Source organism: Chlorocebus sabaeus, chromosome 6, assembly GCF_047675955.1.
Source record: "Chlorocebus sabaeus isolate Y175 chromosome 6, mChlSab1.0.hap1, whole genome shotgun sequence".
NCBI lineage: Eukaryota > Metazoa > Chordata > Mammalia > Primates > Cercopithecidae > Chlorocebus > Chlorocebus sabaeus.
In genome coordinates, this window is record NC_132909.1 from 30,843,441 (window position 1) to 30,915,529 (window position 72,089).

The window sequence follows — 72,089 nt, forward strand, 5'->3', positions numbered from 1 at the left end:
CTGTAATCCCAACACTTTGGGAGGCTGAGGCAGGCAGATTACCTGAGATCAGGAGTTTGAGACCAGCCTGGTAACATGGTGAAACCTTGTTTCTACTAAAAATACAAAAAATTAGCTGGGGGTGGTGGTGCACACCTGTAATCCCAGCTACTTGGGAGGCTAAGGCAGGAGAATTGCTTGAACCCAGGAGGTGGAGGTTGCAGTGAGCCAAGATCGCGCCATTGCACTCCAGCTTGGGCAATAACAGCAAAACTCCGTCTCAAATAATAATAATAATAATAATAATAATAATAATAATATTCATCTTCACATCTTAATCCATATTCACCCAATTTTATCTAACTCCCTTTTCTCCTCCTTACTTGTCCATTAACCGTTGGTCCTAGTTAATGCAACTAGAGAGTAATGGACAGTCTCCAACAAGAGATAGGGCATAAAAAAGTCTGGAGAGCTGCCTAACACGTCCCTCATCTCCATATCCAGAATACCATCACTACCCACTCCATGAGCTATCACAGTCATCAACCATCCCCAATCTCTCTTGTTAAATATGTAACACCAAGGGTTGTTGTCGAGCCAAAGTTCACACTTGCAAACCTAAAAACTAGATCTGGAAGGTATTTCCTGCAAGCGAATGCAGTACTGACCTTTATCCAATAGCTTATAAAGCAGACAGAGCAAACAATTCATGAATCATTTAATAAAGGTTACAGAAAAACTACCCTAACTTTAATAACAGGAAAAGATGTGATTCAGATAGCAACAGAACCCCGTTTTAGCATTGACCGTTCAATGTTAAAGAGGCAAAAAAAAAAAAAAATTAAGATGTGTTTTCTCATAACAAAGTGTAAATATCCTAGTGGAATAAAATAATTTGATAAATATGTATGGGTCTTAATTTTCAAAACTGCTCTGGGGGAAAATGCTTACACACATGTGCAGGAGAACTGTTCTACATGGACCAAACCTCTAATGAGATGAAGTTGTCTCATCTGTCATCATTTGTCACTTTCTCAGATCTCCAGAGGCATGCTCAGATGGAGCTAGGAGAAAGACTTCATAGGACGTGGGAAATGCCAATGAAAATAATGCCCTCATCACACATCTAAACTATTCAGACTCGTCTGCAGCTGCTGATGCAAGAACATCAAACTCTAGAAGTGTAAAGAAAAGGAGCACATGAAGCTTTACTTCTGTTAAATAAAACAAAGAAAATAACTTACTTCATTTTCTTTAATAAAAGTCTCAAATTCCAAGGAGAAGAAGATTTGGAGAGATGTTTGCTGTATTTAATGCTTAAGTACTATATTGAGTCATGCCATACAATGATACAAATGAACTGAGATAAAGCTTTTAAAAAGATATATTTAAAAACTTTCATACACTTAAACTTTCATAAACATATTTTATTTTAAGTGTATAAAGGAGATACAGGCCTAGAAAATTCCAGGACTTTAAGGATTCCTAATGTCTGTTCCTGTATCATCTAAAGGAAAAAATAAATAGGCTCTTACCTATTAAAAGTGTAAAGTATTAAAATCTCAAAACAATTTTCTCCCACTCATAAACACACTCTTTCTCTCTGTCTCTCTCTGCCCCCATCTCTTCTGCTTTCTCTCCCCTTCCCACCGTCTAGCCTCGTGCAACATGTACTATTTTCTGACAAGTCTTCTAGGGTCATAGCTTGCTCTTCTGGTAAAAGCTTCTCATTTTTCTTCTGTGATATGGCTGTCCTAACAATTGGCTGGTGTAGCTACCTGCAAGAAATGAAGATAAAGAACACAAAGCTGCATGGGTCCATCAGAAACCTTGGGGCTAGTTATGCTTCTGAATTCAGAATTTTCCAATTTTATATAGGTATATGCACATTCTAGACCATTTATCATAATGTTCCAAGCAGGGTCTGGGGTAACACTGTTTGCTATAACATATCCACTTTCTGCAGCAAAATGTATGAATATCACATGCAGTGAGATTCATAAAGATTATAATAGCCTTATATCAGTTCTGATTAGGTTTTGCTGCCAAATGACTATTCCCCAAACTTAGGACAAAACTTTTGGAATTCAAAGGCTTTTGGATCTTGGTGCAGGTAAGAGACTATAACCTGGTTTTAGGGCAGTTAATCAAATGCTATTCTTCTTTGGGTTCTTTCAAGTTAGAAAGTCAAGAATCACAATTTATTTCCATCTACAAAATCCCAGATAGTGTGTATGCTGTTTCCAAATGGTTTTGTTTTTGTTTTTAGACACGGTCTCACTCTGTTGCCCAGGTTGGAATGTAGTGGTGCAATCACATCTCATAGCAGCCTTAACCACCTGGGCTCAAGTGATCCTCTCAGGTAGCTGGCACTACACGTGTGCACCACTACACCCAGCTATTGTAAAATTGTTTTTTGAGAGATGGGGTCTCACTGCATTGCCCAGGCTGGTCTTGAACTCCTGGGTTCCAGTGATCCTCCTGCCTTCCAATTTCTGGCATTACAGGTATGAGCCACCATACTAGGCCTGCTTTCAAAATTTTTAATCTAATCTGGTATTTCCCTAACACATCACAGTAGAAAGAATGTAGCCTTTGGAGCCCAGTAGATGTGAATTTAAATTCAGCTTCTTCCACTAAGTGTTTGACTTACTAATGAATAGTGATAGCACTCACCTCTTGGGATGAGAGAAATAATCAGTGAAGTAATGTGTTTGAATGACCAAGTACATGACTGAATAATCATCTTCACAACTCTTTACTCCTCACTGCATCCTAAAATACAACTAATAATCTACTTCATCCAGCCTTCACCCATCTTTATTCACCTCTCTCTGGATCCACCAGTTCCCTTTCTCCTCAGCCTGTCTCATCTTCTCTCAGATCCTTGTTCATAAAGGTCCTCAGTGCTACTATCCACTGTCTAGCAGCAGGGCTTCTACTCCCAGGAGCCACATCTCTTGGTACCATGGCTATGTTAACCACCCCGACGTGCATCCATGGACTCAGCTCTTATGATGACCAGCAAGGTCATCATAATACTTGGTAAATACCTGGTATCTAATCTGACAATTTGTGGTTCCACGGCACCCCAGTATTAATGGTTTAATATGATTATATTTATTATGATTATTTACAAGTCCTAATGAATAGGGTATTTTTTTTTTACTCCCAGAAATATGACCTAAAAACTTCAATGAAATAACAAAGTGGTACCAATCTGGCATCTAACACCAAGAGGACGGTATCAACAGGCTCTCTAGATGCTCATCTTTCTTTGGCCTGTGAGTGAGGCAGAAGTTGCTATTCTTGTCTGTCTCTCCCACTTATGGTAGACTAGTCCATGCCTACCACCTCCAACCTCCATTTTTTCAATGCAGATCAACGTTGCAGCACCCATACAATGGAAAGTTCTCCAGTTAAGGTTAGAAGCCTCAAATGGAAGAGGGAAAGGGCTCATTTTTAAAAAAGCTTCTGTAAAGGAAATACTATACTCAATCAGTACTTTGTTTTATTTTTGCACACTTCCCTAAGCTAAATTCCCTCTGTTGGTTAAAATAAAAATAAACACAATCTGATCTTTGTACTCCATAAGAAAAGAAAGTGCAGATGCTAAGAAATAAGCACTTTGTACAAAGTCTGATATTTCACAGGTTTTGCACAGAAGCAAAGGCCAAAACGGACTACAGTACTAAACAGTCAGAAACAATATCACTCTATTATAGCTCTTGGAAGTGAACTTCGAATGCATTATAGCCTTTCTGACTGGTCATCACGACAAACTTCCCTGCCCTGCTTGTCCTCATCATCATTTTACCCTGTTGCCCATCTCAAGGGTCCCTATTTGATCTTATTCTTAATATAATCTTTTTTCTATCACTAAGTTTCTTGCTCTGGATCATAGGGAGAAAAACTAAAAAAAAAAAAAAAAAAAAAATCAGAAAATACATGACCTCCCTTTACTTTAGTGAAGAAAAGCCCTCCTATATAGATTAGAGATATTAAGTTTTGACCTCTTCTCTCTCAGCCAGCCAGCCAGAAGCCGAGGACTGTGAGGCTTCACTGTGTAAGAAATCTTAGGTGCTGAGGCTATAAGAGGCATAAAATATGCCTTTATGTGCAACACAAAATTAATTTTCCAACTATTATAGAATGAAAACTAGACTTTTGAAGTTCTTTGCTACTAATATTTTCACAGCAATGTAAAAAGATGTGTGGGGAAGCATCTTAAAGAACGAACAAGTATTGTAATGCAAATAACACTAATAACATAATTACATTAACAACTTTTCAACAGTTCTGTTTTTTCACAGATAGAAAAATAAACATTTAGCTATCATTCTTGCAATAGACATGCTATGTCCAACACACAATCATCAAGAAAGTAGCTGTTCTAAAATGTGCACAAGTTTGCCACTTACTGCTTCTGTGATGACCGAGTATGGTGTTCTCACTGCACAAAGCCCAGCTTTTTAGCACCTTCCACCAAAGCAGCTTCATCTGTCAATAAAGAGTTGGTGAAACATTGACCATCACTCATAATGGTAAAATTCTGTTTAGTGTCATTTTTCAAATTAGCGAAACTCACTCTAGTTAAAGAGGCCTGGCATTATCTGCATAGTAGTAAGGACTCAGGGTATAGCAGCACTCACACTTCCTACCACTGGGGTCCTGAAATAAACACTTCTGTTAGATGGGAACACATGGACCTAGAGCTAATTCACCAGGAGAGTGATTTACATTCCTGCTACTTTCACAGGCAAGTTCTCTCTCATTAACCTAAGTAGTATTCCCACAACTTTCTGACCAAACGTCACCTCTGAGCAAGGCCATGTTTATTTGCATGCTGTGGGACTGCCAGAGCTCCAGAAAGTTGGGAGAGTACTTCATACACATCTTCCACAGCAGTTGGAAAGCCCCTGGGGGCTAGGGGATGAGAGAAGCTGGCCCTGCTCTCTCTTCAGAGACTTGCCTAGCCCAGTAGCCTCTGCTGGGAAAAGCAAGACAGCCTGGGTCCTCCCTCTGCTGTCAGTGTTAGGAGAGTCGGGAGAGCAGTCCCAGTTCTCTACAGCTCTAACACCTGTAGTCACAGCCTGGTCATGCTATGAGGGCAGGGGCAGACAGCCGAGTCTGTGGCAGAGGTGGCACCATTACATCATTCACGAATAACTGCCAATACCCTTATCTCCTGAGGAGGGTCCGGCAGGGTGCATCTCACCACAGCCCTCACCTGAGGAGAAGTCATGGTAGATGATGTCATCTCCATCCTCCTCAGTAACAGTCACATGGCATAGGACAGAAGAATGATGATCTTCTGTATGCAGGGGACTGTGGGCTGCAAATGTGAGGCTGGGTTAGTCATCAGTTACAACGCTATCAACATACACCAAGGCTATGTGCAAACCAAACTCACCTAACATCCATTCATGGGTCTCCACTCCATGCAGGACAAGGTCGAGGTCCCTAGTGTGGAGCCTGGGTCCCTGCAAGTCTAGATCTCCTGCTGCTGCTGTGGTTCAGAGTCCTTTCCAATAGTCCCACCGTGTCCTGGTTTCAGCCAGCTCTCCCAGGTACTTTTCTGTTCTTTATCCGTTCTTTAAAAGATGTTTTGGTGCGTCAGCCACTTGACCCCAGAAGCCCACTATTCCCCAAGTCTTGGAACTCAGCTCCTGGGTCCCAGCGAAAGTGGTGGGGAGAACAAAGAGAAGCCATCAGCCCTCTGGTGCCTCTGGAGTCCTGCCTTGCCCACGTGCTTCCTCCTCACTTTCATAAGACCCAGCTGGAACCTGTGTTCCACCTCCCTTGTTGATGTATTCCCAGACCTGCAGGTAGAAGACATGCCCAACTTCCTGACTTTTATAAATGAATATCCAATTGTAACCAACCGTTTACTAGTTCTAAGTTACTGTTGACTATTCTGGGTTTCCGTGGCGGACAATTATATCATCCAAAAATGACAAGTTTTCCATTTTCTTTCCTATATACATGCTTGTTCAGTTCTCCCTGTCTGCGTGGGCTAGCACTTCAAGAATGATGTTCAAAAAGAGAGGTGATAACAGGTTTCCTTTTCCTGAGGTTATTTTAATGCCAATGTATTTTATGTGTCTCTTTTAATTAACAACTGGGTTTAAATTTGAAGTAGATTGGTAGATTTTTATTAAGGAAGCAGCTCTGTGCTTGCTATTTCTCATGGAATTTTCCTCTTCTTTGTTAGTCGTAAATGAATGCTGACTTCCACAAATTTATTTTTAGTTACTTCTCTGACCTGTTTGACTTGAGAGGGATTTTATGGAAGCAAATCCCAACTGTTCACATGGCTACTTCTTGGCCTACAAGAAAAGAAATTGCACATTATATTACAGTTTATTGAAGCCAAATAAGTGAGCTTAGAAAATTCCCTAAGGTCAACACTACAAAAATGGTAAGAAATTTTATACAAAACACTTTAATTTGAGAATTGAGCTTCAAGGTTACCTTCCTCTGCATCTTATAACTATTCAGTCCTAAAAATATTCTTGTACCATAGTGAAAAAAATAATAGAGTCCTTGCCCTTACAGCAAATAAACAAAATAGTGAAATATTTTCTGAATTATAAAGAAGAGTGGCACCCACATTCAAATTGAGTTTCTACTCTCAGTGGTAAACCAAATAAAATTCAAAAACAAAAATATTCCCAGGACCAAATTAATCTACTTTTCATTCCCTACCTAACTTGGCCTTCTATAATAAATTAAGGAGAAGAGGCAAATTTAATCTGAAGCTTATGGATGCATGTACACATGTATATGTATACATGTACATATGTATAATATATGTGTGTGTATATATATACCTTCTTAGAAGTTACAGGTTTTTATTGTGCATATACATGCCATATTTATCATCTTAACCATTTGTAAGTGTACAATCCAGTGACATTAAATGCAATTACAATGCTATGTACCTATCACCACTACTTATACCTCAAACTTTTTCATCTTCCGCAACAGAAATTCTGTACTCACTAAACAACTCTCTCTTCTACCTCCAGTAAAGTCTATTCTGTTTTTACCTCTATGAATTTGCCCATTCTAGGTACCCCATATAAATAGAATCATACATTTTATTTTCTTCAGTAAACAGCTTTTAATATGCACAAATGCTGTATCTAGAAGTGAATATTTTCTATTTGATATACTTAGAAAATTATACCTGTTAAAAATAGTTTTGCATGCCAAATTGCAGCTACAAAGTATCTAAATAATATACATTATATAAATGATTTCTTCTTGAAGATTCAAGCTCAAAAAACCCAGGAAAAATAATTCAAAAGAAAGTTATATATTATTGCTTGATGAATCTTTGGAAATCTTTCCCACATAGGGGAAGTCACCGGATAGGAATGGAATCAAGGGATCACATGAACTGTCCTCTGAAATTTGCTATAGGTTGATTCTCTAAGAGTTAAATTACATCTTGTCTATCAGTCCACACAAAGCTTAAAACAGCCTTAAAGGACCCAGAAAACCAGAAATGATAATCAAGGATAAAAGAAAATTCTGTAGCAGATGCAAATATTCTCTTGTGAGGAAAGTAAGCATTTTCTTGGGTAAAATGCTTTAATTTTAGCCAATGGTCCCATGACAATTTAGATGAGAATGTGGGGCCATCTATAGCCTAAAATCCTCAAATGCTCCTTCTCTCTCCCCAAATATATTTTAGCAAAATGAGCAAGTGATCTAACTGGCTCTGTATTTAAACTGCTTAAAAACATCCGTTGGATACATTTAATCCAATCCTCTATCTTTGCAAAAGAAAAAATATTGAGGCCTCTGGTGTTAATTATGTATAGCAGAGCTAGATGCATGCAATTTGCCACAACATGGATGCAGTCGGAGGCCTTTTCCCCCAAGCAAATTAATAGAGAAAAAGAAAAACAAATGCCACATGTGCTCACTTATACATGGGAGCTAAACATTGGGTCCTCATGGAATTAATGATGGGAATCAAAAGACAATGGAGACTCCAAAAGGTGGGAGAGGAAGGAGACAAGGGTTGAAAAAGTACCTATTGGGTATGATGTTCACTGCATATGTGATGCGTTCAGTCGAAGTCCAAACCTCAGCATCATGCTATATACCCTTGTAAAAAACAAGCATATGTTTTCCCTTAATCTAAAATAAAAATAATAAAAATCTTCATGCCAAGAATATTCCCAATCTCGATCGCATCAGTGATGTGTATTTTGCCAATTTTTGATGAACAATTATAACAAATCCTTTACAAATACAAAAAAAAGGAGAAGGAAAAACTTCCCAATTAATTATGCTAGGCCAAAATTACTATAACACAAAAACCACAGAAGAAAAGAAAAAACTGCAGAACACTACCCCTGTTGAATTTGGCAAAATAAGTTCTCAATACTAGCAAAACGAACCCAATTTTAAAAAATAACTAAGGACCCTTACACCAAGAGGAAGTGTGCACTGATATATAGTTTATGTGGCAACTAAAACAACTTGATGTATCAATTTGTATCTATTCTTCTAAATGATTCCTCAAGTCCCTGAATGTGTGGGCCCTGTGGTCATTACAATTAACATAGATATATTTATTATCTTGATTGTGGTTCTATATCACAAGTGTTTTTCCACACCCGTCATATTGAATATAAGAAACATTCAGTTTTTTGTACACCGATTATATGTCAATAAAGTGGCTAAAACAATTAATGTAATATACCATATTGTAAAAGTGAAGGAAGACCAAGATGTGGTTATCAGATTGACACAGAAAAAAAATTCACTATACCTAACATATAACCAAAATTTTAACCAAACCAATAATTGAAGAGAATTTCCACAACCTGATAAAGGTAATCTATAGAAAACCTACAGAAAACATCACACTTAGTGGAAAGAATGTTTTCCACATAAGACTGGGAACAAGGTGCACAAATATTTGCTTTTACCACTTCTATTCAACATTGTCCTTGACGACATTGTTAAAAAAAAAAATCACAAGGAGGGGAACATCACACACCAGGGCCTGTTGGGGGGTTGGGGGCAGAGGGGAGAGATAGCATTAGGAGAAATACCTAACGTAGATGATGGGTTGATGGGTGCAGCAAACAGCAAACCCCATGGCACGTGTATACCTATGTAACAAACCTGTACATTTTGCACATGTATCCCAGAACTTAAAGTATAATTTTAAAAATCATGCAAGAACAAATGAAGAAAAGGACTGCAGATTCCAAAGGAAAGTGTAAAATTGCCTTTTCATACCCAAAACATGATCTCATATATAAGAAGTCCTAGCCAGGCACAGTGGTTCATGCCTGTAACCCCTGAACTTTGGGAGGCTAAAGTGGGGGAATCACTTGAGTCCAAGAGTTTGAAATCAGCCTGGGCAACATAGTGAGATCTCATTTCTACAAAAAATAAACAAAAATTAGTCAGGCAGGGTGGCAATATGCCTGTAGAACCAGCAACTCTGGAGGTTGAGGTAGAAGGAGTGAACTGTGTTTGTGCTACTGCACTCCAGCCTTGGCAACAGACTGAGATACTGTCTCAATAATAATAATAATAATAATAATAACAACAACAACAACAACAACAACAACCCTGAGGAATTTACTAAAAACTCACTCAAAGTAATAAGTTTAGCAATATTGCAGACTATTGAGATCAAGATAGAAATATCAATTGCATTTCTGTGCACTACCAACATTCTCAAAATATAATTAAAGAAACAATACTATTCAAAATACAACCCCCCAAAAACACATAGGGAAGGACATTTTTTTAAAACTGTAACTTTTTTTAAAACTGTAACTTTAAACTGAAAGATATGAACTATAAAAAGAGACAAATCACGCCTGTAATCCCAGCACTTTGGGAGGCCGAGACGGGCGGATCACAAGGTCAGGAAATCGAGACCATCCTGGCGAACACGGTGAAACCCCGTCTCTACTAAAAAATACAAAAAACTAGCCGGGCGAGGTGGCGGGCGCCTGTAGTCCCAGCTACTCGGGAGGCTGAGGCAGGAGAATGGCGTAAACCCGGGAGGCGGAGCTTGTAGTGAGCCGAGTTCGTGCCACTGCACTCCAGCCTGGGCGACAGAGCAAAGACTCCGTCTCAAAAAAAAAAAAAAAAAAAGAGACAAAAATATAATTTTAAAAATGAGATTTTAATATAAATTTTTCCCATTGCCAAAACACATACAAATTGTAAATAAGTATGTATAAATGTATTTAATATTACTCCATTAGGGAAATTATAATCAAAACCTCAGAGAGATACTACTTTACACTTTGTAATCCAACAACAACAACAAACAGTGTTGTCATGAGTGAGAAAAATAGGAAAATCTCACACTGCTGGTGGGAGTGTAAAATAGTGCAGTCAGTTAAAACACAATGAGGCAGTTTCTCAAAATGTATAAGAAGGAACTACTGTTTTGACACAGCAATTCCACTCCCAGTTATGTGCCTATAAGCTATGAAAGCCTACGTGCACACCAAGATTCACTGCAGCACATTCATGATGAAAACTACCTGAATACATCTCAAGGAATAAAAGGAAAAATATGGATGGTATATCTTTATTATACTTTTTGTCAATCAAAATAAAGTAATAATACTTTACAAAATTATTGCTTTTGTAAAGTAATAATTTTGTAAAGTTATTTTGTAAAGTATTACAAAAATAATACTTTACAAAATTCCATTACAAAAGGAATAGAACTCAAACACATTAAGCCGACAGAAAGAAACCCAGCAACAAATGACCACATTCTGTGATTCCACTGGCAAGGCATGTCCAGAAAAGGCAAACCTCTGGAGACAGAGGGGAGATGTACAGTGGTCTCGTGCTAGAAGAGAATAGGGACTGGCCACAAACAGCATCACCTTTTATAGGATGAATGGAAATGCACTTCAATTATACTGTGCCTATAGTTCCATAACTCTGCAAATATACTTACATGTGATTGTTGGGGATTATCAGGCTGGATTCTGAGGCTGGAGGTTTAAGAAAGATTTTCAAATTGAGAAAGATACATCCTGGGTGTCCAGGGAGCCGGAGCCACCACCCCCAGAGCCACAAACTGCAGCAACACCAGCTTCCATAGTGCCTCTGCCACCTGCAGGCTCCAGCATCCAATGACCAACTCATCCTGCTGGCCCGGATTAGGTCTAGGACCTCTGTAAGTGGGATGAGCAACCATGAAGCATGCACCCCCAAAACTAGCACACTGGGGCTCAATACCCTCAAGGGAGGCACCATGGCACCCTAACTTGACAGACACACCAGCAGAGACTACAGCAGTGGGGGTGATGAAAGATTCAGTGCAAAGCCTCCAGTCCTACCATATAACTCTCAAATCAAGAACTAAAAATGGTCCCTAAAGGGCCTGAGGTGAGTATTTTCAGGTTTTCCCACTGATCTCCGTCCCAAAGACTCAACTCTGCCACTGTAGCAGGACAGCAGCTTTCTGCAGACACCCTGTAAAAGAACAGGCATGACTGCACCTCCATGAAAGTTTTCTTCTGGGCATGGAAAACTTCAAAATGTCCTTAAGTATCATTACTCTTTTGACAAATTCTACCATTTGAAAATAAAAAGCTATTTCTTGGCTTATAGGAGGCACAAGATCAAACAAGGATAGGCTGCATCCTGCCAACCTCTGGCAGAAATGGAGCTCAGAGGAGGGGATAACAGAGTGGGGCAAGCCCAGGATTTTCAGGGCAAAGATTTACCCCAGGAGAAGACCTTCTCGGTAACCCCTCCCCATTCCTCATCTTGGCTTCAGGAGCAGTCCAGGTGAAAAGTGAGAGACAGAATAGACCTCAGTAATGAGGCGGGAGGAGATGCAGGATCAGGAAGCCATGTCCACAGATCACACTCAGCAGTGTAGCCTACATAGGCCATTTTTGTTTTCATCAAGCTGAGCACATGCACAGCCAGTCCAAAGGGGGCTAGAATCAGGGCTTGCTGGGGGAGGGACTCTCTGGGGTGGGGAACATTCTGTATCCTGAAGCTTATATGGAAATGCCATATCATTGTCATTATAGCAAACATACACTGAGAAAAACAGAGCTACAAATAGGACACCAGGTCTGGACGTTTGGCTCTTGTACACAAGTGGAGTGAAAAGGCCCAGGTGGGCCCACAAGGGAGGCTGGTGGTTGGATCCTCAATGCAGGGGTCCTGGGATCCCCATCTCATATGAGAAGACCTTGGGTCAATCCCAGACAACAGGCAACAAATTCAGACTTGTGAATATTCAGTCAGTAGGCTGAGGGTTTCCCAAAGTAACAAGTCTAATAATCTAAACACTGCCATATAGGTCCTCCTGGTCAGGTGAAGAAACTGAGGGCTAAGGAGTAAACCCAGAACCTCAGCAGGCAGCTGGCAACCTGGAGTGCTGGAGGTCTGGAAAGACTCCACCTTAAAGCCCAGCCAGAGGTGGCTCTACTCCCAGCTCATTATCTTGCTGGCTGGGCCGACCACCCTCCCCCAAACCCACTTGCTCACTGGTCAATGGCCTCTGTGTGTGCAGCTGCCAGGCTAGGTATGGGAGCTGGATTTCCCCAGGAGGCAGGCTCCTGCTCTGTGCCAGGTCGCCTGGTGCCTAACAGCAGATACAGGGGTAGGATGGCACCCGGCTTGCTGGGGCCAGCTTGACTGGAGGACTATGGTGCTTGTGCAGAGTGGGCCTGGCGTACCCACCCCTCTCCTGACCCCATAGCCCCATGGCCCCTCCACTTCTCCTAGAAGACCCTCCACATCCCACCAGACCTTGACTGCCAACTTGGGTGTTACCCCACCACCATCTCACATTTGCCCCTTCCTGCGGTTGAACACACTCCACCAGGGTCAGGCCCCTTAGACCATCTGACTCGAGTAGGGTGAGGAGAGTGGTGACACTAAGTTGTGTCACCTTGTTATGCTGGCCACTCAGGATAAGGGGCCAGGTTTCAGCTGACGCACTCATGCCCACCCACCCTGCAAAGTACAGCCTCTCTTTGTAGAAACTGGGGCCCTGGGGGTGAGGGCTGTGGACAACACAGTCCCTGGCTCCTGGCAGTGTTTCCACACTTGAGTGGAGGTCCTGAGGCTTGGGGCACCACGCACACTATCACAACCACTGGAGCTACGATGTGGTGGAATTAGGAGCAGCAGAAACTGGGAACCAGTCCCTCAGTGCCATGCACACCTGGTGACCCCTTTTCATCCAGATGCGAGTTCCCGGTTCTTGATGCAGCTACCTACAAGGCCTGACCCTCCCGTGCCCCCTGGGTTCTTCCTTCCCTGCTTCTCTCCCATAATGGGGCTTCTCCCTGCCCAGTGGCTCCTAGGCAGTCCTGGCCGCACAAAGTGCAAGGTTGCCAACCTGTGAATCCATGGCAGGAATTCTGACATTCCCAGGCTATCTGCATGGGCATGCTGTCCCCTACGCCTGGCTAGAAATATGAACCCTATTTTCCATGGCCCCGCCACCTGCTGCAACACTGTACCACCCTCCTCCACCGGCCCCAGCAGTGTTCTGTCTCCCCAGCCACCAACTCCAGAGTCACATCCCTCATCCCCTGGTAGTGTGGTTGCATCGATTCCGCTGATGCTGAAGCTAGGCCACCTCCAGCAGTGCGATACTACCTCCCGTGCCATCCGCCCACCAACCAACCTCCTGTTGTCCTAGGTCCCCCTCCTAGCGGCTACCATCTCACTGCAGCCATCTGCAGACTCCAGCCTCCAATAAAGCCACCCAGCAGATAGGCCAGCTCCTCCTCCTTTTGCCAGAATAGGACAGCAGAGCACACAGACCCAGAAGAGTGTCAAACGAGAAGACTGCCCCACCTCAACAGCCTTTTTTACCCACCTTCCTCAAGTGCAGCCTCCTAGGACACATGTTCTGATTGGATGAGGAGGAACCTTTGGGCCTAATCTGATTGCACTAATTATCCAATCAGAGTTGTCCTATAGACTTGCTCTCATTCAATCAGAACACGTGTTCCAGGTGCCTTTATTTGCATAAAGCTGGTATAAAAGCCTGCTGAGGGCCTGGTCCAGCGTTTGATTCGCCTGTGGATTTTGCACAGGGCTGTGCTGTGTTCTGTCAGAGCAGGAGGAGTTGGCGCTGACGCCATCCGCCAGCGTCCTCCTCGGAGGCTGGAACTTGCGGGCGCTAAGGAGACCGCTGTGGGATGTTGCACTATCTGGACGGTGGCAGTGGCTGCCACGGCGGAAGGGACTGGGGCAGCAGGCAGCGGGAGGGCGGTAGTGGAAGCAGGGAGACCAGGGGGCGGGATGGTCAGAGGTAGGCGGCTATTGGGTGGAACAGGGCAGTGGGGTGGAATGACTAGGGAAAGGAGAGGTCCCTCCTTCGGTGCCCAGAAGGTAGCACTGCGCTGTGGAGGCTGCCTCGGCGATGCAACCAGGTGTAGGACAGAGCTGGGGCAGCAGCGGGCGGAAGTTGCCCGCAGGTAGGGCCGCACCGTGCGGGCACAGCTTGGGAAAGAAGGAGTCTTCCTCTGGTGGTGGCCAGGGGGTAGGACAGCGGAGTGGCCACGGGGCAGGGCAGAGCTGAGGCCTGGATGGCTGGGGAGAGGAGCTGACCTCCAGCGGCAGGGTTGGCAGCAGCGCAGCAGAGGGCGCCCACTCCGGAGGGCGCCCTCCCCGTGCCAGAGCCAGGTGTGGGGACCCCAGGTCCACGTGGGCAGCCCGAGCACGTCAGGGCCTCTGGCATGAGTAGTGGGACCTGCGACCTCGTGCACTTGGGGGCCGGGACCGCCCCAGAGTCCCTGGGCAAAAGAGCAGCCCCGTCGTGGGGAGAGCAGCAGTTGAGGAAGCATCCACTAGGCACGGGAGGGACGGGGCCCTGCGGGTAGAGGCCTAAGGAACCCGAACCCAGCACCAGTTGTGAGCGCCCCCGTTTCTGCTGATCTTACTTCCTGGTGAGGCCAACCCCAGTGGGCACAGCAGTCTGCGTGGTTCCCGGAGCCGCGGGACCACCATCCAAGTTCAGGGCCACCCACGGAGCCGGTCCACAGGTGTCTGCGGTCCTTTCCCCAGGGGCCCCCAGTTTCTGGACACTTTGGCCCCAAGTGAGAGCTGGCTTTCAAGTTCCCTTTTATTCAGTATCTGGCTTGTTTGGGTGGTAAAATTTTTTACAAGCTCTTGTAAAGCCTATATCCTGTTATTTGTTTTTATTTATTTTTGTAGAGATGGGTGTCGCTCTGTTGCTTAGGTTTGTCTTGAACTCCTGGCCTTAGCCTCCCAAAGTATTGGGATCACAGGCCTGAGCCCCACCACACCTGGCCCGTCCTGGTATTTCTAACAGAGCTCTGGAGAAACTAGCTTAAACCCCAAGAATTAGTAGCTGCTTCTAGCCTGACTCCATTTCCATTTGAAGAAAAGTTATGAAGATGGGGCCCACCTTATTCCTTCTGTGTTTTTGCTTCAATAGCCTGTTGATGTATATGTCCACTTTGGGTTTAGGGACATATGAAGAAAACTCTCCATACTTACTCTAGCTCCCACAGAGGTTGCTGGTGCTTCTGTGGTTGGTGGGTTTTTGTTTTCAAGGTCCATGTCAGTATTATAGTGTTTTCATATATAGCTGAGGTCCTGAAGCCTTGAATGATGTTGAACTGAAGTGTTGTGGACTCAAGATGTAACAGAAAATAATAGTCTGTAATTTTGTGATCCTGGTGTGTCATATAATTTGTTTTATCTTTTGAACAGAATGTAGAAAAGCTGAAGTTGATAGGAATAGATTCCATTTGGAAAATAGCCATGAAATTACCTGATGAAGAAATTGCTAATGAAGCTATTCAGTTAATCATAAGATATAGTTATAGTAATCTAAATCCTGGCTTAAAGAGGATGAATATCTAAGGAAAGAAAGTTACTCATTGCTATGCAAGATTTGAAGTAAGTCAGAAGCAAATTTTATTTAGCTTGTCTTTGAAATAAATGCTTTGGGATTTTTTTTTCTTTTATAATTTTATATTTTCAGATAATGTATAAAGTTGATGTTTGAGAGTGGATTCTACTGAAGAATTTGTCAACTGTACCACTGTGGCATAGGGAACAGGAACTTGCCATGATGCCCCAAATATGGATGTGTACTGTAGCAAATCTCATTCTCCCACCACCTCTCTTCTGCACTCCATCCTCCCAGCACTTTAGAAATACAGGAACTATCTTCAGAAAACAGGTCTGCTATATATTCCATATTTTTGATAGTTTTTTCTCCTTATTCTCCTTATATACAAGAACTTTATACAAGCACCACTTCTTTTTCTGTTTTTTTTTTTTTTTTTTTTTTTTTTTTTTTCAAGTTTCACTTAGTTATTCTATAAATACTATTAAAAGCCACAGCAGAACACTCAGTAGTAGGGGATGTTTGTTGTCTTTATCCATGAGAAACCTGCTCTGTAATACTAACTCATGGGTATTTCTAATGTCTTATTTCAATCAAAAAGTACTCAAAAGCATGCAACATAGCCAGGTGCAGTGGTTCATGCCTGTCACCCCAGCCTATGGGGGAACCAGGGCAGGAGGATTGCTTGAGGTCAGAAGTTTGAGACCAGCCCAGTCAGCATAGTGAGACCGCTGCTACAGAAAAAAAATGCAAAAAACCAAAAACAAAACCCATATATGTATACAGATATATAACATATGTAATCTATATCTAAGATATATATTATGTATGTATGTATGTGTGTGTGTGTATATATATATAAACACATTTCTCTTTGTTCTCTGGTAAACCATTATCATCATTGTGAATCTCAGTAGATTGATTTGTGATAAGTTAGCTTGAGAAAACTTAAGCAATGGGAAAGTAGACATTTTAACTTTACAAGTGGACATACTGAGGCCCAGGGAGGAAAGCAAGCTCCCAGGCCACATGCCACATCCTAACCCTCTTGCACACACTTACCCCCACAGGCCTGAGATCAGAGACATGACAGTGGTTGGGGCCTCCCAGGGCAGATGCTGAAAACCAATCCATTCACCCAGGTAGTGAACACTGAATATCCCTGCCTCTCTTGAAAATTCTACATTTAAACGGACAGAGAAATGTATTTCATTGAATATACATCCTTTCTCCTTTGTGCAAAAGCATTTTAATCTCTCTTAGTTCATAACCAAGATGAACAGGAGGAGGAACAATCACCACACACAAAAATCAGTCACCAGGCATCAGAGCCTTCTGGGGTGAACATCTATCATTACTATCATCACCACCACCATCCTCACCACCATCATTGTTGTTTTTTATGGTTAGTGCTAATTTTGCTTTATTGCTTGGACATTCAGACTGGATCTTGTTCATTACATCAGCTGCTTCACCTAGCATGATGTTTGTCACATGTCTGATGCCTAGTGAGTATCAGATACTGGGAATGTTTATTAAAAATTAATGAATGGTAAAATATAATAAAAACAAATGAAAAATTTTAAAAAAGAAAATCATTGAATAGGTGCAATGGCTCAGGCCTGTAATCCCAGAATTTGGGAGGCCGGGGCAAGCAGATTTCTTGAGCCCAGGAATTTGAGACCAGCCTGGGCAATATGGCAAAACGCCATCTCTACAAAAAAAAAGAGAAAAAAGTAAAAGTTATCCAGGCATGGTGGCACACACCTGTGGTCTCAACTACTTGGGAGGCTGAAGTGGGAGAATGGATTGAGCTCAGGAAATTGAGGCTGCAGTGAGTGGTGACCATACCTCTGAACTCCAGCCTGGGCCACAGAGCAAAACCATGTTTAAAAAAAAAAAAAAAAAAATCAATGAATGAATGAGGTTTCGAGTACATTATATTACGTGTTTGTTACTGACTATAATTCCACCAGATGAGCAAGATAGTTATCATCGCCACCCAATTATATATAAGAAAATTGAAGCACAGATAGGTGCATTGTCTTGACACAGGCCCTGTTTTGTGGTGTGACCTGGTAGAGATGTATTGTTCAGCTCCAGCCAAAATTCCCCCATGAGCAGAATCTGGTCAGGCACCTCCCTGCCCCTCCCTCTCTCGCTTCAGTACTGGCCTGGGTGCCTCCTCTTGGGGCTGAAAGCAGCCCTTTATGTGTGTGGCTTTTGTGTTCTATCAGACTAATCTCACTCCCATGGATAATAGCTCCTTGTCAGCACTAGAGCCTAAAGGAGCAAATTCTTCATTATTACATGGAGTAGACATGCAAGAACAATTGGACTCAATAGACTGTATTTTCCAAGGTCATTCCCTGGCTTCTAATTCTATCTGCAAGATGGACTAATTTGAATGAGAATAAGCTTCTACATTGGGAATCCAAGCCCTTGATCAGAAATGGAGAATGGACCCTTGTGTAGTCCAATGGGAAGGAGGTTTCTGGGCCTGCAGTAGGCCAAGGACCCTTCTGTCTCAGAAACAGTCTCTGGTGAGAAGGAAACCAGACACTACTTTCTCAGAAGTTCATAGTCTCGTGGGATAGATATCATTTTATGTCTGTAAACACACCTGGATATGCACAGGGGTGTGTGGTGTGGGGAAGTAGCTAGAGCACTGGAAATGGGAGCAAGTCTGGCCTTAGGTTGTCCATTGCTCTGATGAACATGGACTCATGTGAGTGCATGGGTGGAGCCAAGTTCCCACAGGATGTCCAGGGTAAGTGCCAGGGAAACCCCTGGGGAACCAATTCAGCCAAAGGGGCCCCTGGCCTGTCCCCTGTGCCCAGTCTTAGCTCTCATATAGCCCCATGGGCAGGTGCAGCTGTCGTCAACAGTCACCCTGATGAGGCACCTGGAATAGAGGACCACTTCTGCTTCACTCCCTAAGTGAACAACAAGCTTCAGTGGGGAGGGAGGAGAGAAGGTCACTGTCAACAGAGCCTGCCAGGATTGGGAGGACTGTGCTGAGAGTGTGACAAGCATGACCCTAGTCAGGGTGTGGGTGGGGAGGCTGGTGGGCAGCTGAGGGTCAACCTGCAGCTTATCTTGGCATTAAGTAGTAAGTTGAGTGTTCCAGTCCTGGGATAGGGGCAGTGATGAGTGGGCTGGCTGGGTGCCCTGGTCAGAGGCCTTGATCTTTTCTCCCTGGACTGGCCTGTCTGCAGGAGGTGAGGGGTGGATCTGAGAGCACCTGGGACTGAGTAGCCAGTAGTTAATCATTTTCCAGGGGCTTGAGCTGCCTTCCTACCTCCATGCACTGCCCTGGGCACTCCCAACACTTTGCCCAAGACCATCAGGGCTGGAAGTGACCACCCACAGTAACCCTTTATGTTGAAGGAGAACCTAAGGACTGCCCCGCTTAGGGACTGAAGGTGGCTCCAAGATCGTGGCCAGCCCCCACTGTGGCTTTCTCCTTTGTTCCCCCTTTCTCTATCCTAGCCCCTAAGAATTGAAAATTATGTTCCTTGAGCCCCAGGGTTCCAGAAAATGCTTCTAGGGCAGCCTTCACACCCTCTCCCTACTTTAACCAGAGCATCTGAGCCTTGATCTGTTGTATAAGGGGCATGTACCTGTAATTCAATTTGGGAAAATGGGTTTTACTTCTAAGCATGACCTTTACTAACCACTGCACTTAAACCCTTGCTGTCAGTTGCTGCAGAATAGATGGAAGTTAAACTTTAGGAAGAAAATTCCAAAAGGAGAGATCAAAACAAGCTCTCCAGTGAGTAACAGGACACATGTCCTTTAGAGAGAATTTAAGAGAAAAAGTGGAGCTCCATTTTGGAGTTGGTGAAGTCTGGAATAGGGAGGATAGCAGTATGACATGCAGGCACAAGGAGGGAAATAGGTCCCCCAGTGAAGGCCAGGACTGGGGGAAAGCATTGTTCAGAGGGAAACAGTGGTGGGCAGTCAACTGGGTCTGTGCCCTCAGCTAGGGAGAGTTGTTGGGACCCCCAGTTGTTGGGGCCTTTAGGTTTCACCCCAGGCCTGGCTCTGGCCTTGAGGATCAGTATTGCACTGGCCACTGGGTTTCCTCAAAACTCTGCCCTCCCAGGCTGTGCTCTGAGCTGCAGCCTGTCCTGGGGTGAGAAATCCCACACCTTAGGGGCCCCTCTGTTCCTTCTGAATGCTCAGCTGTTGAGCTCCCAAGGAGGTAGAACCTCACTCTGGTTTAGGGCCAGGCTTCCCCAGCAGCATTTTCTGGCAGTGGTAAAGTGGTTAAGGGTGTGGGCACTTGAGACGCTGACCTAGATTTAAATCTTGGTTTCCATTTTTTTTTTTTTTTTTTTTTTTTTGAGACAGACTCTTGTTCTGTCACCCAGACTGGAGTGCAGTGGCAACATCTTGGTTCACTGCAACCTCTGCCTCCTGGGTTCCAGTAATTCTCCTGCCTCAGCCTCCAGAGTAGCTGGCATTACAGGCACTTGCCACCACGCCTGGCTAATTTTTGTATTTTTAGTAGAGATGGAGTTTCACCATGTTGGCCAGGATGGTCTCAAACCCCTGACCTCAGGTGATCCACCTGCCGTGGCCTCCAAAAGTACTGGGATTACAGATGTGAGCCACTGCATCCGGCTGGTTTCCTATTTTTATTAGCTGTGTAATCTTGGGAAAGTTATATACAAAATGGGGATAACACGCACTTACCTCCCAGGGCTGTTGTAAAGAGGAATGTCAATAATATTAGAGCAGTACCTCTCATTGGAGTAAGCACACATGTGAGTGTCCTTTCTTCCTCCTTTATTCCTTTAGTTATTGATTATTATTTTCTACATCAACAAATTCCAGGCACTGTTCTAAGCCCCTAATTTATTTATTCTCATAGGAGTCTCAACACCTGCACCTGCTGCGCTCCCTCCTGGGGACTGACCTTTGCCTTCCATTTCTATCAATTTCCTCATAACTTTTGCTTATTGGAGACAGCTTTTCTTCCCAGGCTTGGGTGGTGATGCTCAAGGGACTCAGGTTTTGCCAGTATCAGGGGTTGAAGGTGGCCCCATGATTCCCAAGCAGGAGGAGTGGTAGCCACATCACCTTGAGTGAGCTGTGGAGTCTTGGTGTAAAGCTCAGGGACACTCAAAAGATGCCTGGGCCCCACCTCCTACAGCCCAGCCCCCTGCAGACCTCTCATTACCAGATCCAGCCTGGGGAGTGAGTCAATTCCAAGGAGATCAGGCTCTGATCAGACACCGCATAAGGCTTCACTGGAGGGTAAAAAAATAGACCAAATCCCCAAGGGCTGAGGGCAGCGTGTGGAAACTGGATTGCTCATGATTCAGGGGTCCTGGAGGCTCCAGCCCCGCCAGCTCAGGGAAGAGGTGCTTTGAGCTGTGTGGGTCTCTTTCCCCAGTATATGAATCCCTCAGCTTTGGAGGGCAAGAGCTGTTCCCAGACTATGTGCAAGGGACACGGATGCATTCAGAGAAGTGGGGGTGTGGGGGCTGGGGATGTGATACCAGATGAAAGACAGCAGAAGTTGACATTTCTAATTTTGAACAAGAAAACCAAGGAGAGGTGGGACATTGAATCTTACCTCATAAGAGACCATCAGTTTGTATGCAATGAATGAATGATGAATGATAATTCTACAGACAACCCAGAGCCCACAGGAGTCATGTAGAGGCCCAGAGGAACCTCGCTTAAGTTCCATGATGAAGGCCATGGGGAGAAACATTTGACTGGGGGCTTTCTGCATGACGAAGTGGAGGTAAGACTGACAGAGGGACTGAGGTTCTAACCTGGAAGAGCTGCACTGATGGAAGAATTAAGAGGGTCCAGAAAGTTCCTCTTCAAAGGTACATCCTTTCCTGTAGAGTGATTGGCAGGCACTTACCTTCCCAGGAAGAGAGACAGACAGATTGCCTTTGGGAAAGACATAGAGTTTTCTCCTGCTTTGTGCTCTTCAGTATCAAGGCAGAGGTTGAGTAGTTCCTAGGGAGGAGAAGGGTGCTGCACTGCTGAAATTGACATTGTCTTGCTCTTCCACATTGATCTGCACTTGTTGGGTGCCAGGTGCCATGCTGGGTGCTAGAGAAGAAAGATGCCGTATGCTGCAGTTGTTTCCCTCACTGCAGGACATCTTAATCACCCTTTCTTTTCAGGCTCTCCTCTCCTGCATTTGCTCATTTTTTTTTAAGAAAAGCAAAACTTAAGATCTGTACATTTATATAAATTATACCTCAACTTAAAAAAGCATCCTGTGATCTACCATCCTCTTCTAGGTACTTACTGTCCCCTTCTATTTGCTTTTCTTCTCAGTAATACTTCTCAAAAGAGTGCTGCTAATCACTAATTCCTTTCTTCATTCCCATTCATGCTCACCAGTTGGGTCAGGCTCTGGCACATCCACCGAAGCTGCCCTTTCCAGGAAGCCTGGCACCCCTGTACTCACTGCTCCACCTGGTCTCATTCTCCCTCACAGCAGCATTTGACTGAGGCTCTTGCTCCTTTGTCTATGTCAACGCCCTTGCTTGGTATTTTTTCAGCTTCTTGACTGCAGCATCTTGATCTCCTTTGCTTTTCACTACTTACATCTCATTTGGAGCAAGCCAGAAACACAGGTCTTTATTTCCTTCCTGTCCCTCTACTCTACCACCCAACATCCCCCACACTCCTTGCTCCCCTGGGCTTCCCGTCCTGCTGATGGTAGCTCCAGGAATGGCTCAGGCCAAAAATCTCATTCTTAATTCTTCTTTCCTCACCCACCCGCCATCCAACATCCAATCCAATAGCAAACCTGGTGTCTCTTTCTTCAGAATGTGCCCCGAATCCATCCCTTTCCCGTATCTCTCTGTCAGTTCAAGTCATGATAGTTCTCACCTGTACAATTGCAGGTGCCTCGTAACAGGTCTCCTGTTTCCCCTTTCCCCTGCCCTTTCCATTCTTGTCCCACACATCAGCCAGAGAGATTGAAACTACAGAAATTCCACCCTGTCACTTCTCTGTGTACAACTCTCCAGGGCTCTCTAGCACACTTTGATTAAAACCCAAGGTTCTTCCTTGGTCTTCAAGACCCCGTGCTTTAGCCCTGCCACCCTGTCCAACTTCCCTTAAGGCCACTCCCTGGCCCACACTTACCCTCTTCCCCTGGATACCTACCTCCTCACATCCAGGCTCTGTACTCGCTGTGCCCTCCTCCTGGGACTCTAGCTGCCAGATCCAGCTCTGCCTCCCCCTCATGAACCAGGTCTCTCAGAGGGTTTCATCACCCAGCCACCCTCTCCCACATTGTTTACTTCGTTCTGTTGTCCCAGTGACACTTAGCACATTTTGTTCATGAGCTTGTTTTCCTCACTCGTGGTCTGACTCTCCTCCACTCTGGATTTGTGCTCCATGAAGGGGAGGATCTTGTTGATTTTAGTCCCTGGAAGTGTGCCTGGCACACAGTAGATGCTCAGAAGTATTCATTTAGTGAATATTGGCTCAATACATGTGATGCTGGACCTAGAAAAAAATGAGAGCTGTCTTGTGGTTGAACCTTCTGATTTTTGGAGGGAAAATGGAAAAAGAGAAAAGGAAATGACTTACCCAAGGGCAGGAGGACTAGAAACCAGATCACCTGACTGTCTTTTCTAAGACTCCCTGTGGCACCATTTTATACCATCCAGGAGGGAAGAGGCTCAGTAGGAACTAGAGGTGGGCAGCATGAGAGGCTGGAGAGCAAAGAGAAGGGACAGTTTGGCACCCAGGAGTGGCAAGGGTAGGCCTTATAGTCATTGCTGTAACTCTGGAAGGGAAGACAAAGGTCTTTTCCAACCCAGGTGTAAACACTGGGGAGACAGAGAGAGGTTCCAGGAGGGGCTCACCTGACTAACTCTCACAGTCTGCTACTCCTCTGTTCAAGCCCTCTCCTGCCTTCCTAGGGAAGTACAGCCTCTTGTCCTCAGCAAACGCCAAACCTTCTGGCCTCCTGGAGTGCTCAGTACCTCTTCTTTGCCTGGACTGCCAGAGACCACATCCGAAGTCTGGTCGCTCACTGAGTCCAGCCTAGGTTCAGTCTCTTCCTTGAGCCTCTCCGGATAATCTTGGCTTGTAGCATTTGTGTTCTCACTCTGCAGACTGACTTGTGCACTTTGGTTGGGGGAGTTGTTGGTGGACGTTCTTCTGTTTCTTACTAGATTGTTAGTGTCTCCAGGGCAGGTACCCTGCTATGTTCTTTGAACCCCCCTCCCGCCTCCACCGCAGTTCCTGAAATGGTGCTGGCTTGTCACAGTTGCTCAGCAAGTATGCATTTGCTCCTTGATTGGATTGGAAGAAGTGTGGTGGTTGGAAGGGAGGATGGGCTGGGGGGCAGGGGGTGAGTGTGTGGTAGGGAAGGTGGGACAAGGATGATTGAAATGGGTGGGTGGCTGGGTACACAGATATGTGAGTGAGTGGTAGATGGATAAATTGGTGGGGCTTGGCTGGCTGGCTACAAGAGTACTTGGATAACCATGTGAATTAAGGGTCACTGGGGCAGGAGCCAAAAGTATGGTGTGTGGGGTCCCCTTGCTCCTCAGACAAGTAAAAGTTGTCCGAGTTTTCATTACCATCTGTCAAGCTCTCTAACTCAGCTCTTTTCATCTAGAAGGTGACAGAGACCCCAAGAGCCCCTGGGAAGCAAAGGGGAGATTATATCGGGGTTTTTCAGGTATAATTGGTTTTATTTGCAAGTCTCCCCCTCCCCAAAGCTAAGAAATTCCATGGGGAACTGAGTAACTCTGAGGAAATCTCTCCCTGACTGTCCACCGAGAAATATTATCTAAGAATCCCAGGACCAAAAAGAAAGAGGCACTTGGCAAGTTGATCTACTTCCTTCAGGCAGAACCATGCCCACCCTTCCACATTCCTAGTCATCCCCAGGCAGGGAGGCCTCACATTCCCACCCTGAAGTCCAGAGTAATGTCCAACCCAGGGATTCTCATCTGAGGTGATTTTGCCCCCCAGGGACATTCAGCAATGTCAGAAAGCATTTTCATTGTCACAGCTGGGGGTGCTACTGCTGGCACCCAGCAGATATTGGCTAAGTTTGCTGCTCAACATCCTACAATCCATGTCAGCCTCATACATGGGATTAACTTGTCAACGTGTCAGTGATGCTGAGGTGGAGAAACCCTGGTTTAAACCAATTCCCTGCAGCTTTAGTAGAGATTTAATAGACATATAATGTGAACTACGTTTAAAATGTTAAAATTTTGAGTGTTCACATTAAAAAAGTAAAAAGTAAAATTATGTTAATATGATAGCTCACTTACCCCAATATATCCAAAATATTACCATTTCACCATGTAATTAGTATACACAATTCTTAATGAGAGTTTTAACTGGTATTCAGAATCCAGTGTGTATTTCACACAGCATGTTTCGGTTCAGACCAGCCACATTTCAGACACTTGATAGCCTCTTGTGTTCAATGCAGGCCAGAAGGATATGTGGTCTCTTCTTTCAGCCCCACAGGAGTAGGCAATGGGGAGGGTCTTGTGTTTCTCTGTGCTGTGTTGACCTTCTCCTCCCATCCGTGAGCCTTGCCTGGCAGTGGTCTCTGGAAGATAAGGAGGAGCAGAAGCTCAGATGGTGCCACTGCAGCCAGAGCTGCACCACAGAGAACGAGGCTCCCAGGCTCAGTCAGATGGAGACCATCAAGTGCTCAGGTCAGGGTAGGGGCCAGGGCATCATCGTGGTATCCTGGGTGGTGGGGATGAATTAACTGCCCCAGATTTCATGCAGCGTGTTCAGCCGGTCAAGCACTGAAGCTTAAGGAATGAGGTTGAAGGATGTAAAGATAAATTTCAAATTCCTCACCTTCTCCACACCCCTTAGCCCAGCTAGGTTCCACCCTCTTCATAACAATGATTACCACTATTGAGATCATCTATGAGTCAAAACTTTGTGGGACATTTTGTGGCCATAGCTCACTGAGTTCTCACAATATCCCTGAGAGGGAGGTATTGTGAACCCATTTTACAGAAAGGGAAACTGGGCTGAAGGATATGTAGGGGATTTGCTAAGATCATATACCTACAGAGCAGCAGGGCCAGAGTTTATATCCAGATCTGTCCAGTTCTGGGGCACACCTCTTCCTCTCAGCCAAGCTTCCTCCCTCTAATTCTGACCCCCGTAATTTAGTTCTGAGGGGAGGAACACTGGAACTGGTTTCGCTATCTAGACATTGAGATTATGAGGAAAGGAAGAGAAGGGCCAAGAATTTACTGAATGCCACTCGCATGCCAGGACTGTGCTGGGCAGTCTCATGAGATGAGTCTCATTTTACTTCCTTGCAAGCCCTGTTTGCAGATTTGAAAACTGAGGCTTCGAAAGTGAGTTAACTTGCCTGAAATCACATGGAGAAGAGAGAGTTGAGGAAGGAAAAGAATCTCCTTCTGCTGGAGGCCGAGTGCTGTGGGTTTTTGACAATCCTTTCATGCTGTTGTTTCCCTGGGTCCCCCAGAGAATGGAGAACAAGGTGTGTGCCTAGGCCGCAGCCATACCTGTAGCTATCACTTAGTCTGAACTGTACCCATATGACTGACAGGAAAGTGGAATGGTGCACCAGAAGCCCTCGGTTTCACTCCAAGCTCTCCTGTCAGTTAGCTGTGAGACCTTTGACAAATCCCTGAATACTTCTAGTTTTGATCTAAGATCTAAGGGGCAGGAGCTGTGTTTATTTCTTTTGACCCTCAATGCCTAGCACAGGATCTGGCACATATAATATAGTTGCTTAATTTTTGTTGACTATGTCTAAACATGGAATAGTTGGTCCTTATTAGGTGTTTATTAACTTTTTAAAAAAACATGGAGTGCTTTGTTCTAATGACCCCCGGGAAGCCCAATATGTAGAGTAGGTAAAGATAATCCTTATTTAAGTGGTGGTCGGGAGGAGGCCAGGGCCTGACATTCTTGCATTCCCCATGGTGATCCTGAAGTCATCTCCATTGGTTAGGTACACCCAAGGTCCCTTCCATTTCTGATATCCTGTGATTATATTTCCAACTCCACCTCCCTACTCAGACTCTCAAGCATGGAAGAAGCAGAGGTTTCTAAGCTGCTGCCCCCAGCCTCCCAAGATGAGGATGAGGACATCCAAGCTATCATAACCTGCCAGAAGAGGCAGAGGTAGCAGGTGGTGAAGGCTGCATAGGCCCCCATCTGGGAGAGGCAGGAGGCAGAGGAGGGAAGGGACAGTTGAGACCCTGGCAGGCCATGCAGCATCTCCTAGTCCCCAAGAAGGAACTGGAGACCCCACCTCACCAGAGACAAAGCCAGGAGCAGCGGAGTCCCTGGGCCCTGGAGGAGGAGAGCTTGGTGAGCAGGGAACCAAGAGGGAGGGGAAAAAAACAGAGAAGTCCCCAGTCTCAGAGAAATCCTCCATCCTAGAGAAGACAGCACTGGATGAGAGACTGGTCTCAGAAGAAACTTCCATCTCCAAGAAGGTGCTAGCCTTGGAGAAAACTATCTGAGAAGACAGTGGTATCAGAAAAGACAGCTCAGAGAAGAATCTGGTTCCAGAAAAGACAAGTGTCTCAGAGAAGACACTGGCCCCAAGAAAGGCATCAGTGTCGGAGAAGATAGCAGTGAGAGAGCAAAGGTCCATCTCAGAGAAGTCGGTTCTAGAAAAGACAAGTGTCTTAGAAAACACACCAGGATCACAAAGGAGACTGGTGTCTGAGAAAGGTCACCGGTGCTAAAGAAGAGCCTGACCAGACATCAAGCTGGCTCCAAAAAGGACCACAGCCTCAGCGCAGCCAGGCCCAGGACAGCCGGCCTCTCAGGGGAGGCCAAGCCACCACTGAGAGGCAGACAGCAAGGGCCCTCCCTTGGAAGAAACTACTATCCTCTGCAGAGCAGGGTGTGTTGGGCCCTCTGACTGTGGTCTCCTGCCTATCAATAGTCACACTCCAGGTTAGCAGTGTCCCCTCCCTCCTACCCTTCTACCTCCCATCCTGGAGGGCTCCCTCCTATTTCCACCCAGGTTGTCTCTGGCTCCCTCTCTGGTTCCCATCCACCCCACTAAGGCAGGCTGGTCTTGGCAGTCTCTTTCACACTGTCTCCTTCCAGCCATGGTCAGAACAGGGACTAAGATGGGGCAGGCTGCTGGACTTGAAGGGGCACTAGCCATGGGGCAGGGAGACCTGGTACCCCCTATCACATCCTCATCCAGGCCTGGACTCCAGGGCTCCAGCAGACTCTTGGGAAGCCTCAGATTTTTCCTGAAGCTCCCCTAGGAAGCTTTGCCTGGTGGCCTGGCCCCAAGGAAATGCATCCACCAACCACTCTTGCAGAAGGTGAAGGAGGCAGGAGAGAGAAGCAGAGGACTGTCTCACTTTCCCCTTCTTCTGCAGCTCCTTGGATGAGTTGTGGGGTCTGTAGTTGCCTGAGACCACTGGGCTCTAGACCTCTGTGTGATGCTCCCCCTGCCCCATCTGGGTGAAAATCCTCAGTAAGGAGGAAGAGGCAGACCCCTTCATCCACTCGATGCACCTGCAGTAGCTCCCTCAAATACTCCAGCCCAGGACCACCTCCTTTCAGGTGAGAGCACAGCACACCCTTGTCTTGAATCCACTTCAAGGTAAACTGAGGAATCCGGCACCCATCACAGCATAGGAGCTTTGGATTAGATAGGACAATGCTCTGGATAGAGTAGGGCTTTGGGTTCCCATGGGTGGCCCCAAGCAGACAAGGCTGTGCTAAATAAAGGAGAGTAGGTTAGTGACCCAGGAACTGGGTGCCAGTAAGCATGAGCAGCCCCACATAGTGGACAAGGTCAGAGCTGCAGATGACGGTACAGGCCAGGATGGCGCTGGGCTTTAGGAGACCTACACCTTCCTTCATCGGTTCCTGGCCTCACTTAGGAGGCTTGCACAGGAGCAGGGGGGAGAGGTGGAGAGCAACAGGGCTCTCCCACTGCCCTCTGCTAGGCCACTGCCCCAACAGTACAAAGTATGTGGGGTGGAGAAATCTCATATTGCCTTGTCCTAGTGTTTATTCTTAATTATTTGGTTCACAGCGTCACTCATTCATTCACTGGGCATTGTGTCTCTAATGTGTGCCAGGCCCTATCGAGGAGGCTGAAAGCCCAATGTTGATTGGTGGCCCACAGGGCTGGTAGGCAGCGAGGAGGCAGATAGGAAAACAGCTAGTTACAGGTTCCCTAGAAGGAAGCCTGGAGAAGGGCTTGTGACCCTGACTGGTGTATGGGATTTTACAGGTATGTTTACCAGACAAGACAAGGGTCTTTAATGAAGGCTTATTCACAGACTTCTTTGGTCACAGTTGATGCTTGTTGGAAGGGGTAGGATATCCAAGGAGGAGGAAGCATCCTGACTTGAGGGCTTGAGGGGATCACCGACCTCCCCAGGACTCTCACAAGCCACTGCTTTTCTTGCCCCCTTCAGATGAGCCCCAGGAAAGACAACTGAGAAACCACTTTAACCTGCAGGTGGGGGCCAGGGGGACTGGAAGCCCCAGCTCTTTCTTGTTGGTCCTGTTCAAATTGTTTTCTGAGTATCTGCCACCCATGCCCCTTGTGCCAGGTTGTATCCTATGATACACAAAAGGAACATGCATTCCTTGCCCAGGGCTCCAGATCTGGTGAGGGATGGGATTGATAGGAGAGACTATAGCTGGATTAGATGGTACAGGGAAGTAGGATCAGGGAGAGCTGCTTGGAGGAGGCAGGGCTTGGATGGGACACCAAAGAAGGAGGAGGGTTTAGTCTTGAGGTGGGAAGGAGGAGGAAGCTTTTCAGGAGGGAGACCAGGAACAGCATAGGGAGGGAAAGCCTCTGCCTCAGCAGGTCCTGTGTGGGGGCCTGTGGATCTATGGGATTAATAAGTGTCCCCATGCTCTGTAACATTGATGCAAGGAGTTTAAGGACCATGCTTTGGGAAAAAATATATCAGATCTGAAAAGCAGTTGCAAATATGTGTCAGGAATTTAATCCACTCGTGCTGTATTCATCTGCCCTCTAAACATTCACTGAAGCTGACTGTGCTAGGCTAGGCCTGGGGGTTGGGGTGGGGATGGAAGAGGATGAGTACAATGATGAATGGCAGAGTTGGTGCCCCCAAGCAACTCACATGAGACCATAAAACACACACAGACCACTCAAGCAGGGAGGTGCAGGGACAGCAATATCAAACCCAGGGTTAGGAGGTCAGGAGTAGCTGCAACCGCTCAGCCTTTGAGAACTGGGGAAAGTATTACGAAGCAATTGACATTCAACATGGAACTTGAAGAACTAGTGGCATGTTTTCAGGTGGAAAAACTGGAGGAATGGCATTTCCAATAGAAGGAACACCACGGGGAAGGGCACAGTGAAGAGCATGGGTGTTCTGTTGGCTGGCACATAGGCATGGGGTGTGGGCAGGGGGAGGGACCAGATAACGAGAGCCTTGTGTGCTGTGCCAAGGAGTTTGGCCCCTGTTCTGCAGTCTGAGGGGTCAGAGCTGGAAGGACAGGATCAGATTTATGTCACATATAAACAGCCTGGTGAAGAGCTCTGGGTGGCAGGCTGGGGAGCAGATAGATGTTGATTGTTTAGGTGGGGAAGATGGAAAGGAAGGACCTGACTCAGGAGTGTCTTTGAGGTGAAAGTGATAGATGTGGGAAGAGAAGAGAAGGAAGGAGTGGAAGATGTTCTGATCCTGGGGATGTCCTACTGAGTGGATGTTTCTCAGGAATGGAGAAAAATTCCTGGAATCTGGAAGTTCTTCACTTTGGCCAAGTCAACATAGTACACTCTGTGATGGAGGACCATGTTCTCTTTGGTGCTGGGGACTAGTCCTCCAGTCCTAGGGACAGGCCTGGTCTTCCTTCCTGAGGTGGGGGTGTCTCTCGTGACTTGTCTGTCCCGTCTTCCATTCTACAGTGCCAACATGAGGCTCCTGGCCAGCACACCTCCAGAGGTGTGGAGGATACCTGATGTGCTGAGCATGGCCTGTGCACCTCACTTGTATGGGTCAGGGAGCATTTTGTGTTCTTGGTTCCCAGAGATCAGAATCCATTAAGTTTCTGAGTTCCTCTCACTCTGAGCCCTTCACTGCTCATGTGGGTATAGTCAGCAAGCACCACCTCTTGGAGAAGGAACTGGCAGATCAACCTACAGCCAGAAGGTGGGGGGCTCAGGGCCTGCAAGGGATCTTTAGGCTGATTAGCTCTGAGGTCTCCAAAACCAAAATCCTGGCCATGGCAGTGCTAGAAAACTCTGTATTTTCGTATGTCAAGTAATGTTGGCAGAACCTTGAGTTACCATCATGTTCCTGAGCCCATCTCCTTAGCTGAGCACATAGCTCCCTAGGGACAGTGAGGGAGCTTTTTCAGGTGCCTATAGCATATTCTGGATGTAACAAGAGTGAGGCAGAGTCTATCCTCGATCCAGGGCCTCTGAAAATGCCTTGCTGCTGCAAGTGGCCCTAAACCCTAGGATGGAAGGCTCTCTTTTTAGGAGATCTTGAGGCTCTTAGGGGTGGTGAAGTCAGGCTCAACCTGTGGATCAAAAGGGCCCAGGAGTCTGGAGATCAAGACTCCCAGATACCATTTTCTTCCCTGATGTCTTTTACTCTGGGCCCATTTGTGGTGGGATGATCTGGAGCAGAGAAGGAACAGCCCCCAGAGCAATGAGTCATTTCAGGGGTAGATACAGGGGAGGTAAGGGAGCAATGGACAGGCCTGTGGGTCAGATTATAGCAGAGGGAAGGAGTAGGTCTGGGTTGCTCCCCTATCAGGTAGGTCTGAGTTGCTTCCCTTTCAGGAAGAGGGAGAATACGCTGGGCAGGGGGGCTGGACCTGGGGGATCTTGAGCCCCTCACTGTCCTGTTTTAGTCCCTGATCTCCACCTTGATTCTCTCAATCAGGAGGCATGAAGAGTCAGCAACCAAAATGGACTCAGTGGGAAAAGAAATCTGACCCCTAACTGGACACTGGGGGGCAGGGAGGGGCCTGGCTCTGAGGGAGAGGGCCACAGGTGCACGGTGGGAGATCCTCACATACTCCCCTGTGTGCACACACTAATGTGCCTGCAATTGCACAGTCCAACCACCCAGAATGCCCCATACTTGCTCACACAGGCTGGTCTGAACCAAACACAGGAACACAGGAGAACCCTCATCTGACTTTGCTTCCCTGCAGCTCTGCAGAGCCCCCACCCCTTCAGCCAACAGATTGCAGGGCTCTGACCCATTCTGGGCGTATCATTCATGCAAAGGAATGTGCTTTATTAATCTGTTCTCACATTGCTATAAGGAAATACTCAAGGCTGGGTAATTTATAAAGGAAAGAGTTTTAATAGACTCACAATTCCACATGGCTTGGAAAGCCTTGGGAAACTTACAATCATGGTGGAAGGCAAAGGGGAAGCAAGCCACCTTCTTCACAAGGTGGCAGAAAGGAGAATGACCAAAGAAGGAACTTACCCAAACACTTATAAAATAATCAGGTCTCATTAGAACTCACTCACTATCATGAAAACTGCATAGGGGAAAATGCACCCATGATTCACTTACCTCCACCTGGTCTCTCCCTTGTCACGTGGGGATTTTGGGAATTACAATTTAAGATGAGATTTTGGGTAGGGACAAAGCCAAACTCTATCAGTTGCCTTCCTATCCAGTGGCCCCTTCCTCTCCCAGCCTTTCCTTTTCCTAGCTCTTTGCCCCACAGGTGTGACAAACCCTGCCAAGACAGACCTTTGAGTCTGCATCTCAAGAGGTCTCCCTCATGCCAGAGCCATGACTCTTGCAGAAGCACCCCTGTGTCTCATTGCCTCTGCCCCCTGTCTGCCTATGGACCTCTCTGGCCAGGGCCTCTAGGGCTCAGGGATATTGGTGAGACTCAGCCAACTTCTTCCCAGCCCAGCCTCTGGGAGCAATCTGAAGATGTCCACCCCTTTCAGCTCACTTCTAGAGTCAGGTGCAGTGTCCCTCAAGAACTCCAGGGTCATCTATCTCACCAGCTTCCAGCATGTGCCTCCATGTGTCTGTAATGCCCCCATCACTGAGGTCCTGATCTGCTCCCAGCTGCTTGTCCCTCCTCTTCTCCTCACATGGGCTGTGTGAGCTTGTAGAATGATGAGCCATCAGAGACTCTAGGACCAACCACCCTAAGAAAGTCAGCCTTTTGCCCCTCAGCCCCTTCAGACTGTAGTTTAATGCTTTTCTTTCAGTCATTAGAACTCTAACTGTTGATTGACTACTCTGGTGCTACCCATAACCAGAGGGGATGAGACCACGTGCAGAGCCCTGCCTACTCCCCACAAGCATGTGGGGCAGGAGCCCTGCCCTGGCTCCATGACTCTGGATGAGGGTTCCTATCTCAGATCCGGGGTCCAGGGAACAGAGGACCTCAGAGCCCCATCTGTGCAGGATTCCCAGTGCCCCTGGGCTGGCCCACCTCCAACCAGTGAGTCTCTTGTGCCTTGTCCCCTGTGCCTTCACTGAGTTAGGAGTACCAGGACCTGGGGGCCCTGCCCCAAGCAAACCTCACCCACTGCCAGGGCTGGAGCTTGGTGAGTATTTCAATTCCACAGCTGAGAGTTGGAGGACAAATCGAGGACAGGGCAGAGGAATGGGGTCAGTCCTGCCCAGAGCTTTGGGTGATTTCAACAGCTCTGGCTCCACCAGAACCTCCAATGTGACCCTGATACATTTCCCTCCTCTGAGCCTCAAGCAGATAACCTTCACATGGTCATGTTCTAAACTTTGGAAAGTCCCCCTCACATGGAAACTTTCTTTGTAAGCAAAATTCTCCCCACACAGACTTAGGAGAGGCTCCTAAAAGCCTTTCCCAGGTAGTGGAGCCAGACTCTCCTGGAGTAAGAGCGTGAGAGGACACTGGGGCCTTTTCCTGCAGCTTCAGATCCAGAGGTGGGGCCCTTCATGCCTGCACACTCTCCCTGGGGTACCCATTGAGGGCAGGCTGCTGGGGAAATGTCAGGGGCACCGCTCCACAGCTCCCTCTCATTTGTATGTGTGAATCCAACACATGAGGTCCCTGCCCTCATTCCTGTTGGGGACACAGCTAATAAAGAGACCAGCATGTGTCCAAGATGACTGCATTTGGGAGTTAGATGAGTAGTAGCCACTGGGTAGGCAGGTGGGTGGGGAGGCCTCTTTAGAGGAGGATGACATTGAGCACCCTCTGGAGACAAAACAGGACTCCCACTCACCGGTCTTTGACCTGCTCACCTGCTCTACTATCACAGTGGCCCTGTGACCCCGTAAGTGGCCTGTCCTCTTATGGCTCCTGAAATTTGCAAGCACTGTTTCAGCACATGCTTTCTCTTGCCACTGCAGCTTGGATTTCTCTTCCCATTGATTGTAGTACTGGAAGGTGACTTTTGTTACATCACTTTGCAAGGACAGGGATATCCACAATGGGCTGGGAGTAACTCTTTGGTGTTGAGCAGTGGCTGCTGGATGGTGGCTGGATTTCCTCACTAGCTAAGTGACTGTATCATAGCTTCCTGAACAGAGCTCCTGCCTTGGAACAGTCAGTAGAAGCCTCACACATGCAGTCCATGATACCCAGGGTCTACTGGAGTTTGTCCATTGGGCTCTGTAGGGCTCTAGATGCCCAGATCCCTCTTCCAGGCATCCAGACAAATAAGCTGTAGTCTGTTTGAAGGGCTGTTCAGCTTACAAGAAACAATAAACCACCTTTAAGTTAAGGGAGGGTTTAGGAAAAGCAATCCTAAATTTTAGGTTATTCCAGGCCAGGACACAAAGCAAGTCTGGGCCTTGGTGAGCTAGAATGGGAAATAGAGATTAAAGGTTCCCTGACTTTTCTCTGAGCAGCCTGGCTTCTTTCGCACTCTCCACTTTATCCCCCACCCCATTCGTCTCTCTCTGTCAAGCCCCTTGCTTTCCTGTTATCTCCTCCTTCTCAGGATGCTGGCTGGCAGGCATGTGGCTTCAGCTGGCCCCACTGTGGATCTGCTAGTAGTGTGGAGGCCCACATGGAGGAAGATACACCTGGCTGGGGAATCAAGGCCACAGGACTCAGAGGCCACCAGGGACTGTGGAGGGGATGGGGTCCTGAATGGTGTGGAGCAAATGGAAGTCCCATGTGCAGAGGATTCTTTCAAGGACAGAAGCAGTAGATGCAACACAGTAGTTCCCAAGGCAGCAGAATTGAGAGAAGAATTTGAGGACTGGAAAGGCAGGACATGTGGTCGAGTGATTGGAGAAGGGGGCAGATAATGGCAAGACTTCATTCTTTGTCCACACACAGAAGAGTGTGGATCACAAGTAGGCAAGATCTGCAGGTTTCAGGGGACTCATGGGGAAGGGGAAGACCTGGTCCAGAGGACCATTTCTCCTTCAGAGCCAAGCAGAACCTGGGCTGTGAGGATTCAGAGACAGATCAAGTGGAAAAGTCAGCTCAGCTGCCACCAGACTTGCTTTCCTCCTCTCTCATTTTCATTACGTACTGAACCTACAATGTGCCAGCAATGAACACAAACATACACATGCATAGACATCCACGTGCAAGCCAATGGACTGCCTGGGTCCTGAACTATGGATTTATAATCTGGTAGTTTTGGCAGATTATGGTCTTACATCGTTTGATTTTAAAACCATTGAGAAATGATCTTTATCAGTCCTCACTCCCCCCCACTCAAACAGCTTCCTGTTTTAGGTTTTTGAATGAAAACTCTGCTTTGTATCTGACCTCTTGTAGCACTTTAAGTCCATTCCCTGGGAGGAGGGCTTGCCACATGGCCTTGGGGGTCATGGAGAAGATTCATCCTGCAGATATTCTCACTGAGCCCTGCAGAGCCAGCAGCCTGCCAACACTGCTCAGCCCATTAAAAGGAGCAAGTAGCCTGGTCATGGGGTGACCTTTCCTAGTAGACAAAACTGTCTCCACATAGATTTAGGAGTGTGTATCCACAGCATCAGCTCAAATGCAGCTGCAGGTGCGCTCTTACCCTCTGACTTCCAAGATCCTCGCACACAGATTAAGGAACATCTTGGAAGTTGCCTTCTGCCCCCAAACTCTGCTCTCAGCCTGCAATCCCATGCCTGGGTGGCCTCTGCTTTATCAGGACTCTCAAGAGGGTTTACTTTGTGTGCATGTTCCCTGTGTGTCTGTTCTGGTTTCAAATAGAACACCTGGAGGGCCACATGGGCATTTATGGCATGGGGCACATGTTCCTGTAGTTTTGCTCCTGCACCTGCCAAAATAGCCAACATCCCCCACCGCCATTTGCCCACTCTGCCCGTCCGCTGCCACACATTCTTCCTGACACAGGGCTGGCTCACCAGGCTCCATCCCAAAGGCCTGCTTCAAGCCCTCTCCAGCCCTTGCCCTCACCCACTCCCTGCTGAGGTTGAGCAGGATCTGTCAGCAACTGCTGATCTTATATAAGTCTGGGGCAGGGCTCTGGGGAAGGAGAGAGAGAGTAGAGGGGAAGACATGAGGATATTTGGCCCTGGCACCTTTACCCAGAGTCTACCTATATCTACAGAAATCCATGGTCCCTCCTGGAGGAGGCCACACTTCAGAGAAGGTGTTGTCATGGTTGGGCTCTGATATGGTTTGGCCCTGTGTCCCCCACCCAAATCTCATCTTGAATTGTAATCCCCACGTGTCAAAGGAGGGTCCTGGTGGGAGGTAATTGGATCAGGGGGTGGTTTTCCCCATGCTGTTCTCATGATAGTGAGTTCTTATGAGATGTGATGGTTTAAGAGTGTGGCACTTCCCTCTTTTTTTTTTTTTTTTTTGACAGAGTCTTGCTCTGTCGCCCAGGCTGGGGTACAGTGGCACGATTTCGGCTCACTGCAAGCTCCGCCTCCTGGGTTCACGCCATTCTCCTGCCTCAGCCTCCTGAGTAGCTGGGACTACAGGCGCCTGCCACCACACCTGGCTAATTTTTTTTTTTTTTGTATTTTTTAGTAGAGACAGAGGGCACTTCCTTCTTCTACTGCCACGTAAGAAGTGCCTTGCTTCCCCTTCAATTTCTGCCATGATTGTAAGTTTCCTGAGTCCCCCCCAGCCATGCAGAACTGTGAGTCAATTAAGGCTCTTTATAATTAACCCAGTCTCAGGTAGTTCTTTAGAGTCCTATGAAAATGGACTAATACAGGCTCCAAGATTAGTGCAGTAGAGCAGAGCAAACTCCGTGATAGCAATTGGTGACTAGGGTTGGAGTCCTGAATCTGCTACTAAAGATGTTGTATGCTCTTGGGTAAGTCACTTCCCCTGGCTGAACCTCAATGTTCTCATCCGTAGTGTAGACTAGATGTTTGCTAGTTCTTTGCCTGCTATAAACACAACGAAGCTCTAAGTAACAGGGACTCCCCCAAATTGCTTTGTCCATCCTCTGCACTCCAGGCCAAGGACCATCAAAACCTTTCCAGGTAGAATCTTCCTGAGCCCCAGAGAACAGAGACTGCAGCCAAATCAGTCACATGAGTCCCTGTGGTCATATTCTTAATGACAGGAACTCAGAAACTGTCTTGTAACCATTGGGAAAGACTAAATGTGCAGCAGCAGGCAAGGACAACTGGAGTGCCTCTCCAGGCTGACACATGGATTTCATTTGATTTCCCTATCTCAGAACCATTCCCTCCTGAGAGAAAAGCCTGAACTGAGCAGTACTTGAGGTTGGTGAGGAAAGGCCTCACTAGGAGAGCCTTCCATGCGGTGTGTGTCTAGCTTTTTGGCAGGAGAGGGTTAATCCTGGGTCCATGCAAGTGTGATCTTTGTCCCAACACACCCCTAGAGACAGGGCTTGCTCTGTGCCTAGGAGTGGTAGAGAAAGTGTCCCTTGATTTTTCAACTTCTCCTCAGCAGGCTAAGGACTGTTTGGGGAGAGGGTTGGCTTGTGTGTAAGGAGTTCCAAAGAACATCCCTGGCTTGGTGCAGCTGAGAAGCCACTGCCCTCCCAAATTCTTTCTCTGGCCCTTATTTTACCAGACACATTATTTTTCTCTCAGGCAAAAGAGGAATCAAAGAGGATCAAGTTGCCTGCTGCCATCTACCTTTTGCCTTTCCCTTCCACTTCTCCCAGCCTGTCACCCTCCTCTCCTGGTGGGCTAAAAGTGGCAAGTTTAGGAAGATCACAGCTGAGTGTTTGGGACAAGGACTGAGGGGTGGGGTTGGTGTTCCTCAAGACAAACATCATGTTCTCACTTATTTGTGGGAGCTAATAATTAAAACGATTGAACTCATGAAGATAGAGAGTAGAAGGATGGTTACCAGAGGCTGGAAGGGGTATTGGAGTGGAGGGAGAAGTGGAGAGGATTAATTGGTACAAAAACGTAGTTAGAAAAAAACCTAGTATTTGCTAGCACAACAGGGTGACTAGGGTCAAAAATAAATTAATCGTATATTTAAAATATCTAGAAGTATATAATTGGATTGTTTATAACACAAACAATAAATGCTTGAGGGAATGGATATCCCACTTACCCTGCTGTAATTTTGATGCATTTTCATGCTGTATAAAAATATCTCATATACTCCACAAGTATATACACCTACTCTGTACCCACAAAAATTAAAAATAAATAAAAAAGAAACTCAGAGACTGTTTTTGAAAGACTGGAACTTGAGGCTTATCTATTTGATAGACAAGTTAACAGAAGTCCAGAGTGGATGAGTTATTTAACTAAGGTCACACAACAGAAGCAGAGTTTTAAGTACAGGTTTTCTTGACCTCAATGATATGGCTTCGATGACAGGAGGAACACCAGGGTCCTTTGTCCTGCACGAATTTATATAAAATGACACAAACACACATGGAGTGGTTTTAAGGAGCAGAGAGTTTAGTAGGCAAAAAAGAAGGAAGAAACTCCCTTGTATGGAGACAGAGGGAGGGGGGCCCCAAGTGGAGAGAGGAAACCACCAGAGCAGCGGAAAATAGTAGGTTATATTAGGAGGCTGGAGAAGGCGGTGTCTGATTTGACTACGACCCCGGGGATTGGTTTGATCAGGCACGTCATTTATGTAGACCATGAAAAACCTGGCTCTTTCACACTAACCCTTTAATATGCAAATGCAGGCCGCCATGATGTTCTGCAGACGGAGATCTCTGGGCGGGGGTAGGGGTGAGGGCGGGAGGGGGGCTGATGCTTGACACCCATGGTGACAAGGAGAAGAGGATGGGAATCCCCATACTGGATGGACCCACTTTCTAATGACTGGCATTTGTATATCAAAGCTTGCTGGCCTGGCCCTTCAAGTCATTTTTCTGCTAGAAAAGAAACATTTTGGGAGTTGCTTCTAAGAAAAAAACTTACCAACGACCCCTTATCTTATCTGCCTAAAATAATTTCTTAATAACTCATATAATATTAGCCCCTGAGGAGATGTTACCCTAACCGCTGTTAGGGGGATTTGGGCAACAACTCTTTCTAGTTACTTCCTGCTGAAAAGGGGTGTTGATTGGAGAACTGCAGTTAGGGCTCCTCTGGGAGTCGATCTAAGGGTCCTTGGAAGAATGGCGTGTTCCTGCATGGTTCTGTTTGCAGCACCATTTGGAGTTTGATTTCAGAGGAAACAATTCAAGTTATAGTATTGAGTATACAGGTTCAAATGTTAATACGGGACATATAAGCAAGAGGGGGCTTAATACAGGAGCTAACCAATTCCATAAAGAAGAATGGAATTTATTAAAGAGGGATTATAGCCACCTGGGACTGAAGTCTGCATATTCTCTTAGCCTGTTAATACTTTTGATTTAATCTTTATGTACCTATAGATTTTCCTCTACTAGAGATGTTAATCCAGAAGCAGCATGCTTCATTTAAAAGTGCACACCAGTACCTCCTACTTCAGCTGTGAGGACATCTAAGGCCTGTCTCTTTTGTTCTACTACTGAGGATGAAGAGTCTATAGATTGTTGTTGTGCCTCTATGACACCTATAGTTGCCTTCTATTCTTGTTGCATCATAATAGAGATACTAAATACTGATTTTTCAAGGAGAGGGATGCCTGTAAACCAGAATAGGCCTCCAGCTATGGAATTTCCCATCCATGTTTCTTTTCAAGTTGGGATTGTCATGTGCATGCCCTTCTCCAATCTACCCTTTCAGTTAAATCTCCATATGAGGGCTTAGAAATGATAGATCTCTTTGTCCAGTGTATTTGAGATAGCAGTTTCTAGAAAAGAGCCTAAGTTAGGTATGTTCCATGACGATGCTGCCATCTCGGTAGAATTTAAAAATAAGTTGGGAACTACTGCTACTGTAATACAAGTTCCCTTCTAATGCCTTGGGAGAATTAAGTGTATCTAAGAGCCACAAGGAATATCTAGCCCTGTTTCTTGAAGGGATGGTTCCAAGTTGTGGTTTGTGAGAGACAGTGACAGACTTTTCTCATGTCTTAGAAATTCCCCTTCTTTACACATAACATGGGCATCCTTGGGATAAGGATAACCATATTTAAGACAGTCATTTATGATGCCAATTGGAATTTGACATGCCAAGTGAGAAGGGTCTACCTGACAAATGGAGTTTCAAAAATTTAGACATTTTGTACCCTGGCCAATATCTCAGATGATTCCTATGGCAAGGGCTGTCAGTCTGGATATCTCCAGTTTGCCCACAGATCTGTAAGCCACTACTATTAGCAAACATCATGCAAGGATCTGGAATTCTATAAGCAGGCATGTTTGAAAAGGCCCATGTGTTATTCTTTACATTATAGTCAAGGTGGTTGTTTAGAGCATGTCACTCCCATCATAGGACTTCCAACCAGAAGGAGAGGCTAGATTCTGAAAGCCCCCCACTAGGGCTTCTGATTCTGTTAGATCCCCCTTGTTGCACTCTTCTTGCCACATCTTTGAACTACCAACAATTACAAGTGTGATGTTACAATATTTGAGCCCAAGTATGGGCTTTCCCCACTGCTTTCAAAGCAGAGGGAGGCATTTGCTGTTACTAGGCCAACTTTTCCCAACCTGAAGGAGTGAAGTTGAGTTTTAGGGAAAGTGTTCTTTGGCACTGGAGGCAGAATGTTCTCCTGAGAGGAATTAGTTACCCAGTTGAAAGTGCTCCCATACCATGTCCCATTTATGCCTGATAAGTCTTTAAAGGTTAAAGGTAAGCCAACAAAGGAAATCCTAAGATGGTGAGTTCTGGGTCATTTTAAGATTTCTTAGCATCATTGAACTGAGTGAACCACTTAGGGCAGACCCAACAATTAGTCTTGTTGTACAAATGGGCCATAGTGAATATTGTAGGAGCTAAAGGGTGTGATGTATTACTAAGTCCAGTAAAAAGTTTTAACACTTAGTGATAGTAAAATGCTCATGTTTACTTCCTGTTAGGAACTGTTATTCCTGCTATGAGGATAATAATTTAGCAAAATACTACAGTAATTGAGATTACTGTCTGATATTTCACCCAGAGAGTGGTACAGTGTATAGTCCTACTGCAAGTAGTAGTATGAGTATAGCAATTCTTGCAAGAGTGGCATAGTAAATAATTTCCATCAAAATAAGTTCTAATATTTGGCAACAAATCTGAAAGGAGAGGTAGAAACAACAAAAAGTATTTGGTGAGGTAGGGGTGAGACTAAGTAAGATGAGTAGATCTTACTCAGTTACTTATATTTTGTGATTTTCAGCTTAAGGGCTCCTATTTCTTCACATTGATATTCAGGATATTCATCTGGGCTGTCAGGGGTTGTTTTCTCAGCTCTCCAGGCTTTGACTCGAGTGTGATGTATCCAGGCATTGATTCCTGTAACTTTTATTACCAAGAGGGGTGAAAGAACAACAGTGTAAAGCCCTTCCCAGCTTGGGCTTAGGGAGGGAGAGAGAGAGGGGAGAGCCTTTACCAGTACCAAATCTCCTGGGTTAGAGGTGGTCCAATTTCCTGGGGTTGGGCTTTTACTAACTGCTAATTCCTGTTGGAAGTGGGCCAGAGAGGTTACATGCTTAACTAGCTCAGAGTCTTCCCAATCTAATAGAAAATTATTGGGAAAAAAAGTCCATCTGTACAATATCTCAAAGGGGTTAACACCTAATTTTGAAGGGGTATTTGCTATTCATAGTAAGGCCATGGGAAGAAGAGTGACCCAAGGAAGATGAGTTTCTTGGGGTAATATTCTGAAATGTCTCTTCATAATATCTTTAGTTTTCCTTTCCTGAGGATTAGGGTCTCCAAGCACAATGGAGATGATATTCTATGACTAGTGCTTTTGAGACCCTTTGAGTGACACCTGCCTTAAACAAGGGCCCATTGTCACTTTAAAGCTACTTAGGTAGACCAAAGTGGGGAGTTATGTAATTAACTAACACATTTATTACCTTAGAGGCTTTTTCTGTATGGCATGGAAATGCTTCTAGTTAGTGAAGGTATCTACTCATACCAGCAGGTATTGAGTGCCTTTTGTCCTGGACATGTGGATGAAGTCTATCTGCCAGTCTTCACCTGGACAATTTCCTATTCTTTGAGTTTGAGGAAGAAGGAGTCACCTGTTCAGGGAATTATTTTTAAGACAGACTTCACAAGCATTAACAATTTGTTTGACTGTTTTTAGTAAGTCCTCTCCTGAAAACAATTTCTGGGCATATTGATAAGTTTTATCTTTTTCCAAGTACAAAGCTTGGTGAAGAATTTAAATGATTTTCCACTGGCTGGAGGCTGGCAAGTGGAGTTTGCCAGTCTCCAGTCAATGGAAGGCGTAGCCATCCACTGGCTACTGTAGCCATCTGACTGTGGCCATCCTGAGAGATGAAATATATACCCTTGAGAAGTGGCCCATTCTATTTCTGTAGGGGAGTACTGAGGTTTAATTTCTCTTATGGAGCCTTCTCAGATTAGAGGGGTTTGAAGCAGGTTGATGTCTTGAGGCCTCCTTGCTGCTGATTTAGCTGCCTGATCAGCTAATCTATTTCCTTTGGCTACTTCATCTGTTCCCTTTTGATGTCCCCTACAATGCATCACTGATATTTCTCATGGAAAGAAAACTGAGGGTAATAACCTGTTAATTTCATGGTGATATTTTATAGGAGATCCATTGGTGGTAAGAAAATGCCTTTCCTTCCAAATGGCAGCATAAGCATGGAGAACCAAGAAAGCATACTTGGAGTCAGTGTAAATGTTAGCTACCTTTCCTTTGCCTAATTCAATTGCTCTTGAAAGAGCTATTAGCTCAGCTAATTGAGCGCTTGTGCCTGGAGGGAGAGATACACTTTCAATGATGTCATTTAGAGTGATTGCTGCATATCCTGCTTTATGGGTCCCTTGTTCTGCAAAGAGCTCCCATCTGTGAAGAGGGTCCAGTCTGAGTTATCTAGGGGAGTTTCCCTGAGATATTCCTTGGCGGCATATGTCTGTACTGTAACTTGTTCACAGTCATGCTCAGGTTCCCCAGTTTCCTTAGGGAGGAAGGTGGCTGGATTTAGGAGAGAACAAGTTTTTAATTGGATGTTGGAACCTTCTAACAGCAGGACTTGATATTTAAGGAGTCAGCTATCTATTAGCCAAAGGCTCCCCCTAGAATGCAGTAGTCCTGCCATTTTATGTGAGGTGTAAACAGTTAAATCATTTCCCAGGATTAATTTGGAGGCTTCTGGGACCATCAGAGTCACTGAAGCAATGGTCCAGAGGCATGCTGGCCATACTTTAGCCACCAAATCAAGTTCCTTACTTAGGTAAACCACTGGCTGTTGAGCTGGTCCTCAAACCTGTGTTAAAACTCCTAGGGCCATTCCCTTCCTTTCTGATACATAGATTGAAGACCTTCCCTACAGGAAAGCTGAGAGTTGGTGCCTTAAGCAAGGCTTGGTTTAGTTGGTCAAAGATCTTTTGAGTTTCAGGTTCTCAGGTTAAAAGATAAATTTTAGCTCCCTGAGTTTCTTTCATGAGGTTATATAACAGATGGGCTACTTCACCATACCCAGGTATCCATAGTCTACAAAATTCTATATTGCCCAAAAATCCTCCTGGTTTCTGGAGGGTTTGGGGGAGGGAAAAGGAGGAAATAGGCTTAATCCTTTCTTCTCCTAATGCTCTGGTCCTCTTGGACAGCACTAAACCTAGGTACTTCAATGAGATTTTGCAGAGCTGGGCATTGGGTTTTGAAACCTTATGTCCTCTGTTAGCTAAGAAGTTGAAAAGAGCTTCACTGCCTTCCAGAGAAGCTTCCTCAGTTGGGGCACAGAGCAGAATATCATCAACTTATGGCAACACCCTAACTTAAGGGTGAGAGAACTCAGAGATATCTTTTGACAGTGCCTGTCCAGATAAGGACTATCTCAAAATCCCTGAGGCAGCATCCATGTTAACTGGGTGGACTGGCTGGATCTTCGAAGTCAAACAGGTATTGAGAGTCAGGATGTAACAGTATGCAGAAAAAGGTATCCTTCAAATCTAGGACTGTAAACCATTTAGTTCCCTCAGGTATTTGAGTTAACAAGATATAAAGATTAGGTACCACTGGATGGATTGGAACTACAGCTTCATTAATGAGGTGAAGGTCCTGAAGTAGTCTCCATTCCCCATTGGGTTTCTTCACTCCTAATATTGGGGTGTTGCAGGGGCTATTACAGGGTTTGAGGAGGCCCTGCATCTTTAGGTTATTAATAATGGCTTCTAGCTTTTTCCTAAACTCTGACCTTAGGGGATACTGTCTCTGGTTAGGAAGAGAAGTGGGATCCTTAAGGTAGATCTGTACTGGCATAACAGTTACTGCTCGACCTATTTTTCCTTGAGTTACCCACACTTATGGATTCATGTTAGCTTCCATTGGGGGAGACAAAAATTTGTCCTGGGGCATTAAGTGATGCCTAGCCCCCATGTGAGCTAGAATATCTCTACCTAATAAAGGAGTGGGACTTTCAGGCATGATTGAAAGCCATGTGTAAATAGTAGGTCCCCCCATCTGCAGCTAAGGGGTTGAAAAAAATATTGGGTTAGAAGTTTTCCTGAGACGCCACTATGGTCATGCTATGGGAAGACGGGAGGCCTGGATTAGAGAGGAGAGGAGAGAGACTGGCTTCAGTATCTAGAAGGAGATTTACCTTCCTTCCTTCAATTTCCAGATTTGCCCAGAGCTCCCATGCTGTAATGGCAGTCTGAGTCACCGGAACCAGACGTTTGAGCCGCAGGACCTGTCAGTCCGGCTGGACCATCTGTGAAACTGGTTCTGAACCCAGTGACCTCTGTCTTCAAGGGTAGATCCATCTCCAGTGGTCTCTGTTACAGGCTAGACAGGGTTGAAGTGGCTTGGTCTTGCTTCCAGGGCATTCCTTTTAAAAATGTCCTGACTTGCTACATCAGTAACAGCGAATGGATGCAACTTGGGGATCCTGGACTTTGCAAGCTTGCAACGCTGCTACTAGAGGCTCTGTTCTTCTTTTGTATTTCCTTTATTTTGTCTTGGGCCTCTTCTTGATCCCTATTGTAAAAAAAACAAAAGTGGCTATTCTCAGAAGGTTCTTTAGGGTGCTATCTTGTTCTGTAGCTTCCTTCTGTAATTTCCTTCTAATATCACGAGCTGCCTGTGTAATAAACTTCTCCTTCAGGGTGAGCTGTCCCTTGAATAAATTAGGAGTAAAAGAGATGTGTTTTATTAGTGCTTCTCTCAGCCTTTCCACAAAGGCTGTGGGATTCTCATTTGGCCTTTGGTCTATTGTGGACAGCTTAGTGTAGTTGAGAGATTTGGCCCTGGTTTTCCATAGTCCCTCTAATATGCACCTTTAAAAGTATTTCCTTCTCCTGTTATCTCCTGAGTTATTGATGTTCCAGTTAGGGTTATTTACTGGAACTGCTTCCATTTCTAATGGGATTGGAGTTCCCACCTCTTTCTCACCTTCCCTATCTCTTCTTTTTCTCCTTGGTCAGCTATAGGAGGCATGTTGCTCAACTCTGTATTTTTTTTTTCCTGCTGCCTACAGAACAATCTGCTTTTTAGCAGCAATGAGAGTCTGACTTATCAGCAACATAATATCCCTCTATGTGAGGTCAAACACCTGAGTTAAATTTTGGAAAATTTCTATGTACCTATCAGGGTTGTCAGAAAATTGGCCTGAGTCTCCCTTTATTTGCTTAATGTTCTGTAATGAGAAGGGAACTTGAACCCTCATGGCACCATTCCCATCAGACATTTCTTACAGAGGTAAAAGTGAAGGAGGAAGAGTAGGATATACTGGAGATGGTGGAGCTGGAGGAGCTGATAGTACAATTGGAGGGACACTGGAAGGGTTGGGACATTCAATAACTGTCTTAGACTGCTCTTCTGAAACTTTCCTTTCCTCTGGGGAGCTATTCCCTGGACTTGCCTGCCATGGATACTAAAAGAACTAGATCAATTGTACAGAACTTGTAAAGGTCTGGCCCTCCAGGGCAAAGAAAGTCTGCACATAGGGAATGTCATTCCATTTGTCCTTCTGTCAGCAGAAAAGATTTAACTGTTAGATAATGTTAAAATTAAGGCTCCACCCAGCAGGCCAAGTTTGTCTGTTCCCAAGATGGTAAGAAAGCCATGCCTTGTGCAACAGAATATGAGGTGCCTTTTCTTCAGAGTCTCGGGCTCAGAGGAGTCCCAGTGCTTTAAAATACACACTCTGGGAGAGTGCATGCTGAAGATGATTTGTTACCAATCTAGAAAGAGAAGTGAGAACGAAAGGGTTCTTTTAGTCTCCTGCCTTTCCCTATGTGGCCCAGGGTGGAGAAAACAGTGGGGGCATTCCCCCCAACTATTTTCTCTTCCTGATTCCTGGGTTCCAGTACCCTATTAAATGTGCCGCCCATGACCGTAGGCATAACCCTTCAAGCCATGGCACCAGAAGAACTAGACTTTTGAGGCTTAGTCATGCTTACCCAGGTAGCCCTAGTCCTCACCTATTATTTCCCTTGGACGACCTAGACTTGTGTGACCTGTGTGACTCCCTTAAAAAAAAAAAAAGGATCTCAAGAAAAACTATGTAATTGGGCAAGGCTCCTTTAATGAAGGAGTCATGCTAGATTGAATGCTATATCCTGCTGTTATGGCCCACGCTAAAGCATTTACCCTTAAAAAAATGGTTCCAGTTAACTTCTAGACTTAAAATCCCCTTACTAGCTAAATATTGTCTCAATTGGAGACAGAATAGGTGACTTAAAGGAATATAGTAACTGAATGGTTGTTTTCCTGCTGATTGGACAATATCAAGACTAAAATTTGGCTATGGAAGACATTTAACTCCTGACTGTTGGAAACAGACTTTTCTCATTCACAGAAGATGCTCAGGGCCTGATTTCTAACAGTGCAAAAGGAAGCTGCAGTGTTACTGTTAAAAAAAAAAAAAAAAAAAAAAAAAGCCTCATAAGTGGGATTTCTATTTTCACTAGGTGGCCCTGTTTGCTTAGAAATACTATGTGCTTGCCAGCGAAGCAGAAGAGAGACCTAGAAATGCCATGTATTCTCTGCACCAAGGGCAGAGAGAAACCTGGAAATGCCATGTACTTTCCAGACCAGGGGCTGAGAAAGAGAGACATTCACTGTGGGGTGGTGTGGGGATGCCTCTGTTTCTAAAATATTGCAATGGGATTCCTGAACTAAACTCATGATGACTGCATTCCCGCACATTAGACACACAGAGAGAGTAAGAGACCACGAATAGAAAAAGAAAGTTTTGTGACAAGAAGCTGGGGATTCTCTGTCAACACCCAAGATGGGCTGTCGGAGGCTGGATCTGGTCCAGAGGCCTTTGGATAACGCCATGCTGTGCCCTGGCTAGAAATTCTCAGTTGTCTCAGAACTTTTTCTAGCCTCACACGATGATGAGGTTTCCTCGTGAAAGAAAACTGATTCAAAACATGGTCAATATTCTCAATGACCCATGGGTACTGGGGGGTTCTCCATGTTCTCACCAGCAAGCCTGACATCAGGGTCTCTAGGATGGCAGCCATGATACGTGAATTTAACTGCCTGACTAATGCCCATTGATTGATTTGATTTGGTTTTAAAATAGAGGCCAAGAGTGCCTCAGAATGATAGAACAGATCTTTAGCTCGCTCCCATACTCACTGCTCTGATGAGTGTTATACCTCAGATTCCTGGCCAATGACACAGCTCCGATGACTGGAGGAAAACGAAGGTCCTTTGTCTTGCACCAGTTTAGTTAAATGACACAAACACACGTGGAGTGGTTTTAAGGAGCGGAGACTTTAATAGGCAAAAAAAGAAGGAAGAATCTCCCTTGTACAGAGACAGAGGGACCTCTGTCCCTTCTGTTCCGAGCAGAGAGAGTACACCCTGAGTGCAGTAGAAAAAAGTCGGTTATATTGGGAGGCTGGAGGAGGTGGTGTCTGATTTGCATATGAACCAGAGGATTGGTTTGACCAGGTATGTCATTTATATAGCCCAAGAAAAAACTGGCCTTAGCATCTTAACATGGAAATGCAGGCCACCATAATGTTCTGCATACGTGGAGATCTCTGGGGGTGGCTATGATGCTTGGTACACGTGGTGACAAGGAGAAGAGGGTGGGAATCACCATATTAGATGGACCCAGTTTCTAATGGCTTGCACTTGCATATCAAAGCTTGCTAGCCTGGCCCTTTGAACCATTTTTCTACTAAAAAAGAAACATTTCTGGAGCTGTTTTTAAGAAAAAAACCTGGTGGGCGGAGTAAAATGGCTGAATAGGAACAGCTCCAGTCTCCAGCTCCCAGCAGGAGCAACACAGAAGACAGGTGATTTCTGCATTTTCAACTGAGACTCCACCTCTGGGGACAGGGAACAGAACAACAACAACAACAACAACAACAACAAAGCAGCAGAAACCTCTGCAGATGCAAATGACTCTGTCTGACAGCTTTGAAGAGAGCAGTGGATCTCCCAACATGGAGGTTGAGATCTGAGAACGGACAGACAGCCTGCTCAAGTGGGTCCCTGACCCCTGAGTAGCCTAACTGGGAGATATCCTCCACTAGGGGCAGACTGACACCCCACACCTCACACAGTGGAGTACACCCCTGAGAGGAAGCTTCCAAAGCAAGAAACAGACAGGTACACTCACTGTTCAGCAATATTCTATCTTCTGCAGCCTCTGCTGCTGATACCCAGGTAAACAGGGTCTGGAGTGGACCTCAAGCAATCTCCAACAGACCTACAGCTGAGGGTCTTGACTGTTAGAAGGAAAACTAACAAACAGGAAGGACACCCACACTAAAACCCCATCATCAAAGACCAGAGGCAGATAAAACCACAAAGATGGGGAAAAAGCAGGGCAGAAAATCTGGAAATTCAAAAAATAAGAACCCATCTCCCCCTGCAAAGGAATGCAGCTCATCACTAGCAACGGATCAAAGCTGGAAGGAGAATGACTTTGACAAGATGAGAGAAGAAGGCTTCAGTCCATCAAACTTCTCAGAGCTAATGGAGGAATTATGTACCCAGTGCAAAGAAACTAAAAATCTTGAAAAAAGAGTGGAAGAATTGATAGCTAGAATAATTAATGCAGAGAAGGCCATAAACAAACTGACAGAGATGAAAACCATGACATGAGAAATACGTGACAAATGCACAACCTTCAGTAACTGACTCAATCAACTGGAAGAAAGAGTATCAGCGATTGAGGATCAAATGAATGAAATGAGGCAAGAAGAGAAATCTAAAGAAAAAAGAAGAAAAAGAAATGAACAAAGCCGGCAAGAAGTATGGGATTATGTGAAAAGACCAAATCTACGTCTGATTGGGGTACCTGAAAGTGAGGGGGAAAATGGAACCAAGTTGGAAAACACTCTTCAGGATATCATCCAGGAGAACTTCCCCAACCTAGTAGGGCAGGCCAACATTCAAATTCAGGAAATACAGAGAACACCACAAAGATACTCCTCGAGAAGAGCAACTCCAAGACACATAATTGCCAGATTCACCAAAGTTGAAATGAAGGAAAAAATCTTAAGGGCAGCCAGAGAGAAAGGTTGGGTTACCCACAAAGGGAAGCCCATCAGACTAACAGCAGATCTCTTGGTAGAAACTCTACAAGCCACAAGAGAGTGGAGGCCAATATTCAACATTCTTAAGGAAAAGAATTTTAAACCCAGAATTTCATATCCAGCCAAACTAAGTTTCATAAGTGAAGGAGAAATAAAATCCTTTACAGATAAGCAAATACTGAGCAATTTTGTCACCACCAGGCCTGCCTTACAAGAGACCCTGAAGGAAGCACTAAACATGGAAAGGAACAACCATTACCAGCCATTGCAAAAACATGCCAAAATGTAAAGACCATAGAGGCTAGGAAGAAACTGCATCACTAACGAGCAAAATAACCAGTTAATATCATAATGGTAGGATCAAGTTCACACATAACAATATTAACCTTAAATGTAAATGGACTAAATGGTCCAATTAAAAGACACAGACTGACAAACTGGATAAAGAGTCAAGACCCATCAGTTTTCTGTATTCAGGAGACCCATCTCACATGCAGAGACATACATAGGCTCAAATTAAGGGATGGAGGAAGATCTAACAAGCAAATGGAGGAAAAAAAAAAAAAAAAAAAAAGCAGGGGTTGCAATATTAGTCTCTGATAAAACAGACTTTAAACCATCAAAGATCAAAAGAGACAAAGAAGGCCATTACATAATGGTAAAGGGATCAATTCAACAGGAAGAGCTAACTATCCTAAATATATATGCACCCAATACCGTAGCAGCCAGATTCATAAAGCAAGTCCTTAGAGACTTATAAAGACACTTAGACTCCCATACAATAATAATGGGAGACTTCAACACCCCACTGTCAACATTAGACTGATCAATGAGACAGAAAGTTAACAAGGATATCCAGGAATTGAACTCATCTCTGCAGCAAGCAGACCTACTAGACATGTACGGAACTCTCCACCCCAAATCAACAGAATATACATTCTTCTCAGCACCACATCACACTTATTCCAAAATTGACCACATAATTGGAAGTAAAGCACTCCTCAGCAAATTTAAAAGAACAGAAATTATAAATAATTTTCTCTCAGACCACAGTGCAATCAAACTAGAACTCAGGACTAAGAAACTCAATCAAAACCGCCAAACTACATGGAAACTGAATAACCTGCTCCTGAATGACTACTGGGTACATAACAAAATGAAGGCAGAAATAAAGATGTTCTTTGAAACCAATGAGAACAAAGATACAACATACCAGAATCTCTGGGACACATTTAAAGCAGTGTGTAGAGGGAAATTTATAGCACTAAATGCCCACAAGAGAAAGCTGGAAAGATCTAAAATTGACACTATAACATCACAATTAAAAGAACTAGAGAAGCAAGAGCAAACACATTCAAAAGCTAGCAGAAGGCAAGAAATAACTAAGATCAGAGCAGAACTGAAGGAGATAGAGACACAAAAAACCCTCCAAAAAATCAATGAATCCAGGAGTTTGTTTTTTGAAAAGATCAACAAAATTGATAGACCACTAGCAAGACTAATACAGAAGAAAAGAGAGAAGAATCAAATAGACGCAATAAAAAATGATAAAGGAGATATCACCACCGACCCCACAGAAATACAACCTACCATCAGAGAATACTATAAACACCTGTACACAAATAAACTAGAAAATCTAGAGAAAATGGTTAATTTCCTGGACACTTACACTCTCCCAAGACTAAACCAGGAAGAAGCTGAATCCCTGAATCGACCAATAGCAGGCTCTGAAATTGAGGCAATAATTAATAGCCTACCAATGAAAAAAAGTACAGGACCAGATGGATTCACAGCTGAATTCTACCAGAGGTACAAGGAGGAGTTGCTACCATTCCTTCTGAAACTATTCCAATCAATAGAAAAAGAGGGAATCCTCCCTAACTCATTTTATGAGGCCAACATCATCCTGATACCAAAGCCTGGCAGAGACACAACAAGAAAAGATAATTTTAGACCAACGTCCCTGATGAACATTGATGCAAAAATCCTCAATAAAATACTGGCAAACTGGATCCAGCAGCACATCGAAAAGCTTATCCACCATGATCAAGAGGGCTTCATCCCTGGGATGCAAGGCTGGTTCAACATACACAAATCAATAAACGTAATCCAGCATATAAACAGAACCAAAGACAAAAACCACATGATTATCTCAATAGATGCAGAAAAGGCCTTTGACAAAATTCAACAGCCCTTCATGCTAAAAATGCTCAATAAATTTGGTATTGATGGAACGTATCTCAAAATAATAAGAACTATTTATGACAAACCCACAGCCAATATCATACTGAATGGGCAAAAACTGGAAAAATTCCCTTTGAAAACTGGCACAAGACAGGGATGCCCTCTCTCACCACTCCTATTCAACATAGTGTTGGAAGTTCTGGCTAGGGCAATCAGGAAAGAGAAAGAAATCAAGCGTATTCGCTTAGGAAAAGAAGAAGTCAAATTGCCCCTGTTTGCAGATGACATGACTGTATATTTAGAAAACCCCATTGTCTCAGCCCAAAATCTCCTTAAGCTGATAAGAAACTTCAGCAAAGTCTCAGGATACAAAATTAATGTGCAAAAATCACAAGCATTCTTATACACCAGTAACAGACAAACAGAGAACCAAATCATGAATGAACTTCCATTCACAATTGCTTCAAAGAGAATGAAATACCTAGTAATCCAACATACAAGGGATGTGAAGGACCTCTTCAAGAACTACAAACCACTGCTCAGTGAAATAAAAGAGGACACAAACAAATGGAAGAACACACCATGCTTATGGATAGGAAGAATCAATATCGTGAAAATGGCCATATTGTCCAAGGTAATTTATAGATTCAATGCCATTCCCATCAAGCTACCAATGAGTTTCTTCACAGAATTGGAAAAAACTGCTTTAAAGTTCATATGGAACCAAAAAAGAGCCCGCATTGCCAAGACAATCCTAAGTCAAAAGAACAAAGCTGGAGGCATCACGCTACCTGACTTCAAACTATACTACAAGGCTACAGTAACCAAAACAGCATGGTACTGGTACCAAAACAGAGATATAGACCAATGGAACAGAACAGAGTCCTCAGAAATAATACCACACATCTACAGCCATCTGATCTTTGACAAACCTGAGAAAAACAAGAAATGGGGAAAGGATTCCCTATTTAATAAATGGTGCTGGGAAAATTGGCTAGCCATATGTAAAAAGCTGAAACTGGATCCTTTCCTTACTCCTTATATGAAAATTAATTCAAGATGGATTAGAGACTTAAATGTTAGACATAATACCATAAAAACTCTAGAAAAAAACCTAGGTAATACCATTCAGGACATAGGCATAGGCAAGGACTTCATGTCTAAAACACCAAAAGCAACGGCAACAAAAGCCAAAATTGACAAATGGGATCTAATTAAACTAAAGAGTTTTTGCACAGCAAAAGAAATTACCATCAGAGTGAACAGACAACCTACAGAATGGGAGAAAATGTTTGCAATCTACTCATCTGACAAAGGGCTAATATCCAGAACCTACAAAAAACTCAAACAAATTTACAAGAAAAAAACAAACAACCCCATCAAAAAGTGGGCAAAGGATATGAACAGACATTTCTCAAAAGAAGAGAAGACATTCATACCGCCAACAGACACATGAAAAAATTCTCATCATCACTGGCCATCAGAGAAATGCAAATCAAAACCACAATGAGATAGCATCTCACACCAGTTAGAATGGCAATCATTAAAAAGTCAGGAAACAACAGGTGCTGGAGAGGATGTGGAGAAATAGGAACACTTTTACACTGTTGGTGGGATTGTAAACTAGTTCAACCATTATGGAAAACGGTATGGCGATTCCTCAAGGATCTAGAACTAGAAGTACCATATGACCCAGCCATCCCATTACTGGGTATATACCCAAAGGATTATAAATCATGCTGCTATAAAGACACATGCATATGTATGTTTATTGCAGCACTATTCACAATAGCAAAGACTTGGAATCAACCCAAATGTCCATCAATGATAGACTGGATTAAGAAAATGTGGCACATATACACCATGGAATACTATGCAGCCATAAAAAAGGATGAATTTGTGTCCTTTGTAGGGACATGGATGCAGCTGGAAACCATCATTCTCAGCAAACTATCACAAGAACAGAAAACCAAACGCCGCATGTTCTCACTCATAGGTGGGAACTGAACAATGAGATCACTTGGACTCGGGAAGGGGAACATCACACACCAGGGCCTATCATGGGGAGGTGGGAGAGGGGAGGGATTGCACTGGGAGTTATACCTGATGTAAATGATAAGTTGATGGGTGCTGATGAGTTGATGGGTGCAGCACACCAACATGGCACAAGTATACATATGTAACAAACCTGCATGTTATGCACATGTACCCTAGAACTTAAAGTATAATAATAATAAAATTAAAAAAAGAAAAAAACCTTACCAAAAACCCCTTATCCTCTCTATCTGCCTAAAATAATTTCTTAATAATTCCTCTAATACCAAGGTCAGTATTCTTTCTGCCTTCTATTGTTTTTGCTTTACTCCTGCAAGCAAGCTGACCCTGATTTCTTGATTTGGAAGACATTTGGCTAGGAAGGAGCCTATGAAGCCAGTAGAGCTGGGGTGTGAGGACACAGGTGCCTCAGGACATTCTGGTGCCTTGCCCTGCCAGGTTCTTGATCCTCTCACACTCTGGAGCCTCAGTGTCAGCCAATCCCCTTCCCCTCTGCCAGGTCCTGCCTTTGAGCCATAGGCTTGGATGTGTTCTCTAAGCTGTCCAAAAGGCCCCCTGCACCCTCCGTGGTCTGCGTGCTATTTTGGGAGCCCGATAGTGCTCCCAGGAGCAGGGAGAGAAGTCCAAGTTTCTTGTTTCTTCTCTGAGCCCCAGCAGGCTTTGAACTGGTGGCAGTGTAGGACACAACAGGACAGAGAGAGCTAGAAGCTACTCGTTCCAGGATGGCCACCCACAATTCCCCTGAAAAACTTTTGTTGCCTCTTCAGTATCATTTAACCCACACCCACACACAGAGTGTGGCAAAATAAAACTATTCAAACACTGGTCACTCCACGTACCCACAACCTCACTTTGCTGCCGAGTATCTAGAGAAACAAGACTCCCAGGGGTTACTAAGGATTTGAAGTCAAGCTTCTCTGTGAGGGCTAATTAAGATGGGAGAAGTTTTCATCACTTCGTGAACTCAACTGTTGAGCAGTCTGGGTCACCGCTTACCTTATATCTGACCCTGGACAGCAGCAGAACCAAAAGGCAGTTGAGAAAAGCCCAGGTGCACTAATTAAATACTAATTATTGAAATAAAATAGAAGACAAGGTGCAGTCAGGAAGGCCTGCAGATATAACTTTCCTGTAGGATATTCAGGAAGCAATCAGGGCATCATTTCTCAGCGTCAATTTAGAGCAGTCATTTAAGGCTCATTAGAAGAACAACTCCAGGTAATAGGCATAAAAACAAGCTATTAGAAGGGGGAGTAAAACTGATCCATTACATTCTCTAAAACTATTCTTTCATGCGTATTTTCTTGCTTTACTCTGCTCAGAATAACTGGCACAATAGGATAATGTGAAGGCCAAACAGAACAAACTAAAAGACAGAAAATTGGTGAAATCTCTAATAAGAGAAATTAAGAATGTTCCTCTTCAGGTTTTGACTGTTCTAACTGAGCTTTTACAATGTATTTTGACAAAACCCCAAATATCTGGGGGTGTATATCAGAGCAATTTGTACAGCCCAAATGTTTCATGTTCTCCCCTAAATTTCCCAGCTTTCCTTGCAGTTGTATTCGGGTAATGTGACTAATTCTGGCCAATGAGCTGTAAATGCAAGTGATGTGTGTCACTTCCAGGCTGGAGTAGTTAAGAGCTTGCGGACCTCCTCCTTAGGCTCTTTATCTTGCCTCAGTAATCTTTGAGGGGCCACATGCTCCAGAAGATGCAGCTGTAAGAGATGGAAGAGCTGACAAATCCACATCATGCTTACCTACATTTATCAAAGAATGTATTAAGCTTCTGATATTTGTCTCTGTCATAAGGTATCCTGATAAATACAGACTACCCCTTCCCAGTGCTCTTCCAAAAACTTCTTTTAGCCAATGCAGGCATGACAATTTTCAGTTAGAAGCATCCTAGAACAGGATGTCTATGCTTGAGCCAGATGATGCTGTAGACATAGGAGAACTTTAAGTTCTTATACTCTGGAAAGTCTCTGCACCTTCTTAGTGGCATTATGCACAGCTCCAAGAGGAAATAGAGCTCCTCGGGTTAGTGGTGATAAATTACATTACAAGAATAAGAAGATTTAATTACTTATAAAATAAATTTTCCAATGGTGACTGCAGTGAGTTGAGCTGGAACCAAAGTCTGATATTCTGTATTAAATTAAGAATATGAAGTGATATGGTTTAGATGTTTGTCCCCTTCAAAGCTTATGTTGAAATGTAGTCCCCACTGTTTAAGTTGTGGCCTGGTGGTAGGTATTTGACTCATGGGGGCAGATCCCTCATGGATGGCTTAGCACCATCCCTTTAGTGATGAGTGAGTTCTCACTCTGAGTTCATGTGTGATCTGATTGTTTAAGAGTATGAGGAATCTCTTCCCTTGCTCTCTTGCTCTCACTTTTGCCATGTGAGCTGCCTGCTCTACTTTTGCCTTCTGCCATGATTGGAAGCTTTCTGAGTCCTTCATCAGAAGCAGATCCTGACACCATGCTTCCTGCACAGCCTGCAGAATTGTGAGCCAGTTAAATGCCTTTTGGTTTTTTTTAATGAATTACCCGGTCTTACTAATTTTCTTATAGCAATACGATAACAGACTAGTATACTAGTCTTTGGTCTTTTATGCAGTAAATTAAACAAAATATTGGAACAAAAATGATTTTAGAAACAACCTGTTTATATCTTTCAATTTAGTTCACATATTGAATGAGGGTTACGAGGTTTCTTCCACAGTTTACTGGGAAGTCAGAGATAATGTGACTCAATTTATTTCCTATTCATTTTGGACTGGGAATCCACAGTAGGGCTCATTCTCCCAAGAAGTTCATGAGTGAGTCTGCCTTGCTAGAAACCATGGCAACAGCTTCCTCAGTATCTCTGCCTGATCCTTGCAGTTCAGTAACCTGATGACAAAGTGTTCAGGAGGAGATGAGAGGTGAAGTGGTTAATGATAAGGTTTGAACAGGTGGACATGTCACAAGCAGGGATGCACCACTGAGGAACATGGAATTTATACTTGTATGGTTACGAAGCAGCCTTGGGAAGCAGGAGACTTATTTAAGCTCACATCATTAAATTTGCCTGAACCAAGACTAGAAATATGGTATGTATCCTCAGGTGATAGCAATTTATTTTCTTTCATACAGTCCCTCCTAATTCATCCTCATAGGATACCATCTTTCTTCTTTTATTCCTTTATTGATTCTCCTCTTATAGAAAATCCAAATACCAGTATGTTTCTTATCTGCTGAAAACAGAAAATTAGTAAAATTGTGAAGGACATAAATAACAAATTGAAAACAAAAATACTTTCCTGAATATAAAAAGCAAGATGCTCTGAGAAGCTAACAACATGTCCTTTATGGGAGGGAAAATTTTCAGAGTGGCTGAGTGAGTTTTGAAAAGAAAAGTTACGTGCATCAAAAATTCAGTTCAGATATGGCTTTCTAAATATACTTTTAGCTTAGAATATTTATGAACTGAGACTTTTCCAAAAATACTTAATGAAATACTGGTCACTGCCAATCTTTTATAAATAATTAGTAGGTTATGAAAGAGACTAATGCCAGATCCAGATGTATTTGTCCACTCTGAAATCCATAAGCCATGACCTACACTGAGTTTGGACTTGAAAAGGCACAGCATATAGGTTAAAAAGAAACACCAAGGAATAATAGGTGTTCCCAAGCTTAGGATGATGCAGAGAACTTCCTCACAAGCTCATGAAAGGCAAACCATGGATCTTATTTATAAAGTGGATGATTCAATAGTCATATAAAATAGTGTCAAAAAGTTAATCTAAACTTTGGAGTGAGATATTTTTCCCACCTAGTGCCAGTTTCTATCTTGGCAAACTTGAGCTTATTTCTCGATGTCTCTAAGTCTCAGTTCAATACTTCAAATAAGGATCATGCATAGATCTTTGCTTTAGAGGCTTTTGTTTGTTTTTTGAGACAAAGTCTCACTTTGCCACCCAGACTGGAGTGCAATGATGCAATCTTGGCTCACTGAAAACTCTGCCTCCCATGTTCAAGTGATTCTTCTGCCTCAGCCTCCCAAGTAGCTGGCATTACAGGCACACACCACTATGTTTGGCTAAATTTTTGTATTTTTAGTAGAGATGGGATTTCACTAGGTTGGCCAGGCTGGTCTTGAATTCCTGACCTCAGGTTGTCTGCCCTCCTTGGCCTCCCAAAGTGCTGGGATTACAGGTGTGAGCCACTGCACCTCTCCTGCTTTAAAGTTTTATGTGGGTTAAATAAAAGATTATGAAGAGAAGCAGAGTTCATCTTGAGTTAGACTTGAGATGCTCTGTAAAGACCACAGACCACTCCTTGCCAATCAAGGAGGCAAGGAAATGTTTCCAATGGAAAATTCAACTTCCACAGCTCAGGATAAGTCTAAGCCACAGCTTCAACAGAAGTTGGGGTCCTCATTGCATAGAGGAGCAGTAGATATGTAGAAGGCAAAGCACCAGCTTTATGATTGATCTTTGAGAATGGACAGCAATGTGACCCACTGCAGCTAAACTTACTGTAAATCATTATCACCATGACTATCATCATCATTATAATCATCACTATCACCATCATCACCATCACTGTCGTCATTATCATCATCATAGTCCACATCATCACCATCAATATCATCATCACCACCACCATCATCACCACCGTTATCATTAGCAGCACCACAATCATCATTATCACCATTTTTTTTTTTTTTTTTTTTTGAGACAGGGTTTTGCTGTGAAGTAGCTTTATCACAGCTCATGGCAGCCTTGAACTCCTGGGCTCCAGTGAACCTCCTGCCTCAGCCTCTTATTACCATTATCATCATAACTGTAACTAAATCTGCTCACTCAAATGTTTACCGACTGCATAGGTATCAAGCAGCTACCAGGTGCAAATACTGTTTTTGTGTTCAGGTGGAGCCTACATTATGAAGGGGAAGAAGACAATGAGTACATAATTAAGTCAGTGTAGAATGCTTTTTTTACAGTAAGAAGTGCTATAAAGAGAGTAAAGGTACTATGGAGGAGGTTGCTAATAATAATGTGATCAGGGAAGTTGTTTTCAAAAATCTGGGGCAAAGTAATGTAAAATTCTAGTACAATATTACAACCAGAATATTAAAATTAATACAATCAAGATACAGAAAATTGTATCACCACAAGTTGGGCATTTTGATTACATGTCTAAAATTTCAAATGTCTTTTCCCCCTTTTAAATAGATTTTATTTTTTAGGACCATTTAAGTTTACAGCAAAATTGAACGGAAAGTCCAGATATGTCCCATACACTCCCTTCCCTCACAGATGCACAGTTTTTCCCTCCAGAATGGCAGGCTTGTTACAATTAATGAGTCAGTATTTACATTTTACTATTACCCAAAGTCCATAATTTGCATTAGAATTTACTCTTCATGTTATACATTATAATGACAAATGTATAACAACATGTATCCACTATTATATTATTATACAGAATATAATGCAGTATGATACTACACATACAGTTTATGTATAGTACACATTACAATATTTGTACTGTCTTAAAAATTGTTTATGCTTCACCTATTTATCCTTCCCTCCTCTCAACCCCTGGAAATCACTGATTGCTTCACTTTTTCTATAGTTTTGTCTTCTCCAGAATGTCATATAGTTGAAATAGTACAGTATGTAGCATTTTCAGATTGGCTTCTTTCATTTAGCAACAGGTATTTGTTTCTTTCATGTTTTTTCATGTCTTGATAGTTCTTTTTTTAAATAACTGAATAAGATTTAATTGTCTAGATATAATGTCCATTCATCATTCAAGATTTAGTAATTATTCTTCTATAAATATCTGTGCATAGGTTTTTGGGTGGGTGTAAATATTTGGGTAAATACTAAGGGGCACAATTGCTGCATTTTATAAGAGTATGTGTGGTTTTGTAAGAAACTGTCAAACTGTCTTCAAAAGTGGTTGCACCATTTTGTGTCATCAGCAATGAAAAGAGAGTTCGTGTTGCTCCACATGCTTATTAGCATTTGGCGTTGTCAGTGTTCTGAATCTGGACCACTGTAATTTGTGTATAATCATATCTTATTTATCTTTTATTTTGAAATCTTCTAATATTATATTATATGGGGCATCTTTTCATGTACTTATTTGGCATCTACATATATTTTTGATGAAGTATCTGTTCAGGTCTTTTGCCTGTGTTTTTTAATTAAGCTTTTTTCTTATAGTTGAGTTTTAATTTTTTAAATATATTAGGTAGAAGTACTGTATCAGATATATCTTTTGCAAATAGTTTCTCCCAGTCTGTAGCTTGTGTTATCCTTCTACTGACAGTACCTTTGGTAGAATAGAAGATTTAAATTATCATGAAGCCCAGCTTATCAATTGTTTCTTTCATGGGTCATGCCTATGGTGTTTTATCTAATAAGCCATCACCATGCCCAAGGTAGTGTAGATTTTTTTTCCTATGCTATTTCGCAGAAGTTTTACAGTTTTGCATTTTACATTTAGTCTTATGATCCATTTTGAGTTAATGTATAAGCAGTGTAAAGACTGTTTGTAGATTTTTTTTCATATGTATATCCTGTTGTTTGAGTGCCATTTACTGAAAAGACCATCTTTTCCTCATTGTATTACCTTTGCTTCTTGATTATATTTATGTGGGTCTATATCCATGCTCTATAACCTGTTGCATTAATCTCTTTTTGTGTTCTTTTATTAATATCATACTCTTTTGATTACTGTAGTTTTATAGTAAGTCTTGAACATGGGTAGTGTCAGTCCTCTGGCTTTTCTTTTTTTCTAATGTTGGTTATCCTGGGTCTTTTGCCTTTTCATGCAAACTTGAGTATCAGTTTGTCGATTTCCATGAAATAACTTGTTGAGATTTTTATTTTAATTGTGTTAAATCTATAGGTCAAATTAGAAATAACCAACATCTTGAAGATATTGAATCTTTCTATCCATAAACATGGACTATCTCTCAACTTCCTCAGTTATTTGATTTTTTAAATCATAGTTTTATGGTTCTCCTTATATAAATCTTATACATACTTTGTTAAATTTTTAGCTAAGTATTCTATTTTGGGGGATGCTAATATAAATGGTATGGTGTTTTAATTTCAAATTTCAGGTATCTATGGCTGGCATATAGGAAAGTGATTACATTTTTTGTATTAACCTTGTATCCAGCAAATGTTGAATGGTAAAGACCTTTCCTTGGTTACACAGCTAATGTGCAGTGCTGGTAGGATTTGAATCCAGGTTAGTCTAATTTTCAGATTCTCTAAACTATGATCTGTTTTCTTTCCTGAAATTTTCTTCACCCATTTATCCCCATTTGTGACCCTTGCTTAACATGCTGTATGCTATGAAGGCTTACCTGTGCCCTCACTGATGCTAAAGATCTTTCCCAGCTGCTTTCACCCCACCCAAAAGAGAGTTAAGGGAAGCTATTACTTAGTTGTATTTTTTTTACTTTAAGTCTTAATTCTTTTAAGGAGGAACCTAGTTAACTTGTCCCTATAATCTCAGAGCTTAGCATAAGCATTGATCCAAAGATAGCAGTAAGTAGATACTTCTTTAAATAAATTACTATATGCTGATATCTGCCCCATGTAAGGGAGGAGGGAAAGATCTGGAAGAAAGGTGTTTAGAATTAACGTCCTATGCTTAGGCAGCCTGTAAAGTCTGCATGTTCATTGAGGCATCAGGGATTTTGTGATTTCCTTCAAGGAAACCCCTAGCATGTAGAATCTTTTCTCTCCTCACATTATGCTTTGAGAAACTTGAGATGGAACTTGTCAGCATAATTCAAGAGTAATTTAAGTAGTAAACCAAAACCAAAAGTGGAGGCACACTTTCATTGATATACGTGAGTGTCAAAGTATTTCTCATGCAAAAATTATCCAATTTATCTAATAACTAAAAAGATGGCTGAGTAGAGACAATGGTAAGAAAACAAAACGGTGAAAATTAAATGCTATTAGATTTTTCATTTAAAGTAATATCAATTGAAAAAGTAAACTAATTTTCTCTACTTCTTCCACAAAATCAAATAAATTTAATTTAGATTATAACATATAAATAGACTATAACCCAAAATAAAGGTCAAGAACACAATTATTGGCCGGGTGTGGTGGCGTATGCCTGTAATCCCAGCACTTTGGGAGGCCAAGGTGGGCAGGTCACTGGAGGTCAGGAGTTCGAGACCAGCCTAATCAACATGGGGAAACCCTGTCGCTACTAAAAAACACAAAATTAGCTGGGTATGGTGGTGCATGCCTGTAATCCCAGCTACTCAGGAGGCTGAGGTAGGAGAATGGCTTGAACCCGGGAGGCAGATGTTGCAGTGAGCCAACATCGCATCACTGCACTCCAGCCTGGGCAACAAGAGCAAAACTCCATCTCAAAAAAAAAAAAAAAAAGACAATTATGTGCTTGGAAAAATTTGGTTTTCATTCTGATTACCAAACAAGAATGTATTTCAAAACCTTAGGGACAGTAAAACAGTCTTTATGGAGATTGTTAAAATTTCCAATTAGAGAGAATGTTTTCTGAAGCATCAATTATGAAGCCATGAAAGTATCAACCTCCCTAACTACAATAAGATCTCAAATCCACAAACAGTCCATTAGAGCAGCAATTCAGTTTTCTCTTGAGAAAGCCAGACAGTAGTTCCTACTAAGACAAAGATGACTTACAGAAGATGGGAGACAGAGGAGGTAATGGGCAAATTGGCAAAGAGTACTGTGCTCACTGTTCTAACATTAGAGCTCTCTTCACAAACCTCTGATGGGTCTAATGCTGGGATAGTTCACAGTAGAACACTAGAACAAAGCCTACCTTTAACATGAAAATTATTCCTAAAATGTCTTTGTTGATAGCTGGCGATGCACAAAATAAACAGTTGGCTATTTGTAAGGAAGCAAGAATTAGCATAAGCAGCATCGGCAGCCTTACCCACAGACATAGAACCATAAAGAACCTCATGCCTTCTAAAACCAAGTTAGGCAAGAGGCCTGAATAGAATAATACTCACCACCTGCCAATATCCCCCAAACTACAGCAAGGAAGAACCATTTGCTACTGGTCTAAGCATCCTCCAGAGTTTTCTAATTAAAATGGAAACAAATCTTGTGTCAATAATATGATACTCTAGTGATTAGGAATAAGTTTTCCTTGCAAATAAGATTTTTTTAAAAAGACGGCTTTTATTCTCCATCATCCCAAATGTAACAGCAGATGGCTCAGTTAATCTGTGCCTAGACTCCTGGCCCCCTGGGAGATAACAGACTTCTAATTTTTCAAACCACTCACTTTGTGATTTGTTATTCAGCATAAAACAACAACAATAACACAGGCCTGGGATGGTGGCTCATGCCTATAATCTCAGCACTTTGAGAGGTCAAGGCAGGAGGATTGCCCGTGCCCAGGAATTCAAGATCTGCCCAGGGAACATAGTGAGACCCTGTATCTACAAAAAATAAAATAAAATAATCCAGGCATGATAGCTCATGCCTGTATTCCCAGCTACTCAGGTGGCTAAGGTGGAAGGATTGCTTGAGCCGAGGAGGTTGAAAATGCAGTGAGCCATGTTTGTGCCACTGCGCTCCAGCCTGGGTGACAGAGCAAGACCTTTTCTCAAAAACACACGGCCAGGCACAGTGGCTAACCCCTGTTATCTCAGCACTTTGGGAGGCTGAGGTGGGCAGATCATGAGGTCAGGAGATCGAGACCATTCTGGCTAACATGGTGAAACCCCATCTCTACTAAAATACAAAAAATTAGCCTGTTGTGGTTGCACATGCTGGTAATCCCAGCTACTCTGGAGGCTGAGGCAGGAGAATCACTTGAACCTGAGAGGCAGAGGTTGCAGTGAGCTGAGAATGTGCCACTGCTCTACAGCCTGGGTGACAGAGAGAAACTATCTCAAAACAGAACAAAACAACATGGAGACATACAAATAAATAGATTATGTTTATAGTAACATTTTTTTTTACATAGTTTAATGAATAACTGGTGCACAGTTTTATGGATGCACTGTTGGCTATTTCATTACAGTGTCATAAATCCTATGCATACAGGATACTAGCAGGTAAATTTATTTTTAAAAAGTTGGCCACAACGCACTACTGAGTAAGAGAGTCCTAGAGAATTGGAGAATGCATGGCCAGACTAAAAGAAAAAGGATGTTACTTAGCTGCAGCCAAATGATTGTTTTTAATTTTTAAATTTATTCATTTATTCTTATTACTTCACACTGAAATAGAGTATCCCAGATCTTCTCTATTTTTTGAAGAAAAGCCAGCACTCTAGAACTCTATGTGGGAAGTAATTTTTACAAATATTGACAACAAATTTAAATTTTATTTAACTGATTGGACCAAATAGAAATTGTTAGGTTTTGATATTTAATGTGTAAGTTTCTAATTTGTAAGTTATGATAGCACCAATTAAATAGTTAGACGCAAATTCTGTCCAAAATTTTATTAATATAAACAATGTATAAGTGGACATATTTAAATTAAAATATTCAAATACAATGATCATTCAAATATGAATCACAACCTGTGATTAATTCCACAACCTGGCTAACACAGTGAAACCCTGTCTCTGTTAAAAATACAAAAATCAGGTGTTTTTTTTGTAAATGATGAGTTGATGGGTGCTGATGAGTTGATGGGTGCAGCACGCCAACATGGCACAAATATACATATGTAACAAACCTGCACGTTATGCACACGTACCCTAGAACTTAAAGTATAATAATAACAATAAATAAATAAGTAAAAAAAAACAAAGGTTTTCTTGAGAAATGTTTAGATTATAAAAACAATACCATACTAAAATAAAGTTTAGTAGCAAATTAAAAAAAATACAAAAATATGGATGTTTTTCTCCTATCAATTAAAAACATTGTGTTGCTAGGAGAGAGTAAGCAAACTCTTTAGCCCACAGGATAGTGGCAAAAATTTATTCCATCTGCAGAAGAACCAGAAGCTAAGCCTCCCTGTCTTTCCAAGAGAGATAATAATCTCTTTAAAGTCCCAAGACACAGACTAAGATCTGTGTCCTGCTTCTGGTAGAAGCATAGAAACAAAAATTCTCCACCTCTGGGGATGAACAGGAAACCATATGGTGGAAAGATTCCACAGATACAAGCAATGCTTGGCTGTCAACACATTAAAAACAAAACAAAACAAAACTCTGAAGTCTCACACCTGAATTCCAGGTACACAGACCCTGCCTAGGAATGAGATTTAATCAAACAATATGGGAACATTACTGTTCCTACAACAAACTGATGATAAAGTGAAGAATGTACATATAATTTTTAAAAATGACATAGGTATACAATGGAATAATAATCAACACTAGCAAGAAACAAACTAAATTATAAATGGAGCAACAGTCATGAATTTCAATATTATTACATTGAAGAAGCTAGACCCAAAATAATGCTTATTCTCTGACTTCATTTATGTTAGTTTTCTTGAAATATAAAATGAATTTATTGTGTAAAAAAAAATATTAGTGGTAGACTAAGGGCCAGAGCATATGGAGAAATGGGTTGTAAATGGATACAGTCCATTTTGATGAGGAATCTTTTGGGGATGATGACATTTTTCTTTATCTTAATTGTGGCAGTGGTGTCCTGAATATATGCAAATATCAAGGCTCATGGAATTTTATACTTTGAATGTAGGCAGTCTGCATGGTTTTCTATGCATACATTATACATTAAATGAGTTGATAAAAAAGTCAGGTTGATTCAAAATGGAAGCTGCCTGTTCTAAAACTGAATCATAAACAGAATCAAATGCACATGGAGGTGGTTGTATTGATGCATAAAATCACAGTTGGTTCAGTCCACATTTGTATCATTTTCTCCAAATGTGCTCTGCCTGTGTTTCCATGGTTGCACAATAAGAGTCCATGTAAGACCTAGTGCATGAAGTTAACATGAGGGGGATTATATTCACTGACCACATGCTATGTTCCATGCATGACACTAACTGTCCTAAAAATAAAGAGATGAATAAGACAATCCCTGCTCACATAGAGGTTAAATTCTAATTTTGACACAATGACAATGAACCAATAAGTATCCAAAAAAATGCCAGGATGTTATATGTGTTGGGAAGATTTCAAAATAGTGTTATTTTATGAACTATATCTGGGGTGCTACTTCAGGTTTGGTATTTAGGGAAGACCTCTCTAAAAATAAGTTTTGACCAGAGACCCGAGTGGCTGGGATAAACCAGCAATGCAAAGAGCAGACATGGAGAATTCCAGATGAGAACATTTCTACAAAGACCAGAGGCAGAAAAAAAAGTGGTGCTTTAACGGGGACAAGGGTCTTGTAGCTGGGGGATAGGGCAGAAGAATGAATAAGATTAGACATGGAAGATGGACAGGGATCTGTCACAGATGTGTGCTAAGGTATGTCTCTAATCCTTAGTGAGAAAGGAAGGCCTTCATAGTCACAGCTCTCTTCCCACAGTGTCATATAATTTCTCAGCTAAACTCTCATTTCACTGGTTAAAGTGGTACTCCCTTTCTATCAAAATTGCTCTTCCCAAGTTGGTGTCCAGGCCAGATGTGTCACTGTCGTCAGGGAGAGTGTGGATTCCCTGGGGCCTGTTGGGGGGATTTAGTGATGGTCAGAGAACTGAGCTGCACGCTGGGAAGTGTTGTATTTGTGGAATGGGATAGGAAACAGACATTGTTTTCTAATGAGAAAACTCAGCTGGTAATGAAGAATATCCCTTATTTGATTGATTATGAAAATAATGACTTGGTAATTAAATATGTGACAAATGTGATAAAGGAAGACGGAGTTACTTTATGACTGCACAAGTCTCCAAGCAATGAACACTTGGGAGGAATCATTAACATTCAAAAGCAGAGGGGATCCTTTAGCATGATGAATTTCCAGGCTCCTTTGACTTCCAGTCAGAGTGTCTCGGAAAAGTTCCAACGTAAATTGTTTCAGTGTGACTTGGTTGAGGACCTATGCAAGAAGACCCAACTTATGCCAAACAAGACAGGACTGCCTGTTTCATGACAGTGCTGGTCTTGTGGCTGCCTCTCACTACCACTAAAAAAAGTGTTGAAATTAATGTTTCATAAAGTGATTCAGAATAGCGGGAAGCCCCGGTTTTTCCGGACCTTCAGGGCAGACTCTGGTGGTGGTGATGCAACTTCACAATTGTTTGAGGAGTGACACAAGTTTAAACCTAAGCCAGGACTCTGGATGTGATTTTTCAGGTAATACCACTCTCGCCCGCAGTATTTATTTCTCCAAAACTTTCTCAGGCTTAGCATTTAGCAGGGATGAGGAAACAATCTGGTGAGGAAGAAAGGGATTCACCGGGGCACAGAAGGGTCCCATGGGCCTCAAGGGCTCCTGGGTTACCAAGCCTCCAGGACCCATCCCGTGGGTGACCATGGGGGTCACTGTGACGCCAGAACTGGTTGGCGCCTTGCACATGCGCATTGGCAGGGCTGATTCACATTGTGCTCAGGGAAGTCACGATGCAGCCCTTTCATAAATGGTGGTGTCCTGGCTGCAGGGGCTGGGGTGGTGGTGGTGGTCACAGATGTGGGGGTGGGTTGGGGGAGGCATGGGACAGGGGGCTGTGTGGGACCCAGAACTGGACCCCTAGGAGTCCTATCCCCAGGACCTCCTTCAGCCATCTTCCAGTTCGATTCCTGGTGTAGGTGGAGCTTCAGGATTCCTGCTGGGATCTCCCAACTCCTCTTCGGATCCGATTTGGGATCCCATTGGGTGAGCTGGGATAGGGTTACAATCTGGCAAGACGGGAGGGCCTCGCTGGGGCACAGAAGGGTCCCATGGGCCCCAAAGCATGGTGTCAGCAGAAAATTCACTGACCTATGAGTCCACTGCCTCCCTCCTCCCTAGGCAGAGAAGTGGTCTGTCCTGGTTTCCAAAGCCTAGGGGCTCCTGCATCCTGACAGTGCTTTCTAGGACACCTCCAAACAGGGACAAGGATAAGTCCGAGGTGGAGCAAATGAAAGCACACATGGTACTGGTGTCCCACATGGGCAGATGGAGTGAGCATGTGTCTCTGAGGCTGTATGGGATGATGGCATGACCTCCAATGATGTTCAGAAATGTGCCAGGGGTCACTGGAGACATCCCCAAGAAAGTCAAGGAAAAATCAAAGCGCACTTGGGAACCACGAGAGGGTCTGTGTTGAAGTCTGAACTACGTTCTGGGATCCTTGCTCCAGGAGCCAAGAGGTTCCTGCAAAGGACACCCCATCCCCACCCCTCCATCTGGTAGGTACTGCAGACACAATCTCACCTGCACCCAGCCAAAAGCCAGTCCCTTTGGCTTCCTAACATCGTGGCAGACAAATGATTCAGTGCGGGGAGGCAGCCCCACCCAGGTGCAGAGGGAATGGATGTCTCTCAAGAAGGTGACAGAAAGTGTAGATGAAATGCAACACCACCTTTCTGAGAGGGAAAAGGCCCCCCTCGGGTGACCTGCCGCTTATCCTAGATGAACCACACAGCCATCTGGTGGGACATGGAGACCAAGGGAGCTTCCCTGTTTGAGACAGGTATGGAAGCACACAGCTTCAGGAACATCATACCTGCCCAATTATCCAGGAATAAGTTTGGAGAGGGAAGCAATCATGAAATGGATCCCCATGAAGTTTCTCCATAATGGACCCCAAAGTCTTCCTTGTAGAAGACATTGAGCCAGACCAAGAAGCATCTAGGCCCCTCAGAAACATGGCAGACAGAGCAAGAGGGTGGACAGAGCAGAGACCAGAGCCCAGGCAAGATACTGCACAATGCCACTGAGATAGGCATATGGCAAAGAATGCCAAATGGGTGACTTGGTGAGAAAGGCTAGTGTTTCATTGACAAAGATCCTTGCCACTTCCCATTCCCAGCTTCTTCTCCAAGTCTGTGTCTTGGTGTGGCTACATTTCTGAAGGAGAGGAGAGGGCCAGAGGAGTTAGAACTGTCTTCATTGATGTCGGTCTGCACCCCTCTGCAGGAGGACAATGAGCTCCTGTGAGGCTTTTGTCTTTGGGTGTGGTGTGGTTATCTTGATCCTAGAAAACAAGCTGCTCAGGATTCGGAGGAGATTTCCACCCCTGCAGGTCCAATGCAGCTCCCCACTTCACTGAGACCTTAACAAACCCAGACTGAAACCACAGGGAACATGACTGACAACCAGCCACACAACCAGGCAGAGACACAGAAAGAGACTCACCAAAGGCAGGCTGACATGAAAGGAACCACCCTCCAAAGCACAGGGCACATTTGTCCCAACACACACACACACACACACACACACACACACACACACACACACACAGGGGACTACATACCCAGAGACAGAGAAAGAGAAGGCAGGACAGAAACAGAGACAGAGACAGAAAGAGAGAGAGAGGAGAGAAAGAGACACATACACACAGAGAGACATACAGCAGTGGCACAGAAACATCCACTCCCAGGTAGCCCCTGAGGCTACTGGGTTCTGCTCTCCATGAGAATGATCCTCTGGTAAGAGAGTAGTCCATGGGCACACAAGCAGGCCTGTCCTGGAGATCACAGGGGGCACGACATTTAGGAACACTCACGCGCACTCTGTCTGGGCAGGTCTGAGGCTGGTATCATGTGCTACTTCCCCTGGAATCCATCTGGGTTTCTTCCTCCTTGTTGGCCTTCTGTGACTTCTGGCATCCGGAGACCATCGTGTTGAACCCCTGGAAACAGCAAGCCGAGTCCCTGACACCAATGTGCTGCCATGGAGGGCTCCTGCTTCACCAAGCCTCAGGGACCCATGCCCCCAGCGACAGTGGGGGTCACTGTGAGGTGAGCACGGGCTCTCACCTCGTGCATGCACACTGATAAAGTAAATTCATGTTTGGCCCCTGGAAGTCAGGATGTGGCCCCTTTAAAAAATAGAGGTGGTGGTGGGGGTATGTGGCGGTGGTGGTGGCTGCAGATGCAGGGGCAGGTAGGGGGAGGCGCAGGAGGGAGGATGCACGCAACCCAGGGCCAGAACCCTAAGAGTCCTATCCTCAGGACTTCCTTGGTCCATCTTCCGGTTCTGTTTTTGGTGGAGGTGGACCTTCAGGGCGCCTCCTGGGATCTCTGGATTTCTCTTCTGATACAATTCGGGATCCCACCAGGTGAACAGAGATGGGGTTACGATCTGGTGTGGCATGGAGGGCCTCCCTGTGGCACAGAAGGGTCTCAGGGGCATCAAGGTATTGTGTCAGCAGAAAAATCACTGACCTATAAGCCCCTGCCTCCCTCCTCCCTGGTTGGAGAAGTGGCCTGCCATGACCTTCAAAGCCCGGGGGCTCCTGCTCCCTACATTGCTTTCTGGTAAACGTGCAAACAGGGACAAGGGTGCGCCCGAGGTGAAGCAAGTGAAAGCATATGTGGCACTGGCATCCCACTAGGGCAGATAGAGTGAGCGTGTGCCTCTGAGGCCATATGGGGTGATGGCAAGACCTACAGTGATATCCAGGCAGGGGCCCAGTGGGCACTGGAGACCTCCCCAAGAAAGTCAAGAAAAATCAAAGCACACCTGGGAACCAGGAGAAGATCTGTGCTGGAGTCCAAGCCACATTCAGGGATGCCTGGCTGAGGAGCCAAGAGATTTCTGTAAAGGACACCCCACCCTCACCCCTCCAATGGGTAAGTACCACTGATGCAACCTCCCCTGCACCCAGCCAAAAGTCAGTCACTTTGTCTCCCTGATATCCATGGCATTCAAAAGATTCAGTGCTGGGAGGCAGTCCTACCCAGGAGTAGAGGAACCAGATGTCCCTCAAGAAGGAGACAGGAAGGAAGTGCAGATCAAATGCAACACCTCCTGTCTGAGAAGGCAAAGGCCTGCCTCAGGTCACCTACTGCTTATCCTAGATGAACCACGCAGCTATCTGGTGGGACATGGAGACCAAGGGAGCTTCCCTGTTTGAGACAGGTATGGAAACCCACAACTCCAGGAATGTTACACATGCCCAATCATCCAGACATAGATTTGGAGAGGGAAACACTTAGGAAATGGATTCTCATGAAGTTTCTCCCTGATGAACCCCAAAGTCTTCCTTGTTGAAGACACTGAGACAGACCAAGAAGCATCTAGGCCCCTCAGAAACATGGCAGACAGAGCAAGAGGGAGGGCAGAGCAGAGGCCAGAGCCCAGGCAGGATACAGCACAATGCCACTGCCAAGGGCATCTGTCAGGGACTGCCAAATAGGTGACTTGGCCAGAAAGGCCAGTGTTTCACTGACCCTTGTCACTTCCCATTCCCAGTTTCTTCCCCGACCCTGTGTCTCAGTGTGGCTACATTTCTCAAGGAGAGGGAAGCACCGGAGGTGTTAGAACTGTCTTCACTGACGTGGGTCTGGACCCCTCCCACAGGAGGACAATGAGCTCCCTGTGAGGCTTTTGTCTTTGGGTTTAGTGTGGTCGTCTTCATCCTAGAAAAGAGACCGCTCTAGATGGGGAAGAGATTTCTACCCCTACACATCTGACGCAGCTCCCTACATCACTGAGGCCTTCACAAACCCAAACTGGAGCCCCTGGGAAACGACTGACAACCGGCCACATAACCCAGGCAGAGATGCAGAAAGAGGCTCATCAAAGACAGGTCAACATTCAAGAAACTGCCTTCCAGCACACAGGACACATTCGTCCCAACGCACACATGCACAGGGGCACACACAGAGACAGAGAAAGAGAAGGTGAGGCAGAAACAGAGAGAGAAACAGACAAAGAGAGAGAGGAGAGAAAGAGAGACATACACGCACAAACATACAGCAGTGGCACAGAAACACTCACCCCCAAGCAGCCCCTGAGGCTGCCAGGTTCTGCTCTTCGTGAGAACAACCCTCGGGTAAGAGGGCAGCCCATGGGCACACAGGCAGGCCTGTCATCGAGATCACAGGGGGCATGACTTTTGGGGACACTCGCACACCGTCTGGGCTGGCCTGAGGCTGGGATCCCATGCTGCTTCCCCTGGTCTCCACCTGAGGTTCCTTTGTCCTGGTCAGCCCTCCCTGACTCCTGGCATTGGGAGACTAT

At 44.2% G+C, this 72,089-nt stretch overlaps 1 pseudogene; it reads left to right on the plus strand.

Annotated features, from left to right (window-relative positions):
• The first annotated feature begins 18,568 nt into the window (after positions 1-18,568).
• Positions 18,569-35,076, plus strand: LOC140711770 (uncharacterized; annotated as a pseudogene).
• The last annotated feature ends 37,013 nt before the right edge of the window (positions 35,077-72,089 follow it).